Here is a 72089-nt window from a genome sequence, read left to right as displayed (position 1 = left end):
GTGGATGGCATGTATGAAAACAAATGAAAGGAGATTTTATGTCTGTGTCAAAGATGCAAAGAAGAAGTATGGCCCGTCCCCTTTAAGGCTGGCAAATTCAAGGCGAACATGCTCATGCATGGTTTCATGGATGGTCATACTCGATGGATACGTGAAGACAATGATGATGAGGACAATGATGGGGCAGACAATAACGAAGACATGTCGGAAAAGGGGCCGAAGAAGAGGGCGTAGGAAATGGCGAAGATGCCGGACATGGCGCGGAATAGGCACGACCGACGAAGAAGAGGCCACACATGATGGAGAAGACACGGACACGCCGCAGTCTTCGTTCCTACTAAGTTCAACCATGCGGGCCCCACATGTTCGGGACCTGCTTCGCAAGAGGACGACTAGAGACACATGTTCTTCTAGAGAGGAGGCCAAGCTGGCGCAATTGGAGCTAAACTCGAAGACTCCATTGTATGAAGGTTGTGACCCCGAGGTGACCCACTTGAGTTTCACACTAGAACTCTAAAGACGAAGGCGAAAAACAAATGGAAGGACGCAAGCCTGGATGACCTTTTGAAGCCTGGATGACCCGCGGGAAGCATGTGTCCTACTAATGTCGAGGAGGCCAAAAATATCATGTGCTCTCTTGTCTTCCGCACATTAGATACCACACATGCATCAACCATTGCATCATATATCGGAAGAAGCACGCGGAAAAAACCATGTGCCCAACGTACAATGCTTCATGATATAAGAAGGCCGGAAAGAAAGCTCCACATAAAGTTGTATGGTACTTTCTGATCACTCCCCGCCTGGAGCCATATTTCATAGATCCTAAGGAAGCAAAGCTCATGCAATGCATGCGGATACGGTGAAGCCAAACGATGGAGATACTCGCAGATGCTAGCCACTTGAGTTAAACATTGAATGTAAATATTTTGCAGATGATCCAAGAAACATCGTCCTAGGTGCTAGTACTGATGGCATGAACTCGTTTGGCAACCATAACACCAATCATAGCACATGGCCCGTGTTTGTATGGATGTACAACCTACCCCGATGGAAGTGCATGAAGGCAAAATACATACACATGACTATGCTTAGTCAAGGTTTGAGACAATCGGTAAATGAAATTAATATGTATGTCGGGTTACTAAAAGGGGAGCTACACACGTTATGGACAACGCCGGCCAAGACATAGGACTCCAACACAGGAGAGTATTTCGACATGAGAGCCGCGCTGATCATGAGGTACACGACTATCTCGATGATGGGTATGTCGCAGGCCTGGTGTGCCACGAATATTGCAGATGCACCAGGTGCATGGATGATACAACGTCTCAACAACTATCGAAAGATGGTGGGGCATCAAAGATGGCTCGAGAAGGATGTCCCATGGAGAAAGCATGGAGATCTATACAATGGTAGGACTGAGCATTCAATAACTCAATGTAAGTGGAGCAGCCTCAAAATTGATGAGTTCCTGAAGAACTAGAAGAGTGCCTCGCCGGTAAAGACGAATAAAAAGGCATCGGAGCCGCTGCTGAAGGTATGGAAAATGATGTCTATTTTCTGGGACTTGGAGTACTGTCCCAAACTCGACACACCTCAAGGCCTCGATTAGACGCATATCGTGAAGAATATCCTCGAGAGTTTGCTTGGAATATTGATGAACATGCCGGACAGGACCAAGGATGGACCAAAGGCAAGAAAAGACTTGGAATTCTGGGATATCAGGAAAGTTCTCCACATGCTTGGTAAAACGTCATTAGAGGATACGAAGACACAGACGAACAGGGAAGATAGGGAAAATATTCTCAGGCAGCTCCGAGGTGCACATCCACTGAACTCAAAGAATTAAAATCATGCTCGGAAAACTCAGGGTGGTTTAGTGACTCTTTCCGACGATGATGATTCGTCACACTGTCAACTTCGGAATTAGTAACCGAAACCTCCTCAGGATCCTTTGGAAGTTGGTTTGCAACAGAAACCTTCACATTACCTCCCGTTGTTCCTGGATGCGTTGTCTTGGGATCACTACCCTGAACCCTCTCGACGTCTTTGGACGGAGGTGGTTGTGTTCGGTTCCTATATAACTTCGCAAAAGAGGTGAATACCTACTAGTGTTCATAAATAATGCCTAAATCATGAATGTAAATTCATTACCTCTTGGCAAGGGGTTCGTTCGAAGTAGTCTCTCTGGATGCTCCGCATTTAGAGGTCATGTCGTTGTTTGGCACGGGTTTGTTAGGCGTCGTACTACCAGGTGTTCGACGCGTGGAGCAATGGCCTTTTGGGGTGGGAGTTGGTGTTGCATGGGACGGGCACCCTTTTCGGGAAGAAGCCTTCTTTTTACCCCTAGTTGAGGAAGGAGGTATCCAAGGGTAGTCGTGTTGGAAATATGCCCTAGAGGCAATAATAAAATAGTTATTATTATATTTCCTGTTTCAAGATAATCGTTTATTATCCATGCTATAATTCTATTGAATGGAATCATAAATGCATGTGTGGACATATATAGACAAAACTATGTCCCTAGTGAGCCTCTAGTTGACTAGCCTGTTGATCAAGGATGGTTAAGGTTTCCTAACCATAGACAAGTGTTGTCACTTGATGATGGGATCACATCATTGGGAGAATGATGTGATGGACGAGACCCAAACTATAAACGTAGCATGTGATCGTGTCATTTTGTTGCTATTGTTTTCTGCATGTCAAGTATTCATTCCTATGACCATGAGATCATGTAACTCACTGACACCGGAGGAATGCCTTGTGTGTATCAAATGTCATAACGTTACTGGGTGACTATAAAGGTGCTCTATAGGTATCTCCGAAGGTGTCCGTTGAGTTAGGATGGATCAAGACTGGGATTTGACGATTTGCCACTCCGTGTGACAGAGAGGTATCTCGGGGCCCACTCGGTAATACAACATCACATATAAGCCTTGCGCGCAATGTGACTAAAGAGTTAGTCACGGGGATCTTGTATTACGGAACGAGTAAAGAGACTTGCCGGTAACGAGGTTGAAATAGGTATAGAGATACCGACGATCAAATCTCGAGCAAGTAACATACCGAAGGACAAAGGGAATGGTATACGGGATTATATGAATCCTTGGCATAGAGGTTCAACCCATAAGATCTTCTTAGAATATGTAGGATCCAATATGGACATCCAGGTCCCGCTATTTTATAGTTCTCGAATCCGCAGGGTCTGTACACTTAAGGTTCGGTGACGTTTCGGTATAGTTGAGTTATAGGTGCTGGTGACCGAAGTTTTATTCGGAGTCCCGGATGAGATCCCGGACATCACGAGGGTTTCCGGAATGGTCCGGAAACGAAGATTGATATATAAGAAGTTGGTATTGGATTCCGAAAGAATTTCGGGCATTGCCAGCAGTGTACCAGGAGTGACGAATGGGTAACGGGGCCCCACCAGGTGGTCCCACCATGCCCCAAGGGGTCCACATGGGTTTATTGGATGCGCAATAAGGCATAATGGGCTGACAAATCATCCAAGGAAATCCCATGAGGAAAAAGTGGAAAATCCAAAAGAGGTGGGAAATTTAGGAAGGAGTCCTAATCCAATTGGGATTGGAGGAGGATTCCTCCCTCCTCCACTTCGGCCAAAGCCAAGGAGGCTCCCTTGAGCCTCAAGGCTAGCCCCACCCCTCCTCCTATATTACTAGAGGTTTTAGGGTTTTTAAGACACAACTTTGCCACGTGCAACCCTAAACCTCTACTTCGTAGTTCTTCCTCTAGATCATATTTCTGCGGTGCTTAGGCGAAGCCCTGCAGGAATAGATGACCACCAACACCGGCGCGCCATCACGCTGCCGGAGAACTCATCTACTTCCCCGTCTCTCTTACTGGATCAAGAAGGCGGAGATCGTCATCGAGACGTATTGTGGAGGTGTCGTCCGTTCGGTACTAGATCGTGACGGATCGTGGGACGACGGCGATTTGGATCGCGAAGGCGTTCCACTACATTAACCGCGTTTCTTAACGGTTCCCGCTTAGCGATCTACAAGGGTATGTAGATCCGATCTCCCTCTCGTAGATGATCATCACCATGATAGGTCTTCGTGTGCGCAGGAAATTTTTTGTTTCCATGCAACGTTCCCCAATAGTGGCATCATGAGCTAGGTTCATGCGTAGATGATATCTCGAGTAGAACACAAAACAGTTTTTGGGAGTTGATGTTCAATTTGCTACCCTCCTTAATCTTTTATCGATTCGGCGGTATTGTTGGATTGAAGCGGCCCTGTGGGGACCCCGACTTACGAGTCGAGATCGCCTTTCTCAGTGATCCCAGAGATCAATGCTCACCGAACACAGATACCGAATAAAAGAGTCTTTCATCCAAGTACCGATTATTACAACACATGACCGAATGGTCAAGTTCACAAGGCAGGGCCTAAGGCCAAATCACTCTGATACATCTAGTAGCGGAAATCATAGGGGCTAAGTGGGTTCCCATGCCATCAAGCCTACACCGACATGCATTCTGACTCGGAAGCGTCCTAGTTCGCAGGGGCGTCTCCGAAGACGTACTCATCTCCAAACTCCGATCCTTCCATGTCTGGTCAATAACATAACCAATGGCAAGCCAATGAGTACTTTGAATGTACTCACAAACAGCCCATGATATGAACAATGAAAGTGAAGGATAACAATAACATGCATCTTTGGTGGAATTCATCTGGGTGGAATGATCATGAATATGCATCAAGTTAAAGAATTACTTTTGAAGAACAGGTTACATATATCAGTATATATGTCGAGGGCTGAGCCATCCGGGCTCACCCTATATGCCAAGTCACCGAACTTGATCATATCATTACTTTCATAACAAGATCTTTTTAATCTCACACACACACACTTGGTTCATGCGGAAATAATTGGACGTAGTTTAAGCAGGATTACCCAACTGTACTTGACCGTGGACACGACTATTCGAATAGTTTTACACTCCGCAAAGGTAGTACGCTGGACTGCTACTTCTCAAACAACAGCGCCAAAAATTGACACATTGACGGAGACTTGCTTGCGTTGGTTTTTCCCTTGAAGAGGAAAGAGTGATGCAGCACAGGAGCAGTAAGTATTTCCCTTAGTTTGAGAACCAATGTATCAATCCAGTAGGAGAATATCGTCAAGTCCAGAGTACCTGCACAAACACAAAGAGCTTGCACACAACTCTATAAAGGGGTTGTCAATCCCTTCAAGATTGATTGCAAAGTGAGATCTGAAGGCGGAAAGTGCAACGAAGTAAAAGAGTAAGGCTGAAAATATGGTGTGGAGTAGACCCGGGGACCATAGTGTTCACTAGAGGCTTCTCTCAAAATAGCAAATATTACGGTGGGTGAACAAATTACTGTCGAGCAATTGATAGAACCGCGCAAAGTCATGATAATATCTAAGGCAATGATCATACATATAGGCATCACGTCCGAGACAAGTAGACCGATACTTTCTGCATCTACTACTATTACTCCACACATCGACCGCTATCCAGCATGCATCTAGTGTATTGAGTTCATGACGAACATAGTAACGCCTTCAGCAAGATGACATGATGTAGAGGGATAATCTCAAACCAATGATGAAAACCCCATCTTTTTACCCTTGATGGCAACAACACGATGCGTGCCTCGCTGATACGTCTCCATCGTATCTGCTTTTCCAAACTCTTTTGCCCTTATTTTAGACTCTAATTTGCATGATTTGAATGGAACTAACGTGGACTGGCGGTGTTTTCAGCAGAATTGCCTTGGTGTTATTTTTGTGCAGAAATCAAAGTTCTCCAAACGTCCTGAAAATTTACGGGGAGCATTTTTGGAAAATAAGAAAAATATCTGCGCCAAGTTCCACCTGAGGGGGTGGGCCAGTGGGCCACAAGCCCTGGCTCCGCCACCACCCCCTGGTGTCGGTGGGCAGGCTTGTGGGGCCCACACAGCTTTGCCGCCCCCAACCTCAGGCCTATGAGTTCACTTTCGTCCCAGAAAAAATAAAAAGAGAAGTTTTCGTCGCGTTTGCGATACGGAGGCGCCGCCACCACCTGTTCTTCATCTGGAGGGCAGATCTGGAGTCCGTCTTGGGATCCGGAGAGGGGAAATCGTCGCCATCGTCATCATCAACCATCTTCCCTCTCCAATTCCATGAAGCTCTTCGTCGTTCGTGAGTAATCTATTCGTAGGCTCACTGGGCGGTGATGAGTAGGATGAGATCTATCATGTAATCGAGTTAGTTTTGATGGGGATTGATCCCTAGTATCCACTATGTTCTGAGATTGATGTTGCTACTACTTTGCCATGCTTAATGCTTGTCACTAGGGACCGAGTGCCATGATTTCAGATCTGAAATTATTATGTTGTCACCAATATATGTGTGTTTTTGATCCGATCTTGCAAGTTCTAGATACCTACTATGTGTTATGATCCGGCAACCCCGGAGTGACAATAACCGGAACCACTTCCGGTGATGACCATAGTTTGAGGAGTTCATGTGTACACCAAGTGCTAATGCGTTGGTCCGGTTCTTTATTAAAAGGAGAACCTTAATATCCGTAGTTTCCTTTTGGACCCCGCTGTCACGGGAGGGATGGACAATAGATTTCATGCAAGTTCTTTTCCCTAAGCACGTATGACGACACACGAAATGCATGCCTACATCACATTGACGAATGGGAGCTAGCCACATATCTCTCGGTGTTATAATTGTTGCATGATGAATATCATCCAAACAAATCACCGACCCATTGCCTACGAGTTTGTCCTACTGCTGCTGTTACTTGTCTTGCTCTGCTGCTGTCACTACTGCTATTCCTTGCCGCTATTATTGCTCGTTACACTGCTGCTACCTGCTACAATACTTTTTCGCTGGTCGTTGACGGGAACTGACAACTTTTGTCAACGAGGCAAATTGGCGCCATTGATACAATCGTTAGGAATACTCTGCCGTCAACAGATCGTTTCTGACACCGTTGTTATCATACTAGTTTGTTGTTACTACTTTGCTTGCAGATACTAATCTTTCAGGTGTGGTTGAATTTGACATATTCAGCCGCTAATACTTGAGAGTATGCTCTCACCTCCTATAGGTGTACCAACAAATTTGGGTCGAATACTCTACCCTCGAAAACTTCTACGATCCCACGCGCTGGTGGGCGTCAACAACATTCTTCTAGTTTCGATTGCCGGAGAATGCTAGCAGCATTCTTCTGGTGCCGTTGCAAGGGGAAGAACAGTTGTCATCACTCGCTACCCCTTCTGTCACTGTGTGAGGTCACCACACGGTATGAACCCAAAACCAAACACTTCTCCCATTGCAAGAATCATAGATCTAGTTGGCCAGACAAAACCCACAACTCGAAGAGAATTACAAGGATATGAAATCATGCATAAGAGAGATCAGAAGAAACTCAAATAAGATTCATAGATAATCTGATCATAAATCCACAATTCATCGGATCTCAACAAACACACCGCAAAAGAAGATTACATCGGATAGATCTCCATGAAGATCATGGAGAACATTGTATTGAAGATCCAAGAGAGAGAAGAAGCCATCTAGCTACTAGCTATGGACACGTAGGTCTATGGTGAACTACTAACGCATCATCGGAGAGCTCATGGTGTTGATGAAGAATCTCTCCGTGTCCGAATCCCCCCTCCGGCAGGGCACCAGAACATGCCCCAGATGGGATCTTACAGAGACAGAAGCTTGCGGTGGCGGAAAACTACTTTCGATGATCTCGTGATTTTTTCTAGGATTTTAGGGAATTTATAGGCGAAAGTCCTAGGGCAGAGGTGGCCCAGGGAGCCCACAAGCCTGGGAGGCGTGGGCCCCCCTAGCCGCGGCTAGGGGGCTTGTGGGGTCCCTGTAGGCCCCCTGCCCTGATTCTCAGGCTTCCTGATCTTCATCTTTTTCGGAAAAAATCCTTTTGGCAGTTTCATTCCGTTTGGACTCCATTTATAATCCTCCTCTGAAAGGTGTCAAAAACATGGAAAAAACAGGAAGTGACACTTGGCACTGAGTTAATAAGTTAGTCCCAAAAAATATATAAAAGACATGCAAAACATCCAAAGTTTGACAAGATAATAGCATGAAACCATCAAAAATTATAGATACGTTGGAGACGTAGCATGGACCCATGAGATCCGGGAAACTTCCGTGTCATCGACGACTCGCGGTATATAACATACCCGAGGTAAGTACCCGATCAATGACTTTCCCCTCACGATACTAGACAAAGAGGTCCACTCGATTGGAACCGAGCCCACATGTTGTACGTCTTACGAGCACCGACTCTGGACAATACCAACCATGCGGGGACCAACGGTGTGATTGGAACTCATAAAAATGGCATAGTCATCCTACCTGGCAGGACCCCATCACGACAGTGACCACACATCACTCCCGCCACTAGTAATGTGGCTCTTTGCTAGCACCGACCAGAGTAATCAACATAGCCCCGTCCCGTAAGGGGTAACGTGGTCGTACTGGTAAGGTTGGGATGGTCGACACATCATAAATCTAATCCCATTTCCGAAATCATACTCACACAAATACTGGGTGCATCGCTTCACCAAAAGTTACCACCTATCTCATCATCACCCTCGGGCATTAGTGGCACCCGACGTTTTTTTTATAAACTCTTGCTTTATGTCATCGATGTGCTCATGGTAATACTACTGCTATCTTTACTTGTCAACATGCTATTAGCAAGACCCTCAAGGGGTAGGGTCAAGCTCAACGCATGTGCTCCGGGGGAGCCATCGGTAAAATCATATCAAATGATTACCGACACTTATGATCCTATGCAACGGAAATACTTCCTATATTAATCATGCAAAGTAACATATGCTCAGTCATGGTCAAAGGGCTGCTTACCTTGGTCAGCTAGGTATCCGGGGTCTTCGAGGTCTTCCGCTCCGATTCCCTCATCACACGGATTTTCTATCGTCGATAAAACAATAAATAAGAAATAGCTCACACAGGAACAGATCACAAAGTCATTTTAAAAATGTTCTTTATTACTGATAAATCTAAGTTATCATTTAAAAAAATATTTGCCTTAGTTTCTCTTCAAGGAACATTTTTAAAATTAACCAAACAGAAGCAAAACTATTCCAATTTAGTCCTTTTTATTATTGTAAAATAGATTAGTTGTAGGAAAATTCATTCACGCATTTTATTAAATACTGCATATTTTTAGAAGAATAACACTGAAAGAATTATATTTTTACACTGGTTAAATGTTTTTATAAAAAATCTTAGAAACAAGGTTTTAAAAATAAAAGGAAAATCAGCTAACTCCTATCCTGGCTCGGCCTGGAGCTGGGCTGGCCCATGGCCAGCCGAGAGCCTGCCCAGGCGCGTGCGCCGTCAGGTTTGAGCCTGACGTGCGGGGCCCTGCGGTCAGTGGCTATGGGCAGCGTGAGGGAGGAGGCTGGGCCACCGACACGTGGGGTTCACCTGTCGGGGTCGTCTCCTACCTCTGGCCAGAGAGGAGGAGGAGCACGCCGGCAAGGTTGCCGATGCTCTCAAGCCCCAATGAGGACTGGAATGGGTTTGCCTTGCTGTCGCCTACCTCTGGTGGTCGGAAGAAGGTCGGAGAGGCAGGGGTTAGCCGGCGACGAGGAGGCCGTGGCGGAGGAGTTTCGGGAGGTGGTCGGGGAGGTGGCTAGAGACACGGAAATGCTCAGGCGATTTGGGGGAAAGCTTCCTGGGGCTAAGGGGATCAGTTTGGTGGGTCGAGGGACACATGAGCCGTTGTGTAGCCGGAGATCGACCGGAGCTCAGAAGCGGAGGGGTCTCGGTCGATCTCGAGCACCGGGGCTCTGCTGGGTTGCTGAGGTGGCTAGGGAGGTACTAGTGATCGTGGTGGAGCTATCTGAAGGGTGCTGGAGCGAGGGGGAGGGCTATTTATAGGCCCGCGGCGGTGAGCCGATTCGGGAGCGCCGGTGACTCACCGTGGCGCGCATGGGGGTGCAGAAAGAGGCTGGGGCCGAAACCACGGTCTCAGGACATGGTTTTGGACTACCAGAGCCGTCTGCTGCAGAGGAAGAGAGGGGGAAGTCGTGCATCCATGGAAATGCAACCTTGGACGGTTCTGGTGCGCGCGGGCACACGTCGCACAAACTCTAGCACAGGAGAGGAGGGGCCCTGAGGCTTGCTCGACACAGAGGGGTTGTCGGGGAAGAGGTTGGACACCTCGGGGGAGGCTGGAACTGGCCGAGAGCGTCGCCCCCACCTCGATGGCTTCCTGCAGCGCGCCCAGAGCGCAGTTTTGGCATGCCACGGCATGCTGGTGCGCTCTGTGGCACTTTGGAAGTGTATAGCGTGTCCTGGTACTGGCTGGGAGTGTGTCTAGCCGTTTGGGTCTTGTGGGAGCTTCGGCTAGTCAAGGGAGACAAGAAATGCTGGTGTTGTTAGCCTTGAACTGAAGCTTAAATTGGGGTTTTTGGCCTTTCCACTTTGAACCAGTGAGGGGCCAGTTGACTGGGGTTAGATATGGATACGGGCCACCTAATCTATAAGTTTGGAGCAAAGGGGTTGGGTTTAACAGTGGCTAAGATGGCCTTTTCCCATTTGTCAGAAGGTGCTCGATAGTGGTTTGAGGGGGTTGCACCCCACCACTAGTGCTGCAACTTAACAGGTTTGGGTTTGGTGCTAAAACATGGGGTTTCACCAAGTTTGAGCTCCATTGGACTAGTTTAGCTTTGTAAACTCGAAAACACTCCAATATGACCAGATATGTCCCTTCCAAAGAGAGTGTGGGCAAACTAAGTCCCACAAATCCCATTTTTGGTGTGGAACCCTCATTTGAGGTATTAGGCACTCGTGCAAAATTTCAGCCTTATTGGATAAACTTTGCTTTGTAGAGTTGCTCTAACTTGATTGTGGACAAAAGGGGTTTTTGGGTTATTTGGGGTTCTTAATCACCTTGGATCAAGGTGAAACTTTATGTGGACACCAAATATGGCTTAGGGATACCACTGGATTTTTCTAGGATTTTATTGAGAATATTTCCTTTGGAAATATTTCAAAAGGTCAAAACAGACAAAAATAGCTTTCCTGGTTTCATTCAATAATTCTAATATAAAATAGGGTTAAAAATCTTATGTATGTAAAATATATGTCCTTCTGATCATCACCAAATTTAATCAGATTTTTCTAAGGCACAAAAGTATTTTTCCATGTAGGAATACCAATTCTGGCCTCCGAAATGGACATGCAATTAAATTAAGAAAAAAAATTATAAAAAAAATTATTTTTGTGGTTTTGGAATATAAAGATAAGTTAAAATCAGATCACCAACTTTGAGTAGAAACCAACCTTGCCATCAGGGACAAGTAGTGCAACTCAAAGTAGGGTTTACCTTGATTATAATCAAGTAAACGTTTTTAGAAATAATTCAATATTGTGAAATGGGGTTTTTATCATCACATGATCACACTCACAATCATACAATGACAATCATGGCACTTACATTCTTAGTTTTGAAAAAGTTTTAACAAGCTCAGATTTTCACAATACAGATAAGTGATATTAAAAACAGGGTGTGACACACCTATCCCCCTTACAAGAATCTCGTCCCCGAGATTCCTAAGCTAGGTTTTAAAAAGGTCCGAAAACTCAGATCGGAGATAGTCTTCACGCTCCCATGTAGCTTCGGCTTCGGTGTGGTTGCTCCACTGAACCTTGAAAAACTTGATGGTGCGGCTTCTGGTTCAACGCTCTGCGTCGTCCAGAATGCGGATCCGCCTCTCGTGGTAGGTGAGGTCAGGCTGAAGGTCAATGGCCTGGTGGTTAATGTCCTTGTAAAAATCGGGACGACTTGGCACTTGAAGACACTTCCGAAGCTGTGATACGTGGAAGACGTTGTGCACACCCGAAAGTTCCGGAGGTAGCTCCAACTGATAAACAACTTCTCCACGCCTTGCCGTGATCTTAAAAGGTCCAATGAACCTTGGAGCGAGTTTCCCTTTAACATGGAAACGCTTGGATCCCTTGAGAGGTGTGACACGGAGGTACACCAGATCTCCAGGAAGGAACTCCACATCCCTTCGGCGAGAATCTGCATAACTCTTCTGTCGCTACTTGGCTGCTTTCACATTTTCTCGGACCAGTTGCACCTTCTCTTCTACCTTGTGCAAAATTTCCGGCCCGAAAATCATCCCTTCACTGGTTTCGGACCAGTTGAGCGGGGTGCGGCACTTTCGTCCGTACAACACTTCGAATGGGGCCATTTGGAGACTGGACCGGTAGCTGTTGTTGTATGAAAACTCAGCGAGCGGCAGACAGTCTTCCTATTTGGCTCCATGGACCAAGACGCATGCGCGGATCATATCTTCGAGTATCTGATTCACTCTTTCCGTTTGTCCGCCCGTTTGCGGGTGGAAAGTGGTGTTGAAGGAGAGCTTGGTTCCGAGGGCTTCTTGGAACTTGTTCCAAAACCTCGACGTGAACTGCGTGCCTCAGTCAGATACAATCTCCTTGGGAATTCCATGAAGGCTTCCTATACGCTCGATATAGAGACTAGCCAGCTTGTTCCCATCGTAAGTGGTGTTGACACGGATGAAATGGGCCACTTTGGTCAAATGAAAGACAATAACCCATATAGAGTCATGGCTGTGCTTGACCTTGGTAAGACGGTAACAAAGTCCATGCCTATCTTGTCCCACTTGCATTCTGGCACTCTCAGAGGTTGTAGCAGTCCTGCGGGTCGCTGATGCTCGGCCTTGATTTTCTAGAACACGTCGCACTTGGCAACATAATACGCTATTTCCCTCTTCATGCCATGCCACCAGAATCTCTCTCGGAGGTCTTGATACATCTTGGTACCACCGGGGTGAATAGAGTAGGGGGTATCATGTGCTTCCTGTAGGATTAAGTCCTTGAGTTCAGCCTTGTTGGGTACGCATAAACGTTTCCCAAACCACACTACTCCTTGCTCATCCACCGAGAATCCTGGGTCCTTGCCTTCTTGAATCTTCTTCTTGATGCCTTCAATGCTCTTATGACCTTTCTTGGCCTCTTTGATATCATCCGCCAGCGTTGGTTTAACTTCGAGGTTATCTAGGAATCATGATTCCACTAGTTCTAACCCATAGTTCTCCTATTCTTCATATAAGGCGGGTTGCCTTTCCTTGAGCATGACGTTCAAGGTGCTGGTCTTACGGCTTAAGGCATCAGCCACTACATTGGCCTTACTGGGGTGATATTGAATGCTAAGGTCGTTGTCTTTGATTAGCTCCAATCATCTTCGTTGCCTCATATTCAATTCCCTTTGGGTGAAGATATACTTCAGACTCTTGTGGTCAGTGTATATTTCACATCGCTTTCCGAGAAGCTAATGTCGCCACGTCTTCAGAGCATGAACTACAGCTGCTAACTCGAGATCACGGGGTGGCGTAGTTCTCTTCATGCGGGTGCAGTTGCCGTGATAGGTACGCCACAACTCTACCATCCTGCAGCAGAACCCCACCGAGTCCGGTCCTGGAGGCATCACAATATATCACAAACTCCTTGTTGATATCTGGAGTGGCCAATACCGGGGCGGTGGTTAGCCTCTTCTTCAACTCTTGAAAGCTTGCTTCACACTCCGGCATCCATTCGAACTTCTTGACTTTCTTCAAGAGCCGAGTCATGGGTCGAGCGAGGCGGGAGAATCCTTCTATGAACTTGCGGTAATATCCCGCGAGTCCAAGGAAGCTCCTGACTTCCTTCACGTCAATTGGCGATTCCCAGTTGCTTACTATAGTAATCTTGGAGGGATCAACTGCCAATCCACTTGCTGTCATGGTATGACCCAAGAATCCAACTTCATTCACCCAAAACTGGCACTTTCTGAACTTGGCATAAAGTTAGTGCTCTCGAAGCTTCTCCGGTACTAACCTCAAGTATTGTTGATGCTCTTCTTCGGACTTGGAAAAGATTAATATGTCATCAATGAACACGATGACAAACTTGTCCAGGTATTCCATGAAGACCTTATTCATGAGGTACATGAAGTAAGTTGGGGCATTAGTCAACCCAAAAGACATGACAGTGCATTCGTACAGACCGTACCGGGTCACGAATGCAGTCTTGGGTATGTCCTCGGGTCAGATCTTCAGTTGGTAATATCCAGATCGGAGGTCGATCTTGGAGAATACCTTAGCTCCATTTAACTGATTGAACAAGTCTTCAATCTTGGGGAGTGGGTACTTGTTCTTGATCATGACCTCATTGAGAGAACGGTAACCGACGCAAAAGTCTGATAGTCCCATCCTTCTTGGACATGAAGAGAACAGGTGATCCCCAAGGCGACACACTTGGACGAATAAACCCTTTTCTGAGTTGCTCATCCAGTTGCTTCTTCAACTCCGCTAGCTCTTCGGATCCCATCCTATAAGTCTTCTTATATATAGGCCTTGAATCAGGCATGAGCTCGATGATGAACTTGATGTCGCGGTCAGGAGGCATCCCTGGTAGCTCATCAGGAAAGATGTCAGGGTATTCACAGACTATTGGCACTCGATCGATTCCTTCCTCTGACAGGCTGTTAACCCGTGGTACTCGAGCGGGTACTGGCTCAGAGACATACTTGACTTTGACCCCTTGTCACTTGTCATGGTAATGGCCCTGTTGGCACAGTCCAAGATGCTTTGATGCTTGGCCAACCAATCCATGTCGAGAATTACTTCTAGGCCTTGCGACTTAAGCACAATGAGATCCGCTGAGAAGCTCGTCCCATTGATAACTATCTCGACCTTCCTACACCCTAGGTTGGTCCTCAAAATTGCTCCCAGGTTTTGAATTGCCATATGCCCACGAAGCAAGGTAGGTTCTAAACCACATTTTTCCGCAAACTTTTTCGTAACAAAAGAATGTGAAGCACCACAATCAAACAATATTGTTGCTGGGGTAGAGTTGACAAGGAACGTACCCAGAATGCAGTCCGGGCCTTCCCGTGCCTCTTTTGCGGAAATATGCTTAATTCGCCCCTTGCTATGATACTGCTGATTGCGTGGAGCCTGATTCCTGCTTGGTGCTCCTTGGCCTGGATTTGGCGCATTGGGGCGCGGAGCATCGGGTTTGTTGTTGGGGCACTGCCTGGAATAGTGTCCTGTTTGTCCACATCCGAAATAGGTAACTTGTGTTGGAAGATTGGTCTTAACTCCACCGTTGTTTGATGGATTGCTTGCTGGCTTGGCGTTGACTTGCTGCTGAGGCTGATACTTATACTGCTGCTGCTGATAGTTGGGTCTTGCTAGAGCTGACTGCCATGGTCGCGGCTTTGTGTTACTCGGTCCTCCATTACCCATTAGCTTCCGCTTACGGGTGTCATCCATGGCACGACACTTATCTTCCAACATAAGGGCCTTATTAACCAGGTCGCTGAAGGTCCGGCATTCACAAACAACCAGCTGATACTGGAGTGACTGTTGCAGCCCTTCCATAAAGCGTTCCACTTTGGCGACCTCAGTGCTGACATCTTCAGGTGCGTACCTTGACAGTAGGTTGAACTTCTGCAAATACTCCTTGACAGATCCACTGCCTTGCCTTAAGGCTCGGAATTCCCGCTTCTTAATGGTCATCATTCCGGGAGAAATGTGAGCAGCGCGGAATCCATCTTTGAACACAGCCCAAGTGATGACTTGCCCTGCTCGCATGATCTGAAATCCATCCCACCAAGCTCTGGCCGTGCCTCCGAGACAGTGAGAAGCATAAAGAACTTTCTCATGATTATCAGTGCACTCGACCAGCGCGAGGAGGTCCTCGATAGTACCGATCCAGTCATCGACATCAAATGGTTCAGTCGTCTCCGTGAATATGGGTGGCGTCGTTCGCATAAACTCAGAGAGAGTTGAGCGACCATTTCCATACCTCTTCTGCGGTGGTTTTTTTGCCAAGGTTTGAGCCAGCTGCTGAATAGCGGCATTGTTGGCTTGACGCTCCTCCCGAAGGGCTTGAAGGAACTGAGCCATAGTCAAGCTTTCAGGAGGAGGCGGTGGCGGTGGAACATCATCTTGCTGCTCGTGGTGATCTCCAGCTTGAGCTTCCCCTCCGGTTCCCTGTTGCTGACCTGAAGAGGCAGAGTCGGGGTTGCCGAAGGTGCTGTTGCGAGTAGCATTCACCATCCTATCAGGGGAGTAGACAGGTCAATTTACCGAACTGGCCGAAATCATGAGGGATGATGCTCTAGTAAAGAGGGGGTCTGGTGTTGTGCTAGTGTGAAAATTTTAAGCCAATGGTTTTGAAAGAGCTAATGCATTGAATTTGAAAACAAGCGATGTAGTCGCTCACAAGCTGCCTATGGCAGAATGCGACTTGCATCCAACAGACTTACACAACATCTGGGTTCATATAAACCGATACAAGAACTCCTACGCTCGGGGTACATCCTAATTGCCTATGCTGCTAAAGCTAAGCGGCCGACTGCGCGGTCTCGTAAGCGGGTTCTGCGGGGTCTTCATCTTCGTCTTCATCTTCATATTCATTAGTGCTTCCCTTCTTTGTAGTAGTAGGGGAAGGAAGTGGACCATCACGATGTCTCTTGGTTGGCGAGGTAGCGAAGAGTTCACTGTACTCTTCCGCGGTCAGGCGACGACTTTGGAGAGGAGTGGCCTGAAGCGGTGGTATTCCTCCTTGGAAAGCAAAGCCGGGTGGTTCTACGGGTGCTCCTTCCTTCTTCACCTTGCGGCTCTTCATCTTCTCCGTGCGAAGCAGATCCTTGACTTGGTGCAGCTCTTGGCGAATCCTAGTTGACTCCTTGATCAAAAGGTGCGTCAAAGTGTCGGAGGAGAGACTGAAGTAGGTCTGAAACCTTAGTGGCATCCCGTCCTCAGAAGATGGGTTGAGTGTCCAACTCCCGTCTACCCCATTCTTAACAAAAGGTAGGTGACAAGTAGTTGGCTCGTCAGCCATCTCGGGAAGGATGTCGCGGAGTCGCACGAGCGCCTCTCGTGTTGCAGTCTCCATGACCAACATCAGATCCTCCATCTGTGGTCCTTCAAAGAACAAGCTAGTCGGGGAGTCGTTAGACTTCACTATCACGTCCACGTGATATTCCTTGGTGTCGGTGTTGACCCAGTGCTCGTGGTAGAGGAAGATGGGTGTGCAACGTACTTGACACTTCTCGAGGCTATCGCTCAAAAGTAGAGGAAAGCCCGTCTCCAGAAGCATCTCAGGTATGGAGGCCATCTACAAGATGTAGAGGAGAGGGTTAGAAAGTTTTTAGTGGGTGCAGGTTCTCAAGTTAAGGTCTATGTGCACTAATCGTTTCGGCTATCATCCTTGCTACCTAAGGCTTCCTATAGTCAGGATGGCTCTCATACCAGCTCTGTGGGGACCCCGACTTACGAGTTGAGATCGCCGTGCTCAATGATCCCTGAGATCAATGCTCACCGAACACATATACCGAATAAAAGAGTCTTACATCCAAGTACCGATTATTACAACACATGACCGAATGGTCAAATTCACAAGGCAGGGCCTAAGGCCAAATCACTCTGATACATCTAGTAGTGGAAATCATAGAGGCTAAGTGGGTGCCCATGCCATCCAGCCTACACCGACAGACATTGTGACTCGGAAGCGTCCTAGTTCACAGGGGCGTCTCCGAAGACGTACTCATCTCCAAACTCTGGTCCTTCCATGTCTGGTCAATAACATAACTAGTGGCAAGCCAATGAGTACTTTGAATGTACTCACAAACAACCCATGATATGAAAAATGAAAGTGAAGGATAACAATAACATGCATCTTTGGTGGAATTCATCGGGGTGGAATGATCATGAATATGCATCAAGTTCAAGAATTACTTTTGAAGAATAGGTTACGGATATCAGTATATTTGTCGAGGGCTGAGCCATCCGGCCTCACCCTATATGCCAAGTCACCGAACTTGGTCATATCATTACTTTCATAACAACACATTTTTAATCTCACACACACACATACACACTTGGTTTATGCGGAAATAACTGGACGTAGTTTAAGCAGGATTACCCAACTGTCCTTGACCGTGGACATGGCTATTCGAATAGTTTTACACTCTGTAGAGGTTGTATGCTGGACCCATGAGATACGGGAAACTTTCGTGTCATCCACGACTCGCGGTATATAACATACCCGACGTAAGTACCCGATCAATGCCTTTGCCCTGACGATACTAGACAAAGAGGTCCACTCGATTGGTACCCAACCCACATGTTGTACGTCTTACGAGCACCGACTCTAGACAATACCAACCATGTGGGGACCAATGGTGTGACTGGAACTCATCACGAGAGTGACCACACATCACCCCCGCCACTAGTAATGTGGCTCTTTGCTAGCACCAACCAGAGTAATCAACATAGCGCCGTCCCATAAGGGGTAACGTGGTCGTACCAGTAAGGTTGGGACGGTCGACACATCATCAATCTAATCCCATTTCCGAAACCATACTCACACAAATACTGGGTGCATCGCTTCACCAAAAGTGACCACCTATCTCATCATCACCCTCGGGCATTAGTGGCACCCGATGGGGTTTTCATAAACTCTTGCTTTATGTCATCGATGTGCTCATGGTAATACTACTGCTATGTTTACTTGTCAACATGCTATTAGCAAGACCCTCAAGGGGTAGGGTCAAGCTCAATGCATGTGCTCCGGGGGAGCTATCGGTAAAATCATATCAAATGATTACCAGCACTTATGATCATATGCAACGGAAATACTTGCTATCTTAATCATGCAAAGTAACATATGCTCAGTCATGGTCAAAGGGCTGCTTGCCTTGGTCAGCTAGGTATCCGGGGTCTTCGAGGTCTTCCGCTCCGATTCCCTCGTCACACGGATTTTCTATCGTCGATAAAACAATAAATAAGAAATAGCTTACACAGGAACAGATCACAAAGTCATTTTAAAAATGTTCTTTATTACTGATAAATCTAAGTTATCATTTTGAAAAATATTTGCCTCAGTTTCTCTTGAAGGAACATTTTTAAAATTAACCAAACACAAGCAAAACTATTCCAATTCAGTCCTTTTTATTATTGTAAAATAGATTTGTTGTAGGAAAATTCATTCACGCATTTTATTAAATACTACTCCCTCTGTCCCAAAATAACTGTTTCAACTTTGTACTAGCTCTAGTACAGAATTGTACTAAGCTCAAGACACTTATTTTGGGACGGAGGAAGTACATATTTTTAGAAGAATAAGAGTGAAAGAATTATATTTTTACATTGGTGAAATGTTTTTATAAAAATCATAAAAACCAAGTTTTAAAAATAAAAATAAAATCGGCTAACTCCTGGCCTGGTTCGGCCTGGAGCTGGGCTGGCCCATGGCCAGCCGACAGCCTGCCCATGCGCACGCGCTGTCAGGTTTGAACCTAAGTTGCGGGGCCCTGCGGTCAGTGGCTGTGGGCAGCGCGGGGGAGGAGGGTGGGCCACCGACAGGTGGGGCTCATGTGTCGGGGTCGTCTCCTACCCCTGGCCAGAGAGGAGGAGGAGAATGCCGGCGAGGTTGCCGACGCTCTCAAGCCCTGATACATCTCCGTCGTATCTACTTTTCCGGACTCTTTTGCCCTTGTTTTGGTCTCTAATTTGCATGATTTGAATGGAACTAACCCGGACTAACGCTGTTTTCACCAGAATTGCCATGCTGTTGTTTTTGCGCATAAATAAAACTTCTCGGAATGACCTGGAAATCTACGAGGATTTTTTGTGGAGTATATAAAAAATACTGGCGCAAGAATCAACTGGAGGGACGGAGCCAGGAGCTCACAAGCCCACCAAGCCCGCCCCCTCCCCTGGCCGGGCCTGGCAGGCTTGTGAGCCCCTAGGGACTCCGCCGCCCCAATTCCAGCTCTATATATCCTCTTTCGTCCAAAAAAATCAAGGAGAAGAGTTCATCGCGTTTTATGATACGGAGGCGCCGCTACCTCCTGTTCTTCCTCTGGAGGGTAGATCTAGAGTCCATTCTGGGCTCCGGAGAGGGGAGACCGTCGCCATCGTCATCATCAACCTTCCTTCATCGCCAATTCCATGATGCTCTTCACTGTTTGTGAGTAATCTCATCGTAGGCTTGCTGGACGGTGATGGGTTGGATGAGATCTATCATGTAATCGAGTTAGTTTTGACGGGGATTGATCCCTAGCATCCACTATGTTCTGAGATTGACGTTGCTACTACTTTGCCATGCTTAATGCTTGTCACTAGGGCCCGAGTGCCATGATTTCAGATCTGAACCTATGATGTTGTCGCCAATATATGTGTGTTTTAGATCCTATCTTGCAAGTTGTAGTCACCTACTATGTGTTATGACCCGGCAACCCCAGAGTGACAATAGCCGGAACCACTCCCGGAGATGACCATAGTAAGAGGAGTTCATGTATTCACCAAGTGTTAATGCGTTGGTTCGGTTCTTTATTAAAAGGAGAACCTTAATATCCCATTGTTTCCATTAGGACCCCGTTGCCACGGGAGGGATGGGCAATAGATGTCATGCAAGTTATTTTCCCTAAGCACGTATGACAACATACGGAATACATGCCTACATTAGATTGACGAACTGGAGCTAGTTACATATCTCTCCGTGTTATAACTGTTGCATGATGAATAGCATCCGGCGTAATCATCCATCACCGATCCAATGCCTACGAGTTTTTCCTACTGGTCCTTCCTACGTTACTTTGCCGCTACTACTGTCACTCCTGCTACTGTTACTATGTTGCTACTGCTGTTACTTTGCTGCTACTGGTTACTGTTGCTACTGCTGCTATCATACTACTTTGCTACTGATACTTTGTTGCAGATACTAAACCTTTTAGGTGTGGTTGAATTGACAACTCAACTGCTAATACTTGAGAGTATTCTTTGGCTTCCCCTTGAGTCGAATCAATAAATTTGGGTTGAATACTCTACCCTCTAAAACTGTTGCGATCCCATATACTTGTGGGTTATCAAAACCTTTTTCTGGCGCCGTTGCCGGGGAAGCACAACTATATTCTCTGAGTCACTTGGGATTTACGTCTACTGGTCACTATGAGGAATCCGATAGATCCAAGAACTAAAGTCTCGCCTTCCACTACGAGGACATGTAAGGAACTGCCATCTAGCTGTGCACTTGATTCACCTTCAGTTATGAGTAATTTTGCGACACCTCCTCCTGCTAGAGATCTTGATATGTCGCCTGTGCTTGATGATGCTACTTCTGCTGCCCATGATGCTTATGATGATGCTATGCTTGATACTGCTTTGCCACTAGGTGCATTCCTTGATGCACAAATTGCTAGAGTTGCTGCTAGATGTGATGATACTTCTGAAACTGTTGATACTATTGAAGTAGAACCTGCTATTTTGCGTGCTAGAACTAGCTCTCCTAGACATGAATTGCCTGATATGCCTGAAAGTTATGTTATGGAGGTAGAGATAGCTGAGGATTTTCTTGCGTGTAAGGATAGCTATGATGTTGAGAAACTACTACTCAAGTGGAAGGAAACATCTTTGAACGCTAGGATGAAATATGACCCGAAGTTTGCTACGTCGCCTATCTTTGTGACCGATAAGGATTATGAATTCTCTGTCGACCCTGAGTTAATCACTCTAGTCAAATCTGATCCTTTTCACGGTTATGAGTCTGAAATGGTTGTAGCCCATCTTACCAAACTGCACGATATAGCCACCCTATTCACTAGTGAGGAAAAGATTCGCCACTACTATATCCTCAAGCTGTTTCCTTTCTCGCTAAAGGATGATGCTAAGACTTGGTTCACTTCTCTTGCTCCTGGTTGAATGCGTAGCCCCCAGGATATGGTCTACTACTTATCTGAAAAATATTTCCCTGCCCATAAGAAGCAAGCTGCCTTGCAGGAAATATACAACTTTGCTCAAGCTGGAGAAGAGAGTCTCCCACAAGCTTGGGGGAGGCTCGTCCAGCTACTGAATGGTTTGCGTGATCACCCTCTTGAGAAGAATGAAATACTTCATATCTTCTATAATGGACTTATCGATGCTCCTAGAGACCACCTAGATAGTTCTGCCGGTTGTGTTTTTAGGGAACGAACTGTAGAACAAGCTAAGATCCAGTTGAATAACATCTTGTGCAATGAGAATGCTTGGACTATTCCCGAACCACCTCCTAAGCCAACTCTGAAGAAAAGAGGTATTCTATTCCTCAGTCCTGAAGATATGCAAGAAGCTAAGAAATCTATGCGAGAGAAAGGCATTAAATCTGAAGATGTCAAAAATCTACCACCTATCGAAGAGATCCATGGTCTTCATAACCCGATACAGGTAGTAGAAGTAAATTCTCTGCGTAGGTTTGATGAGCGTGGTATTCCTTTTGATAAACCTGCTAGCTTATGCCTAGATGAATTTGATAACTTCGTTGCCAAACAACAAAGTTTCAATGATTATGTTAGCAGACAATTGGAACAGAATGCTCGTATGCTTAGTCATTTAAGTGCTTGTGTGGACAGAAATGTCAATGATCTCAAGCTTCTGAGTAAACATGCCTTTATGGTTACTACTCAGGTAGAACAAGTACTTAAAGCTCAGAATGACTTGCTCAATGAGTTGAATGACAATTCTGTAAGAGTCGTCACTAGAGGTGGTATAATGACCCAGGAACCTTTGTATCATGAGGGTCATCCGAAGAGAATTGAACAAGATTCTCATGGAGTTAGCACTGATGCACCTAGTCGTCCTAGAAAGAAGAAGAAAGATGATAGGAACTTGCATGCTAGCAACCCTGTTGCTGCTAAACCTGAGAGTCCAAACGATGTCTCTGTCTTTGATGGTCAAACACAATCTTGTGATGAACATGAGCCTAATGATGATAGCAATAGTGATGTTCATGTTGATGCTCACCCTAGCAACGATAAGGATGTGGAGATTGAACCTGTTGATCTTGAGAATGACTTCGCTGCTAGGAAGCATGGTAAAGAAAGGGAACCATGGGTTCAGAGACCCATGCCCTTTCCTCCCAAACCATCCAAGAAAAAGGATGATGAGGATTTTCAGCGCTTCGTTGAAATGACCAGACCTGTCTTTCTGCAAATGCATTTCACAGATATGCTCAATATGTCTCCATATGCTAAGTACATGAAAGATATTGTGACTAATAAAAGGAGGATACGTGAGGTTGATATTTCCACCATGATCGCTAATTATACCTTCAAGGGTGGAACTCCTAAGAAACTAGGTGATCCCAGTGTGCCCACTATACCTTGCTCCATTAAAGCCAACTACATTAGAACTGCTTTATGCGACCTTGGAGCCGGTGTTAGTGTTATGCCTCTCTCTCTTTATCGTAGACTTGAACTGGATAAGTTGACACCTGCAATCTCTGGCGTTAGCTAGACGAATGCTTATGACAACAAACCTTCTCCTACAACGGCACCAGAAGAATGCTGAAAGCACTCCCCAGCAATGAGACTAGAAGAATGTTGTTGATGGCCCACCAGCGCGTGGGTTCGCAGTAGTTTTCGAGGGTAGAGTATTCGACCCAATTTGCTGGTTTGCACGACGGGAGGTGAGAGTATACTCTCAAGTATTAGCAGCTGAATTTGTCAGATTCAACCACACCTGAAAGATTAGTATCTGCAAGCACAGTAGTAATAGCAAAGTAACGAGTAGCGTCAGTGTAACGAGCAATAGCAGTGGCAAGGAACAGCAGTAGTGACAGCAGTAGCAAGTAGCAACAGTAGCAAACGACAGTAGTAGCAACAGTACCAGCAAAGCAAGACAAGTAACATCAGTAGCAACAGTAGTAGCAGCAGCAAAGCAAGACAAGTAACAGCAGTAGCAATAGTAGTAGTAGCAGCAGCAGAGCAAAACAAGTAACAACAACAGTAGGACAAACTCGTAGGCAATGGGTCGGTGATTTGTTTGGATGATATTTTATCATGCAACAGCTATAACACGGAGAGATATGTGGCTAGCTCCCGTTCGTCAATGTGATGTAGGCATGCATTCCGGGTGTCGTCATACATGCTTAGGGAAAAGAACTTGCATGCCATCTATTGTCCATCCCTCCTGTGGCAGCGGGGTCCATAAGGAAACTACAGGATATTAAGGTTCTCCTTTTAATAAAGAACTGGACCAACACATTAGCACTTGGTGAACACATGAACTCCACAAACTATGGTCATCACCGGGAGTGGTTCCGGTTATTGTCACTCCGGGGTTGCCGGATCATAACACATAGTAGGTAACTACAACTTGCAAGATCGGATCTAAAACACACATATATTGGTGACAACATAATAATTTCAGATCTGAAATCATGGCACTCGGGCCCTAGTGACAAGCATTAAGCATGGCAAAGTAGTAGCAACATCAATCTCAGAACATAGTGGATACTAGGGATCAATCCCCGTCAAAACTAACTCGATTACATGATAGATCTCATCCTACTCATCACCGCCCAGCGAGCCTACGAATAGATTACTTACGAACGACGAAGAGCTTCATGGAATTGGAGAGGGAAGAAGGTTGATGATGACGATGGCGACGATTTCCCCTCTCCGGAGCCCAAGACGGACTCCAGATCTGCGCTCCAGATGAAGAACAGGTGGTGGCGGCGCCTCCGTATCGAAAACGCGACGAAAACTTCTCTTTTTATTTTTTCTGGGACGAAAGGCAACTTATAGAGCTTGAGTTGGGGGCGGCAGGTGCCTGTGGGCCCCACAAGCCTGCCCACCGCCACCAGGGGGGTGGTGGCGGGGCATGGGCTTTTGGCCCACTGGCCCACCCCCTCAGGTGGAACTTGGCGCAGATATTTTTGATATTTTCCAAAACTGCTCCCCGTAAATTTTCAGGACGTTTGGAGAACTTTGATTTCTGCACAAAAATAACACCAAGGCAATTCTGCTGAAAACAGCGTCAGTCCAGGTTAGTTCCATTCAAATCATGCAAATTATAGTCCAAAACAAGGGCAAAAGAGTATGGAAAAGTAGATACGTTGGAGACGTATCAACTCCCCCAAGCTTAAAACCTTGCTTGTTCTCGAGCAACTCAGTTGACAAACTGAGAGAGAAAGAAAAACTTTGACAAACTCGTATTGATACTGTTGTTGCAACTATGTCTAACTCATAACCAGAATTTCAGCAAGATCACAAGTTAACCACATAAGAAAATGACACAAAGGTCTCACGGTAAACTAATATCAATGGCATAATCAGCTAACGAGCAAATAATAATGAGTATCAAATACCAACACTTCAATCAAAACAAGCATGAAGCAATATGAATAGTTGGTATCTCGCTAGCTCTTTCTAAGACCGCAAAACATAAATGCAGAGCACTTTCAAAGATCAAGGGCTGACTAAACATTGTAATTCATAGCAACGAAGATCGAGTCATAGTCATACTCAATATCAATCAAAAGCAAAGCATAAAAATGACAGAGGTGCTCTCTAATTGGTGCTTATATAAGAGGAGGATGACTCGACAGGAAAATAAATAGACAGGCCCTTCGTAGAGGGAAGCATTGATTTACAGAGGTGCCAGAGCTCAAGCTTTGAAAACAAAGATAATAATTTTGGGTGGCATGCTTTCATTGTCAACGCAATGACTAAGAGTTCTCAACATCTTCCACGCTACACATGCTATAGGCGGTTCCCAAACAGAAAAGTAAAGTTTTAACTCCACCACCACCAATCAATCACACTCCACGGCTAGCCGAATCCTCGGGTACCGTCCATACTAACATCAATCCGGGGGGAGTCTTGTTTTACTGTTATGTTTTCGATTTAAGCGTGGAACTGGGCATCCCAAATACCGGCCCCTTTCTCGTGAATGACTGTGAATAAACACATGTCGAGGATAACACTCCTAGCATGGAAGATACCATTAGCCCCCTGTCACCACATGAGCAGCTCGGGCATGCAAAACGGATTATTTCTTGAAGGTTTAGAGAGTGGCACGTGTAAATTTACTTGGAACGGCAGGTAGATACCGCAAATAGGTAGGTATGGTGGACTCTCATGGAAAAACTTTTCGGTTTATGGAAGTGGATGCACAAGCAGTATTCCGCTTAGTACAAGTGAGTGCTAGCAAAAGACTGGGAAACAACCAACTAGAGAGCGACAACAGTCATCAAGATGCAATGAGTTTGACTAACACTGAATGCAAGCATGATCATGATATAAATCACCATGAACACGAACATCATAGAGGCTATGTTGATTTTGTTTCAAGTAGATGCATGAACATGCGCGAAGTTTCGCGCATGTTCATGCATGTACTTGAAACATTCGAGGAGAATACCATCCTATCATACTACATCATAGTCATCTCAAAATCTATGTTGGCATTCAAGACAAACCATTATAAGCTCTCAGCTAAATAAGCATGGCATTAGAAACTATGATCTCTAAGTTGTCATTGCAAACATGGTTCTCTCACAACAAAGCTAAATCTGGGTCGACAAGCTAGTAATATTTACAAAAACAAAATAGATAGAGTTCATACCAGGTTTTCAGTCTCAGTCACTTCATCATATATCATCGTTGTTGCCTTTCATTTGCACGATTGAACGATGAAAACGATAATAAGTGCATTGGACTTAGTTGAATCTACAAGCAAACACAAAGGAGAAGACAAAGTAATATGGCTGTTTGAAAGCTAAACAGGTAAGCATGCAAGAACCAATAAACATTGTAACCAATATCTTCTACCTTGACACAAAGAAAAAGAAAACTATTTACACGGGAAAACTCCCAACAAGCAAAAGAAGAAAGAAAAATCTTTTTGGGTTTTCTCAAAAGGACACAAAACGAAAAAGCAAGACAACAAAAAGAAACTAGCATGGATAATACAGTGGCAAAGTGTAAACACCGGTTAACAAAGCGAAAGCATAAGCATGAATGTAAAGTCGGTGAGAACACGTACTCCCCCAAGCTTAGGCTTTTGGCCTAGCTTGGTCTACTCCCAAGGATGATCCTGGCGAAACCCAAAGTCATAATGGGTGTTATACGGGAGTGCTGCAACCATTGCCTGAATAGCTGCGTCACGAAGTCGAGCAGCCGTCGCCTCCCTTTCATACTCCTCTGCCTCTCCTATGGTTATGTAGTATCTTCGTTTAACCTGAAAGTCAAAGAAAGCAGGAGCAGGAAGGGTAATATGGAAAATACGCTGCCGGTTAAATATCAAGCGGTATAGGAGGGATCCATGATCTCTCTCAAGGAACTGGTAGCGTGTTAGAGCGACACGATCAAGATAGGTTGTACGGAGAGGAGGGTCTTCTGGACGGATGGATACTCCAAGAAAATTTGCTAAGCGTGTATCATAAACTCCACCAAAGAAATCCCCCTCACTGGCATTTTTATTCAGCCTCCTTGCTATTATAGCTCCCATATTGAAGCTCTTGTCACCTGTTACTGCGCTCTTAAGGACACTAAGGTTGGAAGCGCATAGGTGACAATGTGCACAAGTGCCGTTAATATACCTACCTATGAAGAGGGCAAGGTAGTGCAAGGCAGGGAAATGGATGCTTCCTATGGTGGCTTGCGTGATATCTCTGGTTTCTCCAACAGTTATATTGGAGACGAAGTCTCTGACCGAAGACTTAGCAGGATCATTAACACTACCCCCATCAGGTATCTTGCAAATCCTATTGAAATCCTCCAGATCCATGGTATAGGATTTATCGTACAGATCAAACAGTATGGATGAGTCACGACCAGCTAAAAAATCAAATCTACGCACGAAAGAGGCAGTGAGCATAGCATACTGTTCACATTTATCTGAGAGGAATTCTTCTAACCCGGCATTGCGGACAAGTGCATCAAACTCATCCTTGAAACCTGCTTCGATCATGAACTCATCGGAAGGCCATTCACATGGTTGCACCGGCGCGTCCCTTAGTTGAAAAGGTTCGGGCTCCCGAAAGGAGAGACGAGGACCCTTCTTACTTGAGGAACCACCATGAAACTTCCTCGTGAACATAATTTCCTTATGCTGAAATTTTTGAAGTTCAAGAGAAAAGTGAATAAAGACCCACCACACCTTGTAGAAACTACTCCTACTAGTGCCTAGAGACCGTATCACGCGCTAAAACTACTTGGGACCAGCTAAAATCAACCTTTCAAGCTCAAGAACAGGGTCACCAAGGCATCAAGAATACGCGAAGGATAAAGCACTAGAGCAAAAACTAATTGGACCAATGGAGGCGTTACTTACCAAGGAGTAATTTCCCCAAAACGGTTCGGAGAATGGTGCTTTGAGCAACGAGATCGAAAATCACAGCCAAATGAGGAAGAACACGGGTTTAAGCTGCGAAACAATTTTTTCTAGAGGTGGAAGAAGAGGCTGGGAGCTGGAATGAGTGGAGGGGGTGCCTGTGGGCCCCACAAGCTTGCACCCCGCCACCAGGGGGTAGGTGGCGGTGGGGGAGCTTGTGGCCCATTGGTCTGGCCCCCAGGCCAGCGCTCAGGCCCAGAAATTTCAAAAATTCCAGAAAAAATCATACTAAATTTTCAGGACCATCGGAGAACTTTTATTTTCGAGGTATTTTTCTCCGGGACGCTAAAACAGAAAACAGGAAAAACTAAACTAATTCTATCATTTTTCTTCTAAGCAACAGAAAAGGAAAACTCAAAATACAGGTATGTGACTGTCTGATTCATCCGTCTCATGGTCATCGAAAGAAATCCGTCAATGGGATTGATCAAGTCCTTATGACAAAACCTTCTCGAATCGCGAAAGATAACGGAGAATTTTCGAATAGCCACTAAGTCACCTCAATGGGGATATGTATCTCCCCAACAAGCAAATCATACTTCATCTTGACACGAGGAATAGGGCATTCAAAGCTCCCAATGAGAATCGATGAAGTCTTTTTGGTAGCATTGATGCAATGTACTGGATATCGTTTCTTTGGAAAGTGCAGTGTGTGCTCATTACCGTTGATGTGGAAAGTGACATTGTCTTTGTTGCAATATATAACAGCCCCTGCAGTGTTTAAAAAGGGTCTTTCGAGGATGACAGCCATGGCATCGTCCTCAGGAATATCCAAGATAACAAAGTCTGTTAAGATAGTGGTGTTAGCAACCACAAGAGGCACATCCTCGCAAATGCCGATAGGCAAAGCTGTTGATTTGTCGGCCATTTTCAGAGAAATTTCAGTGGGTGTCAACTTATCCAATTCGAGTCTAGGATAAAGAGAGAGTGGCATAACACTAACACGGGCTCCAAGGTCACATAAGGCAGTTCTTACGTAGTTTCCTTTAATGGAGCAACGTATAGTGGGCACTCCGAGATCACCAAGTTTCTTAGGACTTCCACCTTTGAAAGTGTAATTGGCAAGCATGGTGGAGATCTCAAGATCTGGTATCTTCCATTTATTAGTCACGATATATTTAATGTACTTGGCATACAGAGACATCTTGAGCATATCAGTTAATCGCATCTGCAGAAAGACGGGTCTTATCATCTCAACGAAGCGCTCAAAATCCTCATCATCTTTTTTCTTGGATGGCTTAGGAGGAAAGGGCATAGGTCTCTGAACCCATGGCTCTCTTTCTTTACCATGCTTCCTAGCAGTGAAGTCATTCTTGTCGTATTTCTTAGGTTGTGGGTTATCATGATTAACCGTAGGTTCAATCTCCACATCCTCATCATTGCTAGGTTGAGCATTATTATGAACATCACTGTCCATATTGTCACCAGGTTCATGTTCATCACCTGATTGTGTTTCTGCATCAGACACAGAGATATCATTAGGTTCTTCAGGTGTGACAGTATTTGGTGAACTGGCGTGCAGGTTTCTATCATCCTTCTTCTTCTCCTTAGGATGACTAGTTGTATCAGCATTGATTCCTTGAGAATCTTGATCAATTCTCTTAGGATGACCTTCAGGATACAAAGGTTCCTGAGTCATTTTGCCTCCTCTAGTAATGACTCTAACAGAGTTGTCATTTAGTTTATTGAGCAGGTCATTCTGAGCTTTAAGTACTTGTTCTACCTGAGTAGTAATCATAGAGGCATGTTTACTCAGAAGCTTCAGAGCATTGACATTTCTGTCTACACAAGCACTTAAATGGCTAAGCATACGAGTACTTTGTTCCAAATGTGTGCTAACATAATCAATGAAACTCTCTTGTTTGGCAACCAAGTTGTCAAATTCATCAAAGCATAGGCTAGTAGGTTTATCAAAAGGAATATCACTCTCATCAAACCTACGCAGAGAATTCACTTATACTACCTGTGTCGGGTTGTCGAGACCATGGATCTCTTTGATAGGTGGTAGATTTTTGACATCTTCAGATCTAATGCTTTTCCCTTGCATAGATTTCTTGGCTTGTTGCATATCTTCGGGACTGAGGAATAGAATACCTATTTTCTTAGGAGTTGGCTTAGGAAGTGGTTCGGGAATAGTCCAAGCATTATCGTTGATCAAGATGTGATTCAGTAGGGTCTCAGCTTGTTCTACAGTTCGTTCCCTAAAAACACAACCGGCACAACTATCTAGGTAGTCTCTAGAGGCATTGGTAAGTCCGTTATAGAGGATATCAAGTATCTCGTTCTTCTTAAAAGGGTTATCAGGAAAAGCATTCTGTAGCTGGACGAGCCTCCCCCAAGCTTGTGGAAGACTCTCTTCCTGGAGTTGAGCAAAGTTGTATATTTCCTGCAAGGCAACTTGCTTCTTATGGGAAGGGAAATATTTCTCACAAAAGTAATAGACCATCTCCTGGGGACTACACACACATCCAGGAGCAAGAGAGGTGAACCAGGCTTTAGCGTCATCCTTTAGAGAGAAAGGAAACAACTTAAGGATATAGTAGTGGCGGATCTTCTCCTCATTAGTGAAGAGGTTGGCTATTTCGGATAGTTTGGGAAGATGGGCTATGACCGTCTCAGACTCATAACCGTGAAAAGGATCTGATTCGACTAGAGAGATTATCTCAGGGTCGACAGAGAATTCATAATCCTTATCGGTGACAAAGATAGGCGAAGTGGCAAACTTCGGGTCATTTCTCATCCTAGCTTCCCGAGATTTTTTATTCCACTTGAGAGGTAATTTCTCAGCGTCATAGGCATCCTTACACGCAAGAAAATCCTCAGCTATCTCTCCCTCCATAACGTGACCCTCAGGTATATCAGGCAATTCATATCTAGGAGAGCTAGATCTAGCAGGAGCAAAAGCAGGTTCTATGTCAATAGTATCGGCAGTATCAGAAGCATCATGAGCATTGGCAGTAAATCTAGCAATATGAGCATCAAGGAACACTCCTAGTGGAACTTCAGGCAAAGTAGTATCTCTCGCAGTATCAAGCATAGCATCATCAGGCAAAATAGCATCTCTAGCATCATCAGGCAAAGCAGTATCAAGCATAGCATCTCTAGCAGTATCAAGCATAGCATCCCTAGCAGTATCAGGCATAACATCTCTAGCAGTATCAGGCATAGTATCAAGCATAGCATCTCTAGAAGTATCAGGCATAGTATCAAGCATAGCATCTCTAGCAGTAGCATCATAAGCATCATCAAGCACATGCGACATATCAAGATTTCTAGCAGGAGGTGATGTCGCAAACTTACTCATAACTGAAGGTGAATCAAGTGTAGACCTAGATGGAAATTCCTTACCTCCCCTCGTAGTTGAGGGCAAGACTTTGGTCTTCGGATCCTTCAGATTCTTCATAATGATCAGCAGATATAAATCCCAAGTGACTCACAGAATATAGCAATACCTCCCCGGCAACGGCGCTAGAAAAATGCTGATCCTACAATCTCTGGCGTTAGCTAGACGAATTCTTATGACAACAAACCTTCTCCTGCAACGGCACCAGAAGAATGCTGAAAGCACTCCCCAGCAATGAGACTAGAAAAATGTTGTTGATGGCCCACCAGCGCGTGGGTTCGCAGCAGTTTTCGAGGGTAGAGTATTCGACCCAATTTGTTGGTTTGCACGACGGGAGGTGAGAGTATACTCTCAAGTATTAGCAGCTGAATTTGTCAGATTCAACCACACTTGAAAGATTAGTATCTGCAAGCACATTAGTAACAGCAAAGTAACGAGTAGCGACACTATAACGAGCAATAGCAGTGGCAAGGAACAACAGTAGTGACAGCAGTAGCAAGTAGCAACAGTAGCAAACGACAGTAGTAGCAACAGTACCAGCAAAGCAAGACAAGTAACATCAGTAGCAACAGTAGTAGCAGCAGCAAAGCAAGACAAGTAACAGCAGTAGCAATAGTAGTAGTAGCAGCAGCAGAGCAAAACAAGTAACAACAGCAGTAGGACAAACTCGTAGGCAATGGGTCGGTGATTTGTTTGGATGATATTCATCATGCAACAGCTATAACACGGAGAGATATGTGGCTAGCTCCCGTTCGTCAATGTGATGTAGGCATGCATTCCGGGTGTCGTCATACATGCTTAGGGAAAAGAACTTGCATGACATCTATTGTCCATCCCTCCAGTGGCAGCGGGGTCTTTAAGGAAACTACGGGATCTTAAGGTTCTCCCTTTAATAAAGAACCGGAGCAATGCATTAGCACTTGGTGAACACATGAACTCCTCAAACTATGGTCATCACCGGGAGTGGTTCCGGTTATTGTCACTCCGGGGTTGCCGGATCATATCACATAGTAGGTAACTACAACTTGCAAGATCGGATCTAAAACACACATATATTGGTGACAACATAATAATTTCAGATGTGAAATCATGGCACTCGGGCCCTAGTGACAAGCATTAAGCATGGCAAAGTAGTAGCAACATCAATCTCAGAACATAGTGGATACTAGGGATCAATCCCCATCAAAACTAACTCGATTACATGATAGATCTCATCCTACTCATCACCGCCCAGCGAGCCTACGAATAGATTTCTCACGAACGAAGAAGAGCTTCATGGAATTGGAGAGGGAAGATCGTTGATGATGACGATGGCGACGATTTCCCCTCTCCGGAGCCCAAGACGGACTCTAGATCTGCCCTCCAGATGAAGAACAGGTGGTGGCGGCGCCTCCGTATCGAAAACGCGACGAAAACTTCTCTTTTTATTTTTTCTGGGACGAAAGGCAACTTATAGAGCTGGAGTTGGGGGCGGCAGGTCCCTGTGGGCCCCACAAGCCTGCCCATCGCCACCAGGGGGGTGGTGGCGGGGCAGGGGCTTGTGGCCCATTGGCCCACCCCGTGAGGTGGAACTTGGCGCAGATATTTTTGATATTTTCCAAAACTGCTCCCCGTAAATTTTCAGGATGTTTGGAGAACTTTGATTTCTGCACAAAAATAACACCAAGGGAATTCTGCTGAAAACAGCGTCAGTCCAGGTTAGTTCCATTCAAATCATGCAAATTATAGTCCAAAACAAGGGCAGAAGAGTTTGGAAAAGTAGATACGTTGGAGACGTATCAACACCCACTGAAATCTTTCTGCAAATGGCCGACAAATCAACTGCTTTGCCTATCGGCATTTGCGAGGATGTGCCTGTTGTGGTTGCCACCGTTACTATCTTAACAGACTTTGTTATCTTGGATATTCCCGAGGAAGATGCCATGGCGGTCATCCTTGGAAGACCCTTTTTAAACACTACAGGGGCTGTTATAGACTGCAACAATGGCAATGTCACTTTCCATGTCAACGGTAATGAGCATAGGGTGCACTTTCCAAAGAAACAATATCGCGTACATTGCATCAATGCTATCGAAAAGTCTTCATCGATTCTTATTGGGAGCTTCGAATGCCCTATACCTCCTGTCAAGATGAAGTATGATTTGCTTGTTGGGGAGATACACATCCCCATTGAGGTGACCTAGTGACTATTCGAAAATTCTTCGTTCTCTTTTGCGATTCGAAAAAGTTTGTCAAGGAGACTTGATCAACCTCATTGAAGGATTTCTTTCGATGACCATGAGATGGATGAATCAAGGAGTCACAAAACCACTGTTCCAAGCTTTCACCTTCGGTTGCTTAGAAGAAAAATGATAGGTTTAGTTTAGTTTTCCCTGTTTTCTGTTTTAGCGTCCCGTAGAAAAGTACTCCGAAAATAAAAGTTCTCCGAACGTCCTGAAAGTCAAGTATGATTTTTTCTGGATTTTTTGAAAAATACTGAGACGAAGAGCTAGTCTGGGGGATGTGCGAGTGGGCCACAAGCCCAGGAGGCCCCGCCACCCCCCCTGGCCGGCCTGGCAGGCTTGTGGGGCCCACATGCACCCCCTCCACTTATTCTAGCTCTCATCCACTTCTCCTACCTCCAAAAAAATTCATTCCACAGCTCAAACCCGTGTTCTTACTCCTCTTCTGGGATTTTCGATCTCCTTGCTCAAAGCACCATTCTTCGAACTGTTTTGGGGAAATTACTCCTTGGTAAGTGACTCCTCCATTGGTCCAATTAGTTATTGCTCTAGTGCCTTATACTTCGCGTATTTTTGTTGCATTGGTGACCATGTTCTTGAGCTTTGCATGCTAATTCTAGCTGGTCCCAAGTAGTTTTGATCCGTAATATGGCCTCTAGGCACTTGTCGGAGTAGTTGCTATGAGTTTTGTTGAGCCTTGTTCACTTTTCCTTTGGGTCACTAAAAATTTCAGAAAAGGAAGATGTTCAGGAGAAACTATCATGGTGGTTCCCCAAGCAAGGGAGGTCCCCGTCTTGCGATTTGGGAGCCCGATCCTTACCAACCGAGGAACGCAGCGGTACAACCATGTGAATGGCCTTATGATGAATTCATGATTGAGGCAGGTTTCAAAGACGAGTTTGATACACTTGTTCACAACGTCGGACTCGAAGAATTCATCTCCGATAAATGTGAATAGTATGTTATGCTCACTGCCTCTTTTGTTCGTAGATTCCAATTTCAGTTGGCCGTGATACATCTGTACTGTTTGATCTCTATGACAAATCGTATACCATGGATTTATAGGATTTTAATAGAATTTGCAAGATACCTATTTGGGGTAGTCTCAATGATCCTCCTAAATCTCCGGTTAGAGATTTTTTCTCTAATATAACTGTTGGAGAAACTAGAGATATTACGCAGGCTACCATGGGAAGCATTCATTTTTCTGCCTTGCATTACTTTGCCCTCTTCATAGGCAGATGCATTAATGGCAAGATTGATCATTGTCACCTCTGCGCACAAGACCTTAGTATTCTTAAGAGCGCAGTAACGGGTGATAGAAGTTTCAACATGGGAGCTATAATAGCAAGGAGGCTGAATAATAATGCTAATGAAGGGGATTTCTTTGGTGGGATCTATGCCACTCGCATAGCGAATTTCCTTGGAGTACCTATTCGCGAAGGAGATCCCCCGCTCCATACAACTTTCCTTGATCGCGTCACTTTGACACGCTACCAGTTCCTTGAGAGGGATGATGAATCCCTCCTATACCGTTTAATATTTAACCGGCAGCGTGTTTTCCATATTACCCTTCCTGCTCCCGCCTTCTTTGACTTTCAGGTAAATCGGAGATATTACATAACCAGAGGAGAGGTAGAGGAGTATGAGAGGGAGCCAAAGGCTGCTCGTCTCCGAGAGGCAGCTAATCAGGCAGTGGCTGCAGCGCTCCCGTACAACCCCCATTATGATTTCGGGTATCGCCCGGACCATCCTTGGGAGTAGACCAACTTAGGCCAAAAGCCTAAGCTTGGGGGAGTACGTGTTTCTCACCGACTTTACATTCTTGCTTATGATTTCACTTTGTTAGTCGGTGTTCACACTTTGCCACTGTATCATCCATGCTAGTTTATTTCTTTCTTCTTCTCGTTTTCTTTTCGTGTGTCTATCTAGTTTGAGAAAACCCAAAAAGATTTTCTTGTTCTTCTTTTGCTTGTTGGGAGCTTTCCCGTGTAAATAGTTTTCTTTTTCTTTGCGTCAAGGTAGAAGATCATGGTTACAATGTTTAGTGGCTCTCGCATGCATATCTGCTTATCTGTTAAAGAGCCATATTACTTTGTCTTCTCCTTTGTGTTTGGCTGCAGATTCCAGCTTTAGTCCAATGCACGAGCATGCTTATTATTGTTCACATCATTCGGTCGTGCAAGTGAAAGGCAATAATGACGATATATGATGAAGTGACCGAGCCTGGAAAAAAGCTGGTATGAACTCGATCTATTTTGTTTTCGTAAATATGACTAGCTCATCGTTCCTGATTCAGCTTTGTTGTGAGAAAAACATGTTTGCAATGACAACTTAGAGATCATAGTTGATGATGCCATGCTTAATTAGCTAGGAGCTTATAATGGTTTGTCTTGGATGCCCACATGAATGTTGAGATGAGTATGATGTAGTATGATAGGATGGTATCCTCCTTTGAATGATTCAAGTGGCTTGACTTGGCGCATGTTTACGCATGTAGTTGAAACAAAATCAACATAGCCTCTATGATATTCATGTTCATGGTGATTTATGTCCTACTCATGCTTGCACTCAATGTTAGTTAATCTGTTTGCATTTTGATGACTGTTGTCGCTCTCTAGTTGGTCGCTTCCCAGTCTTTTGCTAGCCTTCACTTGTACTAAGTGGGAATACTGCTTGTGCATCCACTTCCCTAAACCCAAAGTTGTTCCATATGAGTCCACCATACCTACCTATATGCGGTATCTACCTACCGTTCCAAGTAAATTTGCATGTGCCATTCTCTAAACCTTCAAGAAATAATCTGTTTTTAATTGCCCGAACCACTCATGTGGTGACAAGGGGCTATCAGTATCTTCCATGCTAGGCGTGTTATCCTCGATATGTGTTTATTCACTATCATTCATGAGAAAGGGGCTGGTAATTGGAATGCCCAGTTCCATGCTCAAATCGAAAATACAATTGCAAACAAAACTCCCCCTGGATTGATGTTGGTATGGACGGCACCCGAGTATTTGGCTAGTCGTGGAGTGTGTTTGACTAGTGGTGGGGGAGTCAAAACTTTACTTTTCCGTTTGGGAACCGCCTATAGCATGTGTAGCATGGAAGATGGTGAGAACTCTTAGTCATTGCATTGACAATGAAAGCATGCCACCCAAAATTATTATCTCTGTTTTCAAAGCTTGAGCTCTCGCATCTCTGCAAAACAATGTTTCCCTCTGCGAAGGGCCTATCGATTTATGTTCCTGTTTAGTCATCCTCCTCTTTTCAAAGCACCAATTAGAGAGCACCTCTGCCATTTTTATGCTTTGCTTTTAACTGTGTTGAGTATGACTGTGACTGGATCTTCTTTGCCATGAATTACAATGTTTAGTGAGCCCTTGGTCTTTGAAGGTGCTGTGCATTTATGTTTTGCGGTCTCAGAAAGAGCTAGCGAGATACCATCTACTCGTACTACTTCATGATTGTTTTGATTGAAGTGTTGACGTTTGAAACTTGTTATTATTTGCTCGCTAGTTGATTATGCCATTGATATGAGTTTACCGTGAGACCTGGATGTCATTTGCTTTTGTGGTTTGCTTATGATCTTGCTGAAATTCTCGATATGAGTTAGACATAGTTCCAACAACAAGATCAAACAGAGTTCATAAAAGTTTTTCTTTTGTCTCTTTCAGTTTGTCAACTGAATTGCTTGAGGAAAAGCAAGGCTTTAAGCTTGGGGGAGTTGATACATCTCCGTCGTATCTACTTTTCCGAACTCTTTTGACCTTGTTTTGGTCTCTAATTTGCATGATTTGAATGGAACTAACCCGAACTGACGCTGTTTTCAGCAGAATTTCCATGGTGTTGTTTTTGTGCGGAATGACCTAGAAATCTACAAGCATTTTTTGTGGAATATATGAAAAATACTAGCACAAGAATCAACTGGAGGGACGGAGCCAGGAGCTCACAAGCCCACCAGGCCTGCCCCCTCTGGCTGGGCCTGGCATGCTTGTGAGCCCCTCGGGACTCCGCCGCCCCCAATTCCAGCTCTATATATCCTCTTTCGTCCGAAAAAAATCAAGGAGAAGAGTTCATCGCGTTTTACGAAACGGAGGCGCCGCCACCTCGTGTTCTTCCTTTGGAGGGCAGATCTGGAGTCCGTTCTGGGCTCCGGAGAGGGGAGATCGTCACCATCGTCATCATCAACCTTCCTTCATCGCCAATTCCATGATGCTCTTCACCGTTCGTGAGTAATCTCATCGTAGGCTTGCTGGACGGTGATGGGTTGGATGAGATCTATCATGTAATCGAGTTAGTTTTGACGGGGATTGATCCCTAGTATCCACTATGTTCTGAGATTGATGTTGCTACTACTTTGCCATGCTTAATGCTTGTCACTAGGGCCCGAGTGCCATGATTTCATATTTGAACCTATTATGTTGTCGCCAATATATGTGTGTTTTAGATCCTATCTTGCAAGTTGTAGTCACCTACTATGTGTTATGACCCGGCAACCCCGGAGTGACAATAGCCGGAACCACTCCCGGAGATGACCATAGTACGAGGAGTTCATGTATTTACCAAGTGTTAATGCGTTGGTCCGATTCTTTATTAAAAGGAGAACCTTAATATCCCGTAGTTTCCATTAGGACCCCGCTGCCACGGGAGGGATGTACAATAGATGTCATGCAAGTTCTTTTCCCTAAGCACGTATGACTATATACGGAATACATGCCTACATTAGATTGACGAACTGGACCGAGTTACATATCTCTCCGTGTTATAACTGTTGCATGATGAATATCATCCGGCGTAATCATTCATCACCGATCCAATGCCTATGAGTTTTTCCTACTAGTCCTTGCTACGTTACTTTGCCGCTACTGTTGTCACTGCTGCTACTGTTACTCTGTTGCTACTGCTGTTACTTTGCTGCTACTGGTTACCGTTGCTACTGCTGCTATCATACTACTTTGCTACTGATACTTTGCTGCAGATACTAAATCTTTCAGGTGTGGTTGAATTGACAACTCAAGTGCTAATACTTGAGAATATTCTTTGCCTGCCCCTTGAGTCGAATCAATAAATTTGGGTTTAATACTCTACCCTCAAAAATTGTTGCGATCCCCTATACTTGTGGGTTATCAAGCCCCAACAAGGACTGGAATGGGTTCGCCTTGCTGTCGCGTACCTGCTGGTGGTCGGAAGAAGGTCGGAGAGACAGGGGTTCGCTGACGACGAGGAGGGTGATGTCCCACAAGCGTATGGGATCGCAACAGTTTTCAAGGGTAGAGTATTCAACCCAAGTTTATTGATTTGCTCACAAGGGGAAGCTAAAGAATATTCTCAAGTATTAGCAGTTGAGTTGTCAATTCAACCACACCTGAAAGATTAGTGTCTGCAAGCAAAGTATCAGTAAGAAGGTAGTATGATAGCAACGACACCAGAAAAAGCTTTGACAATCGCTGACAACGGCGCTAGAAAAAGCCTTGTTGACAGGATGTTAGCGCCAACAAAGTCTTGCAACAAGTAACAGTAGAGTAGCAAGGAACAGTAGTAGCAGCAGCAGCAAAGTAACAAGTAACAGCAGTAGTGACAGCAGCAACAAAGCGACAAGTAACATCAGTAGTGACAGCAGCAGCAAAGTGGCCCAATCCCTTTTGTAGCAAGGGACAAGCCTAGGCAAAGTAACATAGCGAGAACCAGTAGTAAAAGACTTGTAGGCAGTGGATCGGTGATGGATGAGTGTGACAGATGTGATTCATCATGTAACAGCTATAACACACACAGATATGTAACTAGCTCCCGTTCATCAATCTAATGTAGGCGTGTATGCCGTATGTAGTCATACGTGCTTAGGGAAAAAAACTTGCAAGACATCTATTGTCCATCCCTCCCGTGGCAGCGGGGTCCTAATGGAAACTATGGGATATTAAGGTTCTCCTTTTAATTAAGAACCGGACCAACGCATTAACACGCAGTGAATAAATGAACTCCTCATACTATGGTCATCTCCGGGAGTGGTTCCGGCTATTGTCACTCCGGGGTTGCCGGGTCATAACACATAGTAGGCGACTACAACTTGCAAGATAGGATCTAAAACACACATATATTGGCGACAACATAATAGGTTCAGATCTGAAATCATGGCACTCGGGCCCTAGTGACAATCATTAAACATAGACAAGTAGTAGCAACATCAATCTAGAACATAGTGGATACTAGGGATCAATCCCCGTCAAAAACTAACTCGATTACATGATAGATCTCATCCAAATCATCACCGTCCAGCAAGCCTAAGATGAGATTACTCATGAACGATGAAGAGCATCATGGAATTGTCGATGGAGAAAGGTTGATGATGACAATGGCGACGATTTCCCCTCTCCGGAGCCCGAAACGGACTCCAGATCTGCCCTCCAGATGAAGAACAGGATGTGGCGGCGCCTCCGTATCGCAAAACGCGATGAAACCTTCTCTCTCATTTTTTCCAGGCGAAACGGAAGATATAGAGCTGAGATTGGGGGCGGTGGTGCCACGTGGGCCCCACAAGCCTGCACGGCGCAACCATAGGGGGTGGCCGCGGTGTGTGGGCTTGTGGCCCACTTGCACGCCCCCTCATCTTTGCACATGTATTTTTCTTTTATTCCAGAAAAAATCTGCGTAAATTTTTAGCACATTCCGAGAATTTTTATTTCTGCACAAAAACAACACCATGGCAATTCAGCTGAAAACAGCGTCAGTCCGGGTTAGTTCCATTCAAATCATGCAAATTAGAGTCCAAAACAAGGGCAAAAGAGTTCGGAAAAGTAGATACGACGGAGACGTATCAACTCCCCCAAGCTTAAAGCCTTGCTTGTCCTCAAGCAACTCAGTTGACAAACTGAGAGAGACAAAAGAAAAACTTTGACGAACTCTGTTTGATCTTGTTGTTGCAACTATGTCTAACTCACAACCAGAACTTCAGCAAGATCACAAGCAAACCACATAATTAAATGACATCTAGGTCTCACGGTAAACTCATATCAATGGCATAATCAACTAGCGAGCAAATAATAATAAGCCTCAAGCGTCAACACTTCAATCAAAACAACATGAAGCAGTACGAATAGATGGTATCTCGCTAGCTCTTTCTGAGACCGCAAAACATAAATGCAAAGCACCTTCAAAGACCAAGGGCTGACTAAACATTGTAATTCATGGCAATGAAGATCCAGTCATAGCCACACTCAACACAGTTAAAAGCAAAGCATAAAAATGACAGAGGTGCTCTCTAATTGGTGCTTTTGTAAGAGGAGGATGACTCAACTGGAACATAAATAGACAGGCCCTTCAGAGAGGGAAGAATTGATTTGCAGAGGTGCCAGAGCTCAAGCTTTGAAAACAGAGATAATAATTTTGGGTGGCATGCTTTCATTGTCAACGCAATGACTAAGAGTTCTCAACATCTTCCACGCTACACATGCTATAGGCGGTTCCCAAATAGAAAAGTAAAGTTTTGACTCCCCCACCACCAATCAATCCAACTCCACGGCTAGCCGAATTCTCGGGTACCGTCCATACCAACAACAATCCTGGGGGAGTTTTGTTTGCAATTATCTTTTCGATTTGAGCATGGAACTAGGAATTCCAATTACACGACCCTTTCTCGTGAATGATAGTGAAAAAACACATATCGAGGATAACACGCCTAGCATGGAAGATACCAATAGCCCCCTGTCACCACATGAGCGGTTCGGGCATGCAAAATTGATTATTTCTTGAAGATTTAGAGAGTGGCACATGCAAATTTACTTGGAATGGCAGGTAGATACCGCACATAGGTAGGTATGGTGGACTCATATGGCACAACTTTGGGTTTATGGGAGGTGGATGCACAAGCAGTATTCCCGCTTAGTAGATGTGAAGGCTAGCAAAAGATTGGGAAGTGACCAACTAGGGAGCGACAACAGGCATAGAAATGCATTGAGAGTAACTAACATTGAGTGCAAGCTTGAGTAGGACATAAATCACCATGAACATGAACATCATAGAGGCTATGTTAATTTTGTTTCAACTACATGCATGAACATGCGCCAAGTCAAGACACTTGAAACATTCAAAGGAGGATACCATCCTATCATACTACATCATAGTCATCTCAACATTCATGTTGGCAACCAAGACAGACCATTATAAGCTCCTAGCTAAGTAAGCATGGCATAAGCAACTATGATCTCTAAGTTGTCATTGCAAACTTGTTTCTCTCACAACAAAGTTGAATCACGCATGATGAGCTAGTCATATTTACAAAAACAAAATAGATCGAGTTCATACCGGCTTTTCCAGGATCAGTCACTTCATCATATATCGTCATTATTGCCTTTCACTTGCACGACCGAACGATGTGAACAATAATAAGAGTGCTCGTGCATTGGACTAAAGCTGGAATTTGCAGGAAAACACAAAGGAGAAGACAAAGTAATATGGCTCTTTGAAAGCTAAACAGGTATGCATGCAAGAGCCACTAAACATTGTAACCAATATCTTCTACCTTGACCCAAAGAAAAAGAAAACTATTTACACGGGAAAGCTCCCAACAAGCAAAAGAATAAAAAGAAAATATTTTTGGTTTTTCTCAAACTAGACAGACACACGAAAATAAAACGAGAAAAAGAAAATAAACTAGCATGGATGATACAGTGGCAAAGTGTGAACACCGACGAACAAAGTGAAAGCATAAGCAAGAATGTAAAGTCGGTGAAAACACGTACTCCCCCAAGCTTAGGCTTTTGGCCTAACTTGGTCTACTCCCAAGGAGGGAAATAACCAGCTCCTGGGTACTCCGGAGTGGACTGAGGATGCCACTGCTATGTGAGCTTCTCTGGCTCCCACTGATAAACTGGCGTCTGGTACTCGACTGGCGGCTCGGGCACGGGAACCTGTGGTTGGGCCAAGCCCCAATATGCGTAGATGTCCAAGCGCATAATAGTGTACCTGCCTGCATGAAGATTGAACAAAGAAGGAGCAGGCAAAGGAATAGTCTCACGAGTACCCTGACTAAATACGAGATTATAAATCATCCTTCTATTTATATCTCTATTAAGAAAGTCATGGCGAACCATGCTATCGTAATCTAGATATCTCTCGGGAAGAAGAATCTCTTCTTCCTCCTCCAGTCTAATAGGTATCTCAAAGTGTCTAGCAAGATGAGTAGCATAGATACCTCCATAGACAACACCCTTAGAACGGTTCAGGTTCAACCGTTGAGCTACTATAGCGCCCAAGCTATAAGTTTTATCGTTATAAAGGGCTTCGCGCAAGACCGCAAGATCTGGGTAACTAAGTGACCCAGCTTTCCCACGACCAATCAAACATTTTCCCACAAATAATGAGAAGTACCGAAGCACGGGAAAATGTATGCTAGCAGCTCTAGCGCAAGACACTCCTCTCTCCTCTCCTACAACAATTGTACCGATGAAAGCATCCAAGTCCCATGGACGAGGTTCATGAATATCCCCAACGTAAGGCAATTTGCAAACATTGCAAAAATCCTGGAGTGACATGCGCTGGGGGATATCATAAAGTTTAAACTCAACCATAGGAGGATTCTTCCTCGGATAGAAGTTAAAGCTTTGTACGAAGATATTAGTGAGGAGGAGGTATTGCAGACACTTATCTTCAACGAAGCCGGTAAGGCCTGTGTTCTCCACCAAGTGATAAAAGTCCTCATAAATTCCAGCGGCGCGTAAGAACACGTCGCTTGGCCACTCGCACAGTCGAACTTCTGCGACTCGAGGGACCAAATACTTGGGCTTCTTCTCACTCCCATCATCCTTGGGGTCACGGCTTGACGAGCCTCTTAAGAACTTCCTCATATTTTCCCTTTTCTATCTCTGAAAATTTCTGAAATTTTTAGTGATTCTAAGGAAAAGTGAATAAGGCTCAACGAAACTTGTAGCAAGTACTCCAACAAGTGCCTAGAGGCCATATTACGCATCAAAACTACTTGGGACCAGCTAGAATCAGCATGCAAAGCTCAAGAACATGGTCATCAAGGCAGCAAAAATACGCGGAGTATAAGGCACCAGAGCAAAAACTAATTGAACCAATGGAGGAGTCACTTACCAAGGAGTAATTTCCCCAAAACAGTTCGGAGAACGGTGATTTGAGCAAAGAGATCGAAAATCTCAGCAAGAGGAGCAAGAACACGGGTTTGAGCTGCGAAACGATTTTTTCTAGAGGTAGGAGAAGCGGATGAGAGCAAGAATGAGTGGAGGGGGTGCCTATGGGCCCCACAAGACTGGGTGGCGCGACCAGGGGGTGCCCGCGCTGCTAGGGGTTGTGGCACACTCGTGTGGCCCCCAGACAGACTCTTTGGCCCAAAAATTTTCAAAAAATCCAGAAAAAATCATACTTGATTTTCACAGTGTTCGGACAACTTTTATTTTCGGGGTACTTTTCTACCGGACGCTAAAAAAGAAAACAGGGAAAACTAAACTAAATCTATCATTTTTCTTCTAAGCAACCGTAGGTGAAAGCTTGGAACAGAGGTTTGTGACTCCTTGATTCATCCATCTCATGGTCATCGAAAGAAATCCGTCAATGGGGTTGATCAATTCTCCTCGACAAACCTTTTCAAATCGCAAAAGAGAACGGAGAATTTTCGAATAGTCACTAAGTCACCTCAATGGGGATGTGTATCTCCCCAACAAGCAAATCATACTTCATCTTCACACGAGGAATAGGGCATTCAAAGCTCCCAATAAGAATCGATGAAGTTTTTTCGATAACATTGATGCAATGTACTCGATATTGTTTCTTCGGAAGGTGCACCGTATGCTCATTACCGTTGACATGGAAAGTGACATTGCCTTTGTTGTAATCTATAACAGCCCCTGCAATGTTTAAAAAGGGTCTTCCGAGGATGACACCCATGGCATCGTCCTCGGGAATATCCAAGATAACAAAGTCTGTTAAGATAGAGACATTAGCAACCACAACAGGCACATCCTCGCAAATGCCGATAGGGAAAGCAGTTGATTTGTCGGCCATTTGCAGAGATTTCAGTGGGTGTCAACTTATCCAGTTCAAGCCTACGATAAAGAGAGAGAGGGATAACACTAACACCGGCTCCAAGGTCGCATAACGCAGTTCTAACGTAGTTGCCTTTAATGGAGCAAGGTATAGTGGGAACACCGGGATCACCTAGTTTCTTAGGAGTTCCACCCTTGAAGGTGTAGTTGGCAAGCATGGTGGAAATCTCAATCTCAGGTATCCTCCTCTTATTAGTCACAATATCTTTCATGTACTTAGCATACAGAGACATCTTGAGCATATCCGTCAAACGCATTTGCAGAAAGACGGGTCTGATCATTTCAATGAATCGCTCAAAATCCTCATCATCCTTTTTCTTGGATGGTTTGGGAGGAAAGGGCATAGGTTTCTGAACCCACGGTTCCCTTTCTTTACAGTGCTTCATAGCAGCAAAGTCATTCTTATCGTATCTTCTAGCCTCAGGCTGTGGGTTATCAAGATCAACACTAGGTTCAATCTCTACATCCTTATCATTGCTAGGTTGAGCATCTTCATGAACATCACTATTGATATTATCATTAGGCTCATGTTCATCACCAGATTGTGTTTCAGCATCAGAGACAGAGGCATCGTTTGGACTCTCAGGTGTAGCAGCAACGGGGTTGCTAGCGTGCAGGTTCCTATCATCTTTCTTCTCCTTTCTAGGATGACTAGGTGCATCAGTGCTAACTTCTTGAGAATCTTGTTCAATTCTCTTTGGATGACCCTCAGGATACAGAGGTTCCTGGGTCATTCTACCGCCTCTAGTGATGACTCTGACAGAATTGTCATTCAACTCATTGAGCAAGTCATTTTGAGATTTAAGTACTTGTTCTACTTGAGTAGTAACCATAGAGGCATGGTTACTCAGAAGCTTAAGATTATTGACGTTTCTGTCCACACAAGAACTTAAATGACTAAGCATACGAGCATTCTTTTCCAATTGTCTGCTAACATAATCATTGAAACTCTGTTGTTTGGCAACGAAGTTATCAATTTCATCCATGCATAGGCTAGCAGGTTTATCAAAAGGAATATCACTCTCATCAAACCTATGCAGAGAATTTACTTCTACTACCTGTATCGGGTTATCGAGACCATGGATCTCTTCGATAGGTGGTAGAATATTGACATCTTCAGATTTAATGCCTTTCTCTCGCATAGATTTCTTTGCTTCATGCATATCTTCGGGACTGAGGAATAGAATACCTCTTTTCTTCGGAGTTGGCTTAGGAGGTGGTTCGGGAATAGTCCAAGCATTCTCATTGCAAAGATGTTATTCAGTAGAATCTCAGCTTGTTCTACAGTTTGTTCCCTAAAAACACTATCGGCACAACTATCTAGGTGGTCTTTGGAAGCATCGGTAAGTCCATTATAGAAGATATCAAGTATTTAGTTCTTCTCAAGAGGGTGATCAGGCAAAGCATTCAGTAGCTGGATGAGCCTCGCCCAAGCTTGTGGGAGACTCTCTTCTTCAGCTTGAGCAAAGTTGTATATTTCCTGCAAGGCAGCTTGCTTCTTACGGGCAGGGAAATATTTTTCACAGAAGTAGTAGACCATATCCTGGGGGCTACGCACACAACCAGGAGCAAGAGAAGTGAACCAAGTCTTAGCATCATCCTTTAGCGAGAAAGGAAACAGATTGAGCATATAGTAGTGGTGGATCTTTTCCTCACTAGTGAATAGGGTGGCTATATCGTGCAGTTTGGTAAGATGGGCTACAACCGTTTCAGACTCATAACCATGAAAAGGATCAGATTCGACCAAAGTGATTAACTCAGGATCGACAAAGAATTCATAATCCTTATCGGTCACAAAGATAAGTGAAGTGGCAAACTTCGGGTCATATTTCATCCTAGCGTTCCGAGATTTTCCTTTCCACTTGCGCAAAAGTTTCTCAACATCATAGCTATCCTTACACGCAAGAAAATCCTCAGCTATCTCTCCCTCCATAACATAGCGCGTATCACGCATAACAGGCAATTCACGCATAGTAGCAGGTTCTACTTCAATAGTATTAGCAATCTCAGAAGTATCATCACATCTAGCAGCAACTCTAGCAATATGTCCATCAAGGAATGCACCTAGTGGCAAAGCAGTATCAAGCATAACAGGCATAGTATCTAGCATAGCATCATGAGGCATAGTATCTTGCATAGCATCAGGCATAGTATCAAGCATAGCATCATCATAAGCATCATGGACAGCAGAAATAGCATCATCAAGCACAGGCGACATATCAAGATTTCTAGGAGGAGGTGAAGTCGCAAACTTACTCAAAACTGAAGGTGACTCAAGTGCAGAGCTAGATGGCAGTTCCTTACCTCTCCTCGTAGTGGAAGGCAGGATTTAGTTCTTGGATCTATCGGATTCCTCATAGTGATCAGCAGACGTAAATCCCAAGTGACTGAGAGAATATAGCTGTGCTTCCCCGGTAACGACGCCAGAAAAAGCCTTGATGTCCCACAAGCGTATGGGATCGCAGCAGTTTTCGAGGGTAGAGTATTCAACCCAAATTTATTGATTCGCTCACAAGGGGAAGCTAAAGAATATTCTCAAGTATTAGCAGCTAAGTTGTCAATTCAACCACACCTGAAAGATTAGTGTCTGCAAGCAAAGTATCAATAGCAAGGTAGTATGATAGCAACAACACGAGAAAAAGCTTTGACAATCCCCGACAATGGTGCCAGAAAAAGCCTTGTCGACGGGATGTTAGCGCCAACAAAGTCTTGCAACAAGTAACAGCAGAGTAGCAAGGAACAGTAGTAGCAGCAGTAGCAAAGTAACAAGTAACATTAGTAGTGACAGCAGCAGCAAAGTGACAAGTAACAGCAGTAGTGACAGCAGCAGCAAAGTGGCCCAATCCCTTTTGTAGCAAGGGACAAGCCTAGGCAAAGTAACATAGCGAGAACCAGTAGTAAAAGACTCGTAGGCAGTGGATCGGTGACGGATGAGTGTGACGGATGTGATTCATCATGTAACAGCTATAACATAGAGAGATATGTAACTAGCTCCCGTCCATCAATCTAATGTAGGCATGTATTCCGTATGTAGTCATACGTGCTTAGGGAAAAGAACTTGCATGACATCTATTGTCCATCCCTCCCGTGGCAACGGGGTCCTAATGGAAACTACGGGATATTAAGGTTCTCCTTTTAATAAAGAACCGGACCAACGCATTAACACGCGGTGAATACATGAACTCCTCATACTATGGTCATCTCCAGGAGTGGTTCCGGCTATTGTCACTCCGGGGTTGCCGGGTCATAACACATAGTAGGTGACTACAACTTGCAAGATAGGATCTAAAACACACCTATATTGGCGACAACATAATAGGTTCAGATCTGAAATCATGGCACTCGGGCCCTAGTGACAAGCATTAAGCATAGCCAAGTAGTAGCAACATCAATCTAGAACATAGTGGATACTACGGATCAATCCCCGTCAAAAACTAACTCGATTACATGATAGATCTCATCCAACTCATCACCGTCCAGCAAGCCTATGATGAGATTACTCACGAACGATGAAGAGCATCATGGAATTGTCGATGGAGAAAGGTTGATGATGACGATGGCGATGATTTCCCCTCTCCGGAGCCCGAAACGGACTCTAGATCTGCCCTCCAGATGAAGAACATGATGTGGCGGCGTCTCCGTATCGCAAAACGCGATGAAACCTTCTCTCTGATTTTTTTCTAGAAGAAACGGAAGATATAGAGCTGATATTGGGGGCGGTGGTGCCACGTGGTCCGCACAAGCCTGCACGGCGCGACCATAGGGGGTGGCCGCGGCCTGTGGGCTTGTGGCCCACTGGCATGCCCCCTCACGTGGATCTTTGCACAAGTATTTTTCTTTTATTCCAGAAAAAATCTCTGTAAATTTTCAGGACATTCCGAGAACTTTTATTTCTGCACAAAAAAACACCATGGCAATTCTGCTGAAAACAGCGTCACTCCGGGTTAGTTCCATTCAAATCATGCAAATTAGAGTCGAAAACAAGGGCAAAAGAGTTCGGAAAAGTAGATACGACGGAGACGTATCAGAGGCCGTGGCGGAGGAGTTTCGGGAGGTGGTCGAGGAGGTGGCTAGAGACACGGAAATGCTCGGGCGATTTGGGGGAAAGCTTCCTGGGGCTAAGGGGATCAGTTTGGTGGGTCGAGGGACGTAGGACCGTCGTGTAGCCGGAGATCGACCGGAGCTCCGAGGCAGAGGGGCCTCGGTCGATCTCGAGCACCGGGGCTCTGCTGGGTTGCTGGGGTGGCTAGGGAGGTACTACTGATCGTGGTGGAGCTATATCAGGGGTCTGGAGCAAGGGGGAGGGATATTTATAGGCCCACGACGGTGAGCCGACTCAGGAGCGCCGGTGACTCACCGCGGCACGCATGGGGGTGCAGAGAGAGGCTGGGGCAGAAACCACGGTCTCAGGACATGGTTTTGGACTACCAGAGCCATTTGCTGCACAGGGAGAGAGGGGGAAGTCGCGCATCCGTGGCTATGCAACCTTGACCGGTTCTGGTGCGTGCGGGCACACGTCGCACGAACTCTAGCGCAGGAGAGGAGGGGCCCTGAGGCTTGCTCGATGCATAGGGGTTGTCGGGGAAGAGGTTGGACACCTCGGGGGAGGATGGAACTGGCCGAGAGCGTCGCCCCCACCTCGGTGGCTTCCCGCAGCGCGCCCAAAGCGCAGTTTTGGCATGCCACGGCATGTTGGTGTGCTTTGTGGCACTTTGGATGTGTCTAGCGTGTCCTGGCACTGGCTGGGAGTGTGGCTAGCCGTTTTTGTCTTGTGGGAGCTTCGGTTGGTCAAGGGAGACAAGAAATGATGGTGCCGTCAGCATAGAACTGAAGCTTAAATTGGGATTTTGGCCTTTCCACTTTGAACCAGCGATGGGCCAGTTGACTGGGATTAGACATGGATACTGGCCACCTAATCTATAAGTTTCGAGCAAAGGGGTTGGGTTTAACTGTGGCTAAGATGGCTTTTTCCCATATGTCAGAAGGTGCTTGATGGTGGTTTGAGGGGGTTGCACCCCACCACTGGTGCTGCAACTTAACAGGTTTGGGTTTCGTGCTAAAACATGGGGTTTGACCAAGTTTGAGCTCCATTGGACAAGTTTAGCTTTGTAATCATGAAAACACTCCAATATGACCAGATTTGTCCCTTCCAAAGAGAGCGTGGGCAAACTATGTCCCACAAATCCCATTTTTGGTGTGGAACCCTCATTTGAGGTATTAGGCACTCGTGCAAAGTTTCAGCCTGATTGGATAAACTTTGCTATGTAGAGTTGCTCTAACTTGATTCTGGACACAAGGAGTTTTTGGGTTATTTGCGGTCCTTAATCACCTTGGATCAAGGTGAAACTTTATGTGGACACCAAATATGGCTTAGGGATACCACTGGAATTTTCTAGGATTTTATTGAGAATATTTCCTTTGGAAATATTTCAAAAGGTCAAAACAGACAGAAATAACTTTCCTAGTTTTATTCAATAATTATAATATAAAATAGGGTTAAAAATCTTATGTATGGAAAATATATGTCCTTCTGATCATCACCAAATTTAATCAGATTTTTCTAAGGCAGAAAAGTATTTTTCCATGTAGGAATACCAATTCTGGCCTCAGAAATGGACATGCAATTAAATTAAGAAAACAATTATAAAAATAATTATTTTTGTGGTTTTGGAATATAAAGATAAGTTAAAATCAGATCACCAACTTTGAGTAGAAACCAACCTTGCCATCAGGGACAAGTAGTGCAAGTCAAAGTAGGGTTTACCTTGATTATAATCAAGTAAAGGTTTTGAGAAATAATTCAATATTGTGAAATGGGGTTTTTATCATCACATGATCACACTCACAAGCATACAGTGACAATCATGGCACTTACATCCTTAGTTTTGAAAAAGTTTTAACAAGCTCAGGTTTTCACAATAATGATAAGTGATAGTAAAAATAGGGTGTGACAGGCCCGGACCAACCTTACTCGTACGCTTACGAGAGACCAGTTTCATCGACCAACATGCAACTTGTTGCTCAAAGATGACTGGCGAGTGTCTGTTTCTTCAACTTTAGTTGAATCGGATTTTACCGAGGCGGTCCTTGTAGAAGGTTAAATAGCAATTTGCATATCACCATTGTGGCTTTGCGTAAGTAAGATGTGATCATACTAGATACCCATAGCAGCCACGTAAAACATGCAACAACAAATTAAAGGACGTCTAACTTGTTTTTCAAGGTATGCATGTGATTTGATATGTCCAAAGACATGATGTGATATATTGGATGTATGAGATGATCATGTTGTAATAATTAAATATCGACTTGCACGTTGATGCTACGGCAACCGGCATAATCCATAGGGTTGTCTTTAAACTAACGTTTGTGCTTTGAGATGCGTTTAATATATTGGTAGGTGCTAATGCGACAACAGACCTTCCCTGGTAACGGCGCCAGGATTCCTGCTGCTATGGCTACGCCTATAGGGACTTCCTTGGCAAATATGCAAAGGATTACCCCGCGGCCTTGGAGCCTTGCGTTGGTGTTCCCTTGAAGAGGAAAGGGTGATGTAGCACAGCGGCGGTAATTATTTCCCTCAGTTTGAGAACCAAGGTATCGATCTAATGGGAGGATCGCATCACGTCACAAGTACCTGCACAAACACAAAGAGCTTGCACCCAACGCTATGAAGGGGTTGTCAATCCCTTATAGATTGTTTGCAAAGTGAGAACTGAAAGCAAAAAAGGAAAACAAAGCAAAGTAAAGTGAAAGTGGAGACGATAGTTGTGAATAGACCCGGGGGACGTAGTGTTCACTAGTGGCTTCTCTCATGAAAGCAAGTAGACGGTGGGTGAACGAATTACTGTCGATCAATTGATAGAACTGCGCAAAGTCGTGACGTTATCTATGGCAATGATTATATCTATAGGCATCACGTCCAAAACAAGTAGACCGATACTTTCTGCATCTACTACTATTACTCCACACATCGACCGCTATCCAGCATGCATCTAGTGTATTAAGTTCAAAAGAACAGAGTAACGCCTTAAGCAAGATGACATGATGTAGATGAACAATCTCAAATCTATGATGAAAGCCCATCTTGTTACCCTTGATGGAAACAACACGATGCGTGCCTTGCTGCCCCTTCTGTCACCGGGAAAGGTCACCGCATGGTATGAACCCAAAACCAAGCACTTCTCCCATTGCAAGAATCATAGATCTAGTTGGCCAACAAAAACCCAAGACTCGGAGAGACTTAAAAGGATATCATATCATGCATATAAGAAATCAGCAAAGACTCAAATATAATTCATAGATAATCTGATCACGAATCCACAATTCATCGGATCTCGACAAACACACCTCCAAAGAGGATTACATCGGATAGATCTCCATGAAGATCATGGAGAACTTTGCATTGAAGATCCGAGAGAGAGAAGAAGCCATCTAGCTACTAACAACGGACCCGTAGGTCTGAAGTGGACTACTCACGAGTCATTGGAGAGGCGATGATGTTGATGTAGAAGCCCTCCAACACCAAAGTCCCCTCCGACAGGGCACCGGGAAGGGTCTCCATATGAGATCTCGCGGAAACGGAAGCTTGCGGCGGCGGAAAAGTGTTTTCGTGGATGCCCTGATTTTTTCTGGGATTTTAGGGAATATATGGGCGAAAGAGCTAGGGCAGGGGAGCTCCAGGGGGGCCACAAGCCTGGCTGCCGCCGGCCCCCCTGGTGGCGGCTACAGGGCTTGTGGGCTCCATGTGGCTCTCCTACCTTGGCCCTCAAGGTCACCGATCTTCTTCTGTTCTGGAAAAATTTATTTCGGGGATTTTATTCCGTTTGGACTCCATTCCAAAATCAGATCTGAAAAGAGTCAAAAACACAGAAAAAGCAGGAACTGGCACTTGGCACTGAATTAATAAGTTAGTCCCCAGAAAGATATGAAAGGTTTATAAAACATCCAAAGTTGACAAGATAACAGTATGAAACCATCAAAAATTATAGATACGTTTGAGACGTATCAAGCATCCCCAAGTTTAACTCTTGCTCGTCCTCGAGTAGGGAAGTGATAAAGAATGAATTTTTGATGCTTTCATGCTACCTAGCATAGATGTCCTTTGTAACTCCTTTTATGTGACATGAATGTTTAGATCCATTAGATTCAAAACAATAGTTTGCTATTGATGTGGAGACAATAATACTTCAAGCAAACTAGCAAGGTAATCATGAACTTTCGAAATAACAAGGCCAAAAGAAAGTTATCCCTACAAAATCATATAGTCTGGCTATGCTCTATCATCCTTGCACAAAGAATCTAAATCATGCACAACCTCGGTATTGGCCAAGTAATTGTTTTCACACGTTCATTTTCTCAAAGCTTTTCAACTCTCACGCAATACATGAGCGTGAGCCATGATTTTAGCACTATAGGTGGAACAGAGTGTGGTGGAGGTTGTAAGACAAATAAGGAGAAGATGGTCACATTAACTAGGCATATCAATGAGCTATGGAGATGCTCATCAATAGATATCAATGTGAATGAGTAGGGATTGCCATACAAATGATGCACTAGAGCTAAGAGTAAGTGAAAGCTCTTAAAGAAAACTAGTGGCTGTGCATCCAACTTGCTTGCTCACGAAGACCTAAGGCAATTTTGAGGAAGCTTATCATTGGAATATACAAGCCAAGTTACATAATGAAAATTTCCAACTAGCTATATGGTGGTGACAAAACGAGAGACTCTCAATCATGAAGATCATGGTGCTTAATAAGCACAAGTGTGGAAGGATAGTAGCATTGTCCCTTCTCTCTTTTTCTCTCATTATTTTTTTGTGGGCTCTTTGGCCTCTTTTTTTTGGTGGGCATCTTTCGCCTCTTTTTGTAAATGGGCTTCGCTGGCCTCTTTTATTTCCTCACATGGGACAATGCTCCATCAATGATGATCATCACACTTACAACTCAAAACTTAGAGCAAGGATGACTCTATATGGAATGCCTTCGGTAGTGTATCGTGACAATGATCTAGCATGGCATAGACATCAACGGAAACATCATGCTAGCTATCTTAGGATCATGCAATGGCAATGTACAAGTGGTGGTACATGTCATGGTGGTAGTTGCATGGCAATATATCTCGGAATAGCTCTGAAAAAGCCATAGTAGGTAGGTATGGTGGCTGTTTTGATGGAGGCTAATGGTGGGTTTTGTGCACCGGCGAAAGTTGCACGACACTAAAGAAGATAGTGATGGTGGAAGGTGAAAGTGCATCTAAACCATGGACTCAACATTAGTCATGAAGAACTCATATACTTGTTGCAAAAGTTTTAGTAGTAATCGAAACAAAGCATTCAACGCATACTCCTAGGGGAAGGGTTGGTAGGTATAAACCATCGCGCGATCCCGACCGCCACACAAAGGATGACAATCAATAGACTAATCATGCTCAGACTTCATCACATAGCGGTTCACCATACGTGCATGCTACGGGAATCAGTAACTTCAACACAAGTATTTCTAGATCCAGAATACCTTACTAGCATAACTTCAATATTACCACAACCACAACTCAAAACTAATTGAGATGAATCAAACTTCTCTAACTACTTAATGCACATGAAGGTGGAAGTTTTCATATACCTTTGGATAACTACCCCTTTTGAGACTACTTTAATAGCATAAGCCAACTACCAAGCCACGCACCGCTGTGCTCTAAAAGATATAAGTCAAGCACATAGAGCAAAATCAACTAGCTCAAAAGATATAAGTGAAGCACATGTGAGCTGAATTGTCTAACCAAAGGATATAAGTGAAGCTCGACAAAATCATGGTGAGTGCATGTATCTCTCTCTAGGTGTGTCGCAAGGAAGATTGTGCCACAACAAAAATAAAAGACTCCTACGATACAAGACGCTCCAAGCAAAACACATAACATGTGGTGAATTAAATTATAGCCCCAAGTAACGTTACCGATGGATTGAAGACGAAAGAGGGGATGCATTCCCGGGGCATCCCCAAGCTTAGGCTTTTACGACATCCTTGAATCAACTTTGGGTGCCTTGGGCATCCCCAAGCTTGAGCTCTTGCCACCCTTTATCTCTTTGTCCATAAGAACTTCACCCGAAACTTGAAAACTTCACAACACAAAACTTAAACAGAAACTCGTGATATCATTAGTATAAGAAAGCAAACCACCACTTCCTTAGGTACTGTAGCAAACTTAAATTCTGCTTGTGCTGATGTTGGGTTACTGTATTTTCAATAATCCATGGCTAATACCCCCCGATACTATCCATAGTTTCATCAAAATAAGCAACCAACTCAACAAAAACAGAATCTGTTAACAGCAGACCAGTCTGTAGCAATCTGTATAATTCGTATACTTATGGTACTTCAAAAATTCTGACAAATTACGACAGTCTGAAGAATTTGCGTAGGACTTAGCAGAAAAAATAATCAACTCAAAATATCTTACAGAAAAAATTAAAATTCTTTTCGTGAGCAAAAAGTTTCTGTCTTTTCCATCATGACCAAACGATCATCCCAAGACTAATCATAACGGTTTTACTTGGCACAAACGCAAAAAGAAACACAAAAAGAACAATCATAACAGAATTATGAAAGTGTGGAAAACACAAATCAGAAAGAAAAAGGATAGATTCATTGGGTTGCCTCCCAACAAGCGCTATTGTTTAACGCCCTTAGCTAGGCACAAGGTGATGGAATCACGTATAGTCATCTTTGGTGCTCAAACCATAAGTAGCCCTCATCATAGATTCATAAGTCAATCTTATTTTCTTTCTAGGAAAATGCTCCATGCCCTTGTTTAGAGTAAATTGAAATCTAATATTCCCTTCCTTCATATCGATGATAGCACCAATAATCCTTAGGAAAGGTCTACCAAGAATAATGGGACATGAAGGATTGTAATCTATGTCAAGTACAATGAAATCCACGGGTACATAGTTCTTATTTGCAACAATAAGAACATCATCGATCCTTCCCATGGGTTTCTTGACAGTAGAATCCGCAAGATGCAAATTAAGAGAACACTCTTCAATCTCATGAAAACCAAGAATATCACATAAAGACTTTGGAATCGCGGAAACACTAGCATCCAAATCACACAAAGCATTGCATTCATAGTTTTTGATTTTGATTTTGATAGTAGGTTCCCACTCATCATGAAGTTTTCTCGGTATAGAGACTTCTAATTCGTGTTTCTCTTCAAGAGATTTCATCATAGCGTCCACGATATGTGCGGTAAAGGCTTTGCTTTGGCTATAAGCATGTCGAGAGTTTGCAAGGGATTGCATCAAAGAAATGCATTCAAACAAGGAGTAACTATCATAATTGAATTCCTTGAAATCGAAAGTGGGAGTTTCATTACTACCCAATATTTTGATTTTTTTCTACTCCACTCTCCACACCTTTATCATCAAGATAGGTGGACTCCGAATCATTGTGGCGTTTTTCAACCAAAGTGGATTCATTTCCAGCCTCTTCATCAATAGATTTGACACGCGAAAAAAAAGATTCAAGAGGAGTCACACCAAGCACTTTAAGATCTTCGTGATTTGCATCACTAGAATGCACCCTTTTAAACCATTCATGCCTAGCGCGAATTTGGGCGGTTCTTTCTTTGCTCTCATTCATGGAAACACGCATAGCTTTTAAAGTTTCATCCAAGTTGACCTTGGGAGGAGCACATCTAAGTTTCAAAGCATCAATATCACAAGACATCCTATCAATGCTTTTAGCCAAATCGTCTATTTTGAGTAGTTTTTTCTCTATGGACGCATTGAAAATCTTTTGAGAGTTGATGAAGTCTTTGATATTACTCTCTAAATCAGAGGGTAATTTGTTGTGATTTCCATAAGTGTCTTTGTAGGAATTGCCATAATTGTTAGAGGAGTTACTAGGAAAAGGCCTAGGAACATAGTTTCCTCTAAAAACATTGTTGTTGCCAAAATTGTTCCTACCAACAAAATTAACGTCCAAACTAGCGTTGCTACTCTCAGTCAAGGAAGATAGTGGCATGTCATTAGGATCTAAAGGAGCATTTCTACTAGCAACCAAATTCATCAACTCGTCCATCTTAGCACTAAGCGAGTTAATCTCTTCTATAGCGTGTACCTTTTTGCTAGCAGGTGACCTTTCAGTGTGCCACTGAGAGTAGTTTGTCATGATATTGTCTAGGAGTTTTGTAGCGTCTCCTTACATGATTTCCATGAACGTTCCACCTGAAGCGTAGTCCAAGATATTGCGAGAAGCAAAATTCAAACCAACATAAAAGATTCGTATAATCATCCACAAACTCAAGCCATGAGCGGGACAATTTCTAATCATTAACTTCATCCTCTCCCAAGATTGTGCAACGTATTCATGATCAAGTTGCTTGAAATTCATGATATCGTTACATAGAGAGATAATCTTAGCCGGCGGAAAATACTTGGATATGTAAGCATCTTTGCACTTATCCCAAGAATCGATACTATTTTTAGGCAAAGAAGAAAACGAAGTTTTCGCACGATCACGCAAAGAGAACGGAAAAAGCTTCAACTTAATCACATCATTATCCACATCTCTTTTCCTTTGCATATCACAAAGCTCAATGAAGGTATTGATATGGGATGCGATATCTTCACTAGGAAGGCCAGAGAATTGCTCCTTCATAACAAGAGTCAACAAGCCACCGTTGATTTCATACGATTCCGCACTAGTGGCGGGAGCAATCGGAGTACTAATAAAATCATTATTATTGGTACTCGAGAAGTCGCAAAGTTTGGTGTTTTCAGCCATGATGACTTCAACAAACCAACAAGAACACAAGCAAGCAAGAAAACTGTCAAATGAAAACAACAAAGGGCAAAAGAAAACGGCAAAGGACAAGGGCGAAAAGGCAAATGGAAACGGTAAAGGAGAAAGGCAAAAAGGCAAATGAAAACGACAAATGTGAAGTGGGGGAGAGGAAAACGAGAGGCAATTGGCAAAAAAAAAAAGTAAATGCAAGAGATGAGTTTGTGACAACCTACTTGGATAGATCTTGACTTGATCTCTCCTCCCCGCGCCAGAAATCGACACGTTGATGAGAGACAATTCTTGACTTGATCCTCCTCCCCGGCAACGGCGCCAGAAATCCTTCTGCTACTGCGACAACAGACCTTCCCTGGTAACGGCGCCAGGAATCCTGCTGCTACGGCTACGCCTATAGGGACTTCCTTGGAAAATATGCAAAGGATTTCCCCGCGTCCTTGGAGCCTTGCGTTGGTGTTCCCTTGAAGAGAAAAGGGTGATGTAGCACAGCGGCGGTAAGTATTTCCCTCAGTTTGAAAACCAAGGTATCGATCCAGCGGGAGGATCGCATCAAGTCACAAGTACCTGCACAAACACAAAGAGCTTGCACCCAACGCTATGAAGGGGTTGTCAATCCCGTATAGATTGTTTGCAAAGTGAGAGCTGAAAGCAAAAAGGAAAACAAAGCAAAGTAAAAGTGAAAGTGGAGACGATAGTTGTGAATAGACCCGGGGCCGTAGTGTTCACTAGTGGCTTCTCTCATGAAAGCAAGTATACGGTGGGTGAACGAATTACTATCGAGCAATTGATAGAACTGCACAAAGTCGTGACGTTATCTATGGAAATGATTATATCTATAGGCATCACGTCCAAAACAAGTAGACCGATACTTTGTGCATCTACTACTGTTACTCCACACGTCGACCGCTATCCAGCATGCATCTAGTGTATTAAGTTCAAAAGAACAGAGTAACGCCTTAAGCAAGATGACATAATGTAGATGAACAATCTCAAATCTATGATGAAAGCCCATCTTGTTACCCTTGATGGCAATAACACGATGCGTGCCTTGCTGCCCCTTGTGTCACTGGGAAAGGTCACCGCACGGTATGAACCCAAAACCAAGCACTTCTCCTATTGCAAGAATCATAGATCTAGTTGGCCCAACAAAACCCAAGACTCGGAGAGACTTACAAGGATATCAAATCATGCATATAGGAAATCAGCAAAGACTCAAATATAATTCATAGATAATCTGATCACAAATCCACAATTCATCGGATCTCGACAAACACACCGCCAAAGAGGATTACATCGGATAGATTTCCGTGAAGATCATGGAGAACTTTGTATTGAAGATCCAAGAGAGAGAAGAAGCCATCTAGCTACTAACTATGGACCTGTAGGTCTGAAGTGGACTACTCATGAGTCATTGGAGAGGCGATGATGTTGATGTAGAAGCCCTCCAACTCCAAAGTCCCCTCCGGCAGGGCACCGAGAAGGGTCTCCAAATGAGATCTCGCGGAAACGAAAGCTTGCGGCGGCGGAAAAGTGTTTTCGTGGATGCCCTGATTTTTTCTGGGATTTTAGGGAATATATAGGCGAAAGAGCTAGGGTAGGGGAGCTCCGGGGGGGGCACAAGCCTGGTAGCCGCCGGCCCCCTGGTGGTGGCTACACGGCTTGTGGGCTCCCTGTGGCTCTCCTGCCTTGGCCCTCAAGTCCCCCGATCTTATTTTGTTCTGGAAAAATTTATTTCGGCGATTTTATTCCATTTGGACTCCGTTCCAAAATCAGATCCGAAAAGAGTCAAAAACACACAAAAAACAGGAACTCGCACTTGGCACTGAATTAATAAGTTAGTCCCAAAAAAGATATAAAAGGTATATAAAACATCCAAAGTTGACAAGATAACAACATGAAACCATTAAAATTATAGATACGTTTGAGACGTATCACTAGGTAGTATCTTTAGTAGTAATAGCATAGATAGCATGACAACCTCGATGGCGACATGATGATGGAGATCATGGTGTGGCGCCGATGATTATGAAGATCATCCCAGTGCTTTGGTCATGGAGATCAAGAAGCACAAGATCAAGGCCATATCATGTCACTTATGATTTGCATGTGATGTTAATCCTTTTGTGCACCATATCTTGCTTAGAACAACGGTAGAATTATAAGGTGATCCCTCACTAAAATTTCAAGATAAAAATTGTGTTCTCCCTGACTGTGCACCGTTGCGTCAGTTCGTCGTTTTGAGACACCACGTGACGATCGGGTGTGATAGACTCAACGTTCACATACAACGAGTGCAAAACAGTTGCACACGCGGAACACTCGGGTTAAACTTGACAAGCCTAGCATGTACAGACATGGCCTCGAACACAAGAGACCGAAAGGTCGAGCATGAATCATATGGTAGATATGATCAACATGGAGATGTTCACCACTAAAACTGTACTCAACTCACGTGATGATCGGACTTGAGTTAGTGAATTTGGTTCATGCCACACTCAAATAACTAGAGGGATGTCTATTTGAGTTAGAGTTTATTAGTAATATGATTAGCTAAACTCAAATTGTCTTGAACATAGTCTAAGTTATCTTTGCAAAATTTTATGTTGTAGATGAATGGATCGCGCAATAGCAACCCTGAATTTCAATACGTTCCTAGAGAAAGCTAAGTTGAAAGATGATGGTACCAATTTTGTAGACTCGGCTCGAAATCTGAGGCTTATCCTTCAAGATGGACAAAATAATTATGTTCTTGATGCACCGCTAGGAGATGAACCACCTGCTACGGCTGACCAATATGTTTTGAACTCTTGGCAAGCTCGTAAGGATGACTACTCACTAGTTCAATGTGTAGTTTTGTATGGCTTAGAACCGGGACTTCAACGACGTTTTGAACGTCATGGAGCATATGAGATGTTCCAGGAGTTGAAGTTTATCTTTCAGAATAATGCCCGGATTGCGAGGTATGAGACCTCCGATAAATTGTTTGCTTGCAAAATGGAGGAGAATTCGTTTGTCAGTGAACATGTGCTCAAAATGTTTGGGTACTCAAACCGTCTAGCTGAGCTGGGGATCGCTCTCCTGCAAGAAGCTATCACTGATAGAATTCTTCAATCACTGCCACCTATCTACAAGAGCTTCGTGTTGAACTATAACATGCAAGGGATGAATATGTCACCCGGCGAGTTATTTGCGATGTTGAAAGTCGCTGAGTCAGAAATCCAGAAAGAGCATCAAGTGTTGATGGTCAATAAGACCACTAGTTTCAAGAAGAACAACAAAGGCAAGAAGGGTAACTACAAGAAGAGTGGAAAACTGTTGCCCCTCCGACGAAGAAACCCAAGGCTGGTCCCAAGCTGGAAACTGGGTGCTATTATTGCTAGGGGACTGGTCACTGGAAGTGCAACTGCCCCAAGTATTTGGCCGATAAGAAGGCGGCCAACGCCAAACAAGGTATATGTGATATACATATTATTGATGTCTACCTAACCAGCTCTTGTAGTAGTGCCTCGGTATTTGATACCGGTTCTGTTGCTCATATCTCCAACTCGAAACAGGAACTGCGGAATAAACGAAGGCTGGCGAAGGATCAAGTGACGATGCGCGTGGGAAATGGTTCCAAGGTTGATGCGATCGCCGTCGGCACGATCTCACTTCAGTTACCATCAGGATTAGTTATGTACTTAAATAATTGTTATTTAGTGCCTGCGTTGAGCATGAACATTATATCTGGATCTTGTTTATTGCGAGATGGTTACTCATTTAAGTCAGAGAATAATGGTTGTTTTATTTATATGAGTAATATCTTTTATGGTCATGCATCCAATGTGAGGGGTTTGTTCATATTGAATCTTGATTTTTATGACACTCATATCCATAAAATTGAGACCAAAAGATGTAGAGTTAACAATGATAGCGCCACTTTCTTGTGGCACTGCCGATTAGGTCATATTGGTGTTAAGCGCATGAAGAAACTCCATGCCGATGGGCTTTTGGAGTCACTTGATTTTGAATCACTTGACACATGCGAACCATGCCTCATGGGCAAGATGACTAAGACTCTGTTCTTTGGAACAATGGGGCGTGCAAGTGACTTGTTGGAAATCATACATACTCATGTGTGCGGACCAATGAGTGTGGAGGCGCGCGGAGGATATCGTTATTTTCTCACCTTCATCGACGATTTGAGTAGGTATGGCTATATCTACTTGATGAAGCACAAGTCTGAAACATTTGAAAAGTTGAAACAATTTTAGAGTGAAGTTGAAAATCATCGTAACAAGAAGATTAAGTTCCTACGATCTGATCGAGGGGGTGAATATCTGAGTTACGAGTTTGGTGATCACTTAAGACAATGTGGAATTGTTTCACACTTGACACCGCCTGGAACACCACATCGTAATGGTGTGTACGAACATCATAATCGTACTTTATTAGATATGGTACGATCTATGATTTCTCTAACCGATTTGCCATTATCGTTTTGGGGCTATGCATTAGAGACAGTTGCATTCATTTTAAATAGGGCACCATCAAAATCCGTTGAGATGACACCATATGAGCTATGGTATGGGAAGAAGCTAAATTTATCGTTTCTTAAAGTTTGGGGATGCGATGCTTATGTCAAAAAGCTTCAACCTGAAAAGCTGGAACCCAAAGCGGAAAAGTGTGTCTTCATAGGTTACCCAAAAGAGACAGTTGGGTACACCTTCTTTCTCAGATTCGAGGGCAAAGTGTTTGTCACTAAGAATGGAGCTTTTCTTGAGAAAGAGTTTCTCTCGAAATAATTGAGTGGGAGGAAGATATAACTTGATGAGGTTGCGGAACCTCTGCTTCAACAAGATGGTGGCGCAGGGCAGAAAGAAATTTCTGTCGAGGCAACACCAGTTGAAGAGGAAGCTAATGATGTTGATCATGAAGCTTCACATCAAGTTACCATCGTACCTCGCAGGTCTACAAGAGAGCGTACATCTCCTGAGTGGTACGGGAATCCTGTCTTGTCTATCATGTTGTTAGACAACAGTGAGCGTGCGAATTATGGAGAAGCAATGGTGGGCCCTGATACGTCCATTTTGCATCATGCTTTCATGTTGATATTTATCGCTTTATGGGATGTTATTGTACTTTGTGGAACCTTACTTGTGCCTTTTCTCTCTTATTTTGCAAGGTTTATTTGAAGAGGCAGAATACCGGCAGTTGGAATTCTGGACTGGAAAAGGAGCAAGTCTGAGTGCTCTATTCTGCGCAACTCCAAATGCCCTGAAAATCAACGTGGATTTTTTTTGGATTTTATAAAAAATACTGGGCGAAAGAAGTGTCAGAGGGGAGCAACCAGGGGTCCACAAGCCTGGTTGCCGCGGCCTACCCCCTGGCCGCGGCAACAGGGCTTGTGGGCACCCTGGCGGCCCTCTGCCCCCCCTCTTTTGCTATATGAAGGGTTTCGTTCTAGAAAAAATCATTCGGGAGCTTTTTCGTGGTTTCGCCACCGCCACGAGGCAGAACTTGAGCAGATCCAATCTAGAGATCCGGCAGGACGATTCTGCCGGGGAAACTTCCCTCCTGTAGGGGGAAATCGTCGCCCTCGTCATCACCAACACTCCTCTCGTCAGAGGGGAGGCATCTTCATCAACATCTTCATCAGCACCATCTCCTCACCAATCCCTAGTTCATATCTTGTAACCAATCTCTGTCTCGCGACTCCGATTGGTACTTGTAAGGTTGCTAGTAGTGTTGATCACTATTTGTAGTTGATGCTAGTTGGATTACTTGGTGGAAGAGTTTATGTTCAGATCCTTGATGCTATTCATTACACCTCTGATCATGATTATGATTATGCTTTGTGAGTAGTTACTTTTGTTCTTGAGGACATGGGATAAGTCATGCTAATAATAGTCATGTGAATTTGATATTCGTTCGGCATTTTGATATGCTGTATGTTGTCTTTTCCTCTAGTGGTGTTATGTGAACGTCGACTACATAACACTTCACTATATTTGTGCCTAGAGGAAGGTATTGGGGAGTAGTAAGTAGATGATGGGTTGCTGGCATGATAGAAGCTTAAACCCCAGTCTATGCGTTGCTTCGTAAGGGGCTGATTTGGATCCACTAGTTTAATGCTATGGTTAGACGTTGTCTTAATTCTTCTTTCGTAGTAGTGGATGCTTGCGAGAGGGGTTAACCATAAGTGGGATGCTTGTCCAAGTAAGGGTAGTACCCAAGAGCCGGTCCACCCACATATCAAACTATCAAAGTAATGAACGCGAATCATATGAACATGATGAAAATAACATGACATAAATTCCTGTGTGTCCTCGGGAGCGATTTTCCTCTTACAAGACTTTGTTCAGGCTTGTCCCTTGCTACAAAAGGGATTGGGCCACTTGCTGCACCATTGCTACTACTTGTTACTTGTTACTTTTCGCTCGCTACATTTCACCTCACTTCACCATCACTTGTTACCGCTACTTTCGTGCTTGCAGTTATTACCTTGCTGAAAACCGTTTATCAAAGCCTTCTCCTCCTCGTTGGGTTCGATACTCTTACTTATCGAAAGGACTACGATTGATCCCTATACTTGTGGGTCATCAAGACTCTTTTCTGGCGCCGTTGCCGGGGAGAGAGCTCCTTTGGTAAGTGGAATTTGGTAAGGAAACATTTATATACTGTGCTGAAATTCATTGTAACTTGTCACTATGGAAACTGTTCCTTTGAGGAGTTCGTTCGGGGTATCTTCACCACGAACGGAAGCACGAGGAGTTGTTCCTCGACCCGAGGTACCTACTGAAAATGTGTTTTATGAGATTCCTTTGGGTATGCTTGAGAAACTGCTGGCTAATCCTTTTACAGGAGATGGATCTTCACATCCAGACTTGCATCTAATCTATCTAGATGAAGTTTGTGGTTTATTTAAGCTTGCAGGTTTGCCCGAGGATGAGGTAAAGAAGAAAGTCTTTCCTTTATCTTTGAAGGATAAGGCATTTACATGGTATAGGCTATGTGATGATATTGGATCATGGGACTACAATCAGTTGAATTGGAATTTCATCAAAAGTTCCATCCTATGCATTTAGTACATCGTGATCGGAATTATATTTTTAAATTTTGGCCTCGTGACAGGGAAAGCATATATCAAGTTTGGGGTAGGCTTAAATCAATGCTATATTCATGCCCCAATCATGAGCTCTCGAGAGAAATTATCACTCAAAACTTTTATGCTCGGCTTTCTCATGAAGATCGTACCATGCTTGACACTTCTTGTAGCGGTTCTTTTATGAAGAAGGATATTGACCACAAGTGGAATTTATTGGAAAGAATCAAACGTAACTCTGAAGATTGGGAGCTGGAGGAAGGTAAGGAGTCAGGTATGAATTTCCAGTTTGATTGCGTTAAGTCTTTTGTTGAAACAAACACTTCTAGAGATTTCAGCGCTAAGTATGGACTTGACTCTGAGATAGTAGCTTTTCTATGTGAATCTTTTGATGCTCATGTTAATCTTCCCAAAGAGAAGTGATTTAAATATCATCCTCCTGTAGAAAGAAACATAGCCAAAACCAATCTAGTTGAGGAGAAAGTCATTGCTTTTAGTGATCCTGTTGTTCCTTGCGCTTACGCTGAGAAACCACCTTACCCTGGTAGGATAAAGGATTATTCTAAAGCTCTAACTGTGATACATAGGGGTTACATTATACCACTTGCACCCCCTGAGGAGATTAGAGTTGAACCTAGTGTTGCTATTATCAAAGATCTCTTAGCCGAAGACATAGACGGGCATGTTATCAAATTCTGTGAGGACTCCGCTAGAATTGCTAAACCTCACTCGAAAGACAAATACGGACCTATAGTTCACCTGCCCGTTGTTTCTTTCAAGATAGGAGATCACTGTTACCATGGTTTATGTGATATGGGAGCTAGTGTTAGTGCAATACCCCGTTCCCTATATGATGAAATCAAAGATGAGATTGCACCTGCTGAGTTAGAAACCATTGATGTCACTATTACGCTAGCTAATAGAGACACTATTTTCCCTCTGGGAATTGTGAGAGACGTAGACGTTCTTTGTGGTAAGACGAAGTATCCTACTAATTTCCTTGTCCTTGGTACTGCACAAGATAGCTTTTGTCCCATCATATTTGGTAGACCCTTTCTCAACACTGTCAATGCTCACATTGATTGCATTAAATAGACTGTTACTGTTAGATTCGAGGGTGTGTCCCATGAATTTAACTTCTCCAAGTTTGGAAGACAACCCCATGAAAAAGAGTCGTCTGGTAGGGATGAAATCATTGCTCTTGCCTGTATTGCCGTACCTGCTACGGACCCTTTAGGGCAATATCTTCTTGAGCATGAAAATAATATGCATATGGAGGAAAGAGATGAGATAGATAAAATTGTCTTAGAACAATATCCTATTCTCAAGAATAATCTGCCTGTTGAACTGCTTGGGGATCCTCCCCCACCAAAGGGTGACCCTGTGTTCAAGCTGAAACAGTTACCAGATACTCTTAAGTATGCTTATCTTGATGAGAAGGAGATATATCCTGTTATTATTAGTGCTCACCTCTCGAGTCACGAAGAGAAGAAGTTACTAAAAACTTTGAGGAAGCACCGTGAGGCTATTGGATATACTCTTGATGATATTAAGGGTATTAGTCCCACTCTATGTCAGCACAAGATTAAAACCGATCCTGATTCTAAGCCAGTTGCTGATCATCAACGGAGACTAAATCCGAGGATGAAAGAGGTCGTGAGAAAAGAAATATTAAAGCTTCTGGAAGCAGGAATCATCTATCATGTTGCTCATAGTGATTGGGTAAGTGCAGTACATTGCGTACCTAAGAAGGGAGGTATCACCGTCATTCCTAATGATAAGAATGAATTAATCCCACAAAGGATTATTAAGGCTATAGGATGGTGATAGACTTCCAGAAACTGAACAAGGTAACTAGGAAAGACCATTATCCTTTGCCGTTTATTGACCAGATGCTAGAAAGGCTATCTAAACACACACACTTCTGCTTTCTAGACGGTTATTCAGGTTTCTCGCAAATACCTGTTGCACAATCCGATCAAGAGAAAACCACCTTCACATGCCCCTTCAGTACCTTTGCTTATAGACGCATGCCTTTTGGCTTGTGCAATGCACCAGCCACCTTTCAAAGATGTATGATGGTTATATTCTCTGACTTTTGTGAAAAGATTGTTGAGGTTTTCATGGATGATTTCTCTGTCTATGATTTCTCGTCTTGAACTGGGAGAAGTGCCACTTCATGGTTAATGAAGGCATCATCTTAGGACACATAATCTGTGAGAGAGGCATTGAATTGACAAGGCTAAGGTTGATGCAATTGAGAAAATGCCTTGCTCCACAGATATCAGAGGTATACGAAGTTTCCTAGGTCATGCTGGTTTATATAGAAGGTTAATTAAAGACTTCTCTAAGATTTCTAGGCCTGTTACCAACCTCTTGCAGAAGGATGTTCCTTTTGTTTTTGATGAGGATTGTGAGGAAGCTTTCGAAATACTTAAGAAGGCCCTGATAACCGCACCTATTGTTCAACCACCAGACTGGAACTTGCCCTTTGAAATCATGTGCGATGCTAGTGATTATGCCGTTGGTGGTGTTCTAGGACAAAGAGTTGACAAGAAGTTGAATGTCATTCACTACGCTACTAAAACTCTAGACAGTGCCCAAAGAAACTATGCTACTACGGAGAAGGAGTTTTTAGCAGTCGTGTTTGCATGTGAAAAGATCAAATCTTATATAGTTGACTCCAAAGTCACTATTCACTCTGATCATGCTGCTATTAAGTACCTTATGGAGAAGAAGGACGCTAAGCCTAGGCTAACCAGATGGGTTCTCTTATTACAGGAATTTGATTTGCACGTCGTTGACCGAAAGGGTGTTGATAACCCTGTAGCAGATAACTTGTCTAGGCTAGAGAATGTCCTTGATGACCCACGACCTATTGATGACAGCTTCCCTGATGAGCAACTAAATGTCATCCGCACTTCACATAGTGCACCATGGTATGCTGATTATGCAAACTATATCGTAGCCAAATACATACCACCCAGTTTCACCTATCAGCAAAAGAAGAAATTCTTCTTCGATTTGAGACACTACTTTTGGGATGATCCTCACCTTTATAAGGAAGGAGTAGATGGTGTTATTAGACGTTGTGTGCATGAACATGAACAGGGATAGATCCTGCAGAAGTGTCATTCCCAATCCTACGGAGGACACCATGCTGGAGATAGAAATGCTCATAAGGTGTTGCAATCAGGTTTCTATTGGCCCACTCTCCTAAAGGATGCCCGTAAGTTTGTCTTGTCGTGTGACGAATGTCAAAGAATAGGGAACATCAGTAAGCGTCAGGAAATGGCTATGAACTATTCACTTGTCATTGAACCATTTGATGTCTGGGCATTGATTATATGAGACCCTTCCCGAGCTCCAATGGGTACACTCACATCTTAGTTGCTGTGGACTACGTCACTAAGTGGGTAGAAGCTATCCCCACTAAAAATGCTGATCACCACACCTCTATCAAGATGCTTAAAGAAGTCATTTTCCCAAGATTTGGAGTCCCTAGATATCTGATGACTGATGGCGGTTCACACTTCATTCATGGTGTTTTCCGCAAGATGCTCGCTAAGTACGATGTCAACCATAGAGTTGCATCTCCTTATCATCCTCAGTCTAGTGGTCAAGTGGAGTTGAGCAATAGGGAGATCAAATTGATCTTACAAAAGACCGTCAATAGATCTCGGAAGAATTGGTCTAGCAAAACTGACGATGCACTATGGGAATATAGGACTGCTTATAAGAATCCCATGGGCATGTCACCGTACAAAATGGTTTACGGTAAGGCCTGTCATTTACCTCTTGAGCTGGAACACAAAGCTTGTTGGGCAATCAAAGAGCTCAACTTTGATTTCAAACTTGCCGGTGAGAAGCGGTTGTTTGATATCAGCTCACTAGATGAATGGAGGGCCCAGGCATATGAGAATGCTAAGTTGTTCAAGGAAAAGGTTAAGAGATGGCACGATAAAAGAATACAAAAATGAGAGGTCAATGTAGGTGACTATGTCCTACTATACAATTCTCGTTTGAGATTCTTCGCAGGTAAGCTCCTCTCTAAATGGGAAGGTCCCTATGTTGTCGAGGAAGTATATCGTTCCGGTGCCATCAAAATCAATAACACGGAAGGCAATTTTCCTAGAGTGGTAAACGTGCAAAGAATCAAGCATTATATCTCTAGTACTCCCATAAATGTTGAGACCAATATCATCAATATCATAACTCCAGAGGAGTACATAAGGGATGTTTATCACCCTGTTTCAGACCGTGAAAAGCAAGAAGTATCTGTTTCAGGAAGTAATTGGACTCCGAAACTTTTCCAATAGGAAATTTTCTCCGTTTTGTAATTTATGGAAAATTATAAAAATAAAAAGTAGTCCGGAGAGCGCACGAGTCGGCCAGAAGCTTGGTTGCCACGGCCTACCCCCCTGGTCGTGACAACAGGGTTTGTGGGCAGCTCGTGTGCCTCCCGGACTCCGTTTTCTTGCGGAGCACACCTTCTGGTCCAGAAAAAATCATTATATATTCGCCTGAGGCTTTTGATCACCGTATCGCGCAGTTTTCCTCAGTTTTCGTTTCGAGCCTGTTTCTGCTGCAGATCTAGATCGTCAAGACTTCCCCAAAAGTTCTTAAGGATAAGATCTTCGAGAAGGTCATCAATCCCTACCTCACGGAAGTATTGCAGCACCCCCAATCTATCACGATGAGCGAGGGGATGTTTCACATCCGTGATGTTGAAGGGCCTAAGAAGACCGGAAGCATGGAGACGAGGCTCGAAGCAATGGAGCAACAAGTCTTCAAGTGCCAAGCCATGGTGGAGCGTGGACTCAACGCCAACCACATGATGATCACGGAGTTCACCAGCAATCACAAGATGGATGCCATTGATATTGGGAAGCACCTCTCCAGGCTCTATGACAGGGTTGATCAACTCCAGGGCCAGATCTATGACCTGCAGAACCAAAACTGTGAGTATGGGTATAGATTTCAATCAACACGGTTGGCTGCAAATTTGAGGATTCCGGCGACTCGTTCATCCTGCCATGATGGAGCACCTACGCCTCGGAAGACGGAGGATCAGACTACTCCAACAACACCACCACCATCACCACCAAAGGAAGACAACTAAGCGTTGGTATGGGCAATCCCCTTGGCTTCTGCCAAGCTTGGGCGAGTTGCCCTGGTATCGTATCACCGTTATATCTTTTGCTTTTACCTTTGTTGTACTTCTTTCTTTTTTAGTTTTTATTTCTTCTCTTAGTGGAATAAGTCTTTAGTGTTTTAGTTTGAGTCTTTTACTTTTGTCTCTCCCTGATGTATTCGAGCCTGCGAGCAATATAATAAAGAGTATCTTAGTCAAGGTCTTTGTTTCGTACCGTGATCAAAAGTATGAAAAGAACGATAGCATGAAAGATCATGAGATGATCTTATGGAAAGTGATAGCTTCACTTATAACAAGTATGATGATTGAAACTTGTTGAGAGTAGACCAACATAGACCTCAATCATTGTTGCAATTAATAAGAAGTAATAAGGAAAGAGAGGTTCACATATAAATATATCATCTTAGACACTTTCTATAATTGTGAGCACTCACCAAACTATTACATGCTTAGAAGTAGATGTTGGACAAGGAAGACAACATAATGAATTGTGTTTGCTTGGTTCCAAACAATGTTATATGATTAGAGATCCCTTAGCATGTGACGATTTCTTCCACCTCATATTAGCCAAAACTCCCGCACCAAGTAGAGATACTACTTGTGTATCCATAAACCTTCAACCCAGTTTTGCCATGAGTGTCCAACATACCTACCTATGGATTGAATAAGATCCCTCAAGTAAGTTGTCATCGGTGCAGGCAATAAAAATTGCTCTCTAATATGTATGATCTATTAGTGCGTGGAAAATAAGCTTTCTACGAACCTGTGATGAGGAAGACATAAAAGCGACAGACTGCATAATAAAGTTCTTTATCACATGAGGCAATAGAAAGAGGTGTTCCTCTGCACGAAGAGGACACGCATCTGATACGTCTCAAACGTATCTATAATCTTTGATGGTTTCACGCTGTTATCTTGTCATCTTTGGATGTTTTATGTACATTTTATATCTTTTTTAGGACTAACTTATTAATTCAATGCCAAGTGCTAGTTCATGTTTTTTCTGTGTTTTTGACTCTTTTCAGATCTGATTTTGGAACGGAGTCCAAACGGAATCAAAACCATGAAATGATTTTTTCCCGAACGGAAGAAGATCAGGGGGCCTCTGGGCCAAGCCAGGTGGGCTCTAGGGAGCCCACAAGCTCCCACCGCGCCACCTGGGGAGGCGGCGGTGTCAGGGCATGTAGCCTACGTGGCCGCCCCCTGACCATATACTTGGCCTATATATTCCCAAATATTCAGCAACAAATCAGGGGAGCCTCGAAAATACTTTTCCGCCGCCGCAAGCTTCCGTTTCCGCGAGATCTCATCTGGAGACCCTTCCCGGCACCCTTCCAGAGGGGACTTTGGAGTTGGAGGGCATCTTCATCGTCATCATCGCCCCTCCAATGACTCGTGAGTAGTTCACTTCAGACCTACGGGTCGGTAGTTAGTAACTAGATGGCTTCTTCTCTCTCTTGGATCTTCAATACAAAGTTCTCCATGATCTTCATGGAGATCTATCCGATGTAATCTTCTTTGGCGGTGTGTTTGTCGAGATCCGATGAATTGTGAATTTGTGATCAGATTATCTATGATATATATTTGAGTCTTTGCTGATTTCTTATATGCATGATTTGATATCCTTGTAAGTCTCTCTGAGTCTTGGGTTTTGTTTGGCCAACTAGATCTATGATTCTTGCAATGGGAGAAGTGCTTGGTTTTGGGTTCTACCATGTGGTGACCTTTGCCAGTGAAAGTAGGGGCAACAAGGCACATATTAAGTAGTTGCCATCAAGGGTAAAAAATGGGGCTTTCATGATTGGTTTGAGATTATCCCTCTACATCATGTCATCTTGCTTAAGGCGTTACTCTGTTCTTATGGACTTAATACCCTAGATGCATGCTGGATAGCGGTCGACGTGTGGAGTAATAGTAGTAGATGCAGAAAGTATCGGTCTACTTGTTTTCAACGTGATGCCTATAGATATAATCATTGCCATAGATATCGTCACAACTTTGTGCGGTTCTATCAATTGCTCGACAGTAATTTATTCACCCACCATCTACTTGCTTTCATGAGAGAAGCCACTAGTAAATACTACGGCCCCCGGGTCTATTCACATCCATCGTTTACACCTCCGCTTTTACTTTGCTTTGTTACTTTGTTGCTTTCAGTTGTCACTTGGCAAACAATCTATAAGGGATTGACAACCCCTTCAT

The sequence above is a fragment of the Hordeum vulgare genome, chromosome 2H, assembly GCF_904849725.1.
Source record: "Hordeum vulgare subsp. vulgare chromosome 2H, MorexV3_pseudomolecules_assembly, whole genome shotgun sequence".
Classification (NCBI taxonomy): Eukaryota; Viridiplantae; Streptophyta; class Magnoliopsida; order Poales; family Poaceae; genus Hordeum; species Hordeum vulgare.
The sequence above is the reverse complement of the archived record's forward strand: the minus strand, read 5'-3'. Positions refer to the sequence as shown.